Source organism: Triturus cristatus, chromosome 2_1, assembly GCF_964204655.1.
Source record: "Triturus cristatus chromosome 2_1, aTriCri1.1, whole genome shotgun sequence".
NCBI classification, from domain to species: Eukaryota; Metazoa; Chordata; class Amphibia; order Caudata; family Salamandridae; genus Triturus; species Triturus cristatus.
In genome coordinates, this window is record NC_140581.1 from 696,163,890 (window position 1) to 696,235,978 (window position 72,089).

General features: G+C 45.1%; 1 protein-coding gene across 1 annotated transcript; it reads right to left on the reverse strand.

Annotated features, from left to right (window-relative positions):
- Positions 1 to 2,658: 2,658 nt before the first annotated feature.
- On the reverse strand, positions 2,659 to 54,940 carry CDO1 (cysteine dioxygenase type 1). Its single transcript, XM_085632640.1, has 5 exons — positions 54,403 to 54,940; positions 16,355 to 16,432; positions 9,079 to 9,236; positions 6,099 to 6,268; positions 2,659 to 3,286 (listed from the first exon to the last, which is right to left on the reverse strand). The coding sequence occupies exons 1-5, from the start codon at positions 54,570 to 54,572 to the stop codon at positions 3,254 to 3,256; spliced, it is 609 nt and encodes a 202-aa protein (XP_085488766.1). The 5' UTR covers positions 54,573 to 54,940; the 3' UTR covers positions 2,659 to 3,253.
- Positions 54,941 to 72,089: the final 17,149 nt, after the last annotated feature.

The window sequence follows — 72,089 nt, forward strand, 5'->3', positions numbered from 1 at the left end:
TTTAAAATAGCAGCTCGCCGCTTCACTGGTGTCAAAGCCACACAACCTGTAGGAGTCAGTGGAAAATAAATGTGGATGCCCATAGAGAGGTCCACTGAAGCAGCGCTGCAAGGGTGGATATGGTGCCAGTGTCAATGAGGAAAATTGTTATATACAGCTGTGTGAACTGGGAGTGGACGGGAGGGATGTGGGAGGAGCTACTGTGATTTTCTGTGCCCAAGGAGCACAGGGTTTGAGTGAAGTGGTAGTGCTACTGGGGCACAAAACGAGTCCAAACTGCTGGCACTGTAAGGAAGTCAAACAAGGTCTAAATGTGGGGGGATTAAGGATTTTGCTCCAGGAGCATGGAGGAAAGATTTAACAAGCAAAATGTGAACAGTTGTATCTGTTTGTCACAGCAACCACAACCAGCAGCGCCTCAAGCACCAGCATAAAGCAGGAGAGGTATCAGTGGCAGCTGGGAGAGTAGGTAGGGGGTAGTGAGGAGAAGAAGTAAAGGAAGCTGGGGATTCTAGGAGAGGGCGGGGAATGTGGGGAAGAAAGGAGTACCAGGCTTATGGAGCAAAGTACCTACAAGGGATGCCACCTCTATATGGCATGAGAGTGAAGGGGAAGGAAAATGCAGCTTATGAGGATCTGCAGTCAATGGCCCTGGAGCTAGGGCATGCCGGTCTCTGTGCAGGGAAGGATTGTTGGGTGATGGGCACTGAATGACTCAGACAGTGCTGAGTCGGGGGGAAACAAAGTAGATTTCAAGTTCCATCAAGGTGGATGTTATTATCTTTGCAGATTTGTTGGGCGCACTTGTCATCCGTGAGGGTATCCAGGCGCTGAACAGGTGAGTAGGATGAGCCTATATCCAGCTGTGTCTTTGATGTACCGTGGGGTTAGTTGAAAAGCCAGGTGTTCCACTTCTTGCGGAATCTGAGAAGGGAAGACGAGGTCCTGATGTGTTAGGGGAGGTTGTTCCAGGTCTTGGCAGTGATGTATGAAAATTAACGACCTCTGGCTCTGCTTCTGTGGATGCAAGGGGAGCATGAGAGTGACGCTGAGTGCAATTGTCTGGTGGGTTGGTAGAATTGTAGGTAGTGGTTGTGGTAGGCGGGTACTATGTTTTGTAGAGCCTTGAATGCTTGGATGAGAAGCATTAGCAGACTACGTTTCTGGATGGGGAGCCACTGGGGCTCTCTGAAGTGAAGAGAAATGTGGGACCTGCGAGGGAGGTTGAGGATCAGTCTGGCAGCGGCGGTCTGCACAGTGGCGGCCAGCACGATTCGGAGGTAGGGGGCGGGGGCAATTCTGGACGCGGGGAAGCGGGAATTAATAAATAAAATGTTAAAATAATTACCTTCTCGCCGCGTCTCTCCTAAGTAGTCCTCCCTCGCTGGCCTGAACAGGAAGCACACCCAGGCTCCCAGTCAGCCAATCACAACTCTGCTTTGGCCACGTTGTGATTGGTCTGAACGCCGTGTTTTGGTGCCCAGATGCTGACTGGGAGCCTGGGCATGTTCTCCACGCAGGCTGTAATGCAGCCTGCGTGGAGAACATGTGAAGTGTGCAAGAATGTTTGGCCGGCCCAAGAGGGCCGGCCAAGCAGTCATTGCGCACTTAGGAGAGAGCTACCACTCCTCCCCTGCTCCCACACCCTCACATAAAGCTGCAGAAGTAGGAGAAAATAAAGGGAAAACTAAATTATAATAACTTGCGTTATTATCATTTTACCTTCCGTTTATTGCCCTGCAAAAAGCAATGGGCGGCGCTCCTCTGGGTTAGCGGGGGAGCCGCCATTGGTTCTGAATGGGCTGAAGTCTGGTTATGAGGTGGGTTGAGATTCTGGTGGAGAGTGTTGCCATAGTCTAGTCTTCTTGTAAAGAGGGCTCATGTGACGCTATGTCTGGTGGTCTTGGGATCTACTGGACCACCTTACACAGCATTAATGGATGGTAGCATGCATGTAAAAATCGGCGTGACCAGGAAGGGAAAGGGTCAGACTGCATCTGTGGGCACCTACTGGGGATGGGAAACGCATCAGGCTTCAGTTCACCAGTGCTCAGACTAGGCCTACCTGATGTGGTATGTATTTGGCGAGATGGAGGGACAGCGGAGAATAGGCTTAAATCTGAGGCACAAGCAGGGATGACCAAAGGGAAGAAGAAAACAAATGAGTCAAAAGAAAGGATGGGGCTGGCTTGGAAAGGCAGTGAATAGACAAGGGCATGGCAACAATGGGAGGCAATAATGTACACAGCAAGCGCAGGGAAGCACTAGTCCACAAACATAGGTGGATGAAAGGCTGCCCAGTTAATCAAAAAACACTCACCAACATGCTACCATCACCAAATGCTTCCCACCAAATGACCAGAAGACCCACCACCAACCTTGCCACCACCCAATCTCCTCTCAGCATCATACTTCATCACCTCGTGTTACTTGCTCCCTCTCCCACATACATATTCCCATATGTAGGTTTGCCCCTGCACCCTCTACAACAGACTCCTCCGACCGACTATCCCAGGCGTGGTGGCCTAGCCCATGCGCCAGATCCGCCCATTATTCTCTTGTCCCTGGCTAGCTAACTTTGAATTGCAGGAGGTCATTGCATTAATGCCATGAAGGACGCAGCTTTTTCTGAAAAATAAAACAACGTTCAAAGACCACTGTACACAAAAGGGAATTTATTGCATTTAAATACAATGCTAATTTTAAAATTCTATTCCTTCTGAAAAATAAAATGCAGGTTACAATCAATCTTTTTGAGGAAATTGCTAAAGTCTGCAAAGTACATTTAATACATGGCTGCAACGTTGTATCAAGACAGAGTTTTCAAAGGTTGTTAAGGTTAGTGTACTACATTTTAAAACTACCCTGTCCATGGTTGCTAATTACGGCATAGACAGAACATAATGATCATGCAAACATTACAGATGGCAAATAAACGCAGAAACTTGTTATTAGACGACTTCCCCTTTACAGTACCAATACAATGAAAGTATTTCATTACTAGTGTCTTTAAAGTGGACCATAGAGACAGGATCTAATGCCTTACACCTGCTGGTGGACCCAGTCGCTTTTGCTGTTGCTCCAAACAGGATTAAGAGTACACCAATTGGAGCCATTATCAAACTGTCCTACTGTCGCGATACCCGACATACAAGTGGTGCAGTTCAGCAGCTTGGTAACAACTGTAACATAGTCTCCGCGTCATGGCCAGCCCCAGGAGCGCAGGGAGCTGCAGCTTTCTAATCATCAGAAGTTAGTTATTCTCCTGAGTTGCAACTGTTGAGGCCTATGACAAAAGAAAATCACAATTAACACAGATACCACCACCATGAAGGTCTCTGTTGGCATGCTTGTTTCAAGAACATACAATAGTTTCCTCTCCATATGGCATATCTCTCCCCGGCTACTGCTTTTTTTTTTTTTTTTTTGCAGTAGTGCAGTTTGGGAACTGCATTTTGTAGTATGTTTCGTATGACTGTAAAACGTACAACAAAGTGCAGTTTGTCAATCAGGCCCAGCATACTGAAGCTCTTCTTGAATATAATAAAATCATTGAAAACTTGAAGCCATGCCCCTTGATAATACAGGCAAACATCCAAAACGAAACCTAAAGAATGCAGCATAAGTCGAGGCAATTAATCACAGCGATAGCAATGAATCCTGGCTACTTCTAATTGCTGCGGTTTCATTCTGAGCTCATCTAAATCATCATCAAAGCTCTGTTTTTAACAATCTGCGAAATGAAACATTCACTTGGCTGCTGTTGAAACATTTTTGACCGATTGTTCATTTTTCAAGAAGAACCGAGATTCTAAAGTTCAAAAAGTACCTAAAATAAGTATTGGCAATCTCTTGTTTCAAACCTTGTAGTAAAGAGCTGGTATCAGTGGTACAAATAGACCAACACGTCAGTAGTAGGGTCAGTACAGTCTTCTCTTACAGGGCTACCCACCATTCCTAATTCCAGCCAGAATACCAATGCTAGAATAGGGGCTCAGACCCCACCAGAAGCCGCAAACTGACATTTACCAAATCTAGTATGGTCTCTGGGATCTCGATCCCCCAGGCCGCTGCCCCACATATCGAATTTGGAAGTATTACATGTGCCTTGATTGCAATAAGCTACTGGTGATGTTGAATTTTCGGCGCAAATCCACAAGAATTTCTGCAAGCAATTACAAGTATGGTAGGTTAGCCAATGGCAAAGAAGCTTACTTTAAACTATTCCAAAACTAAGGAGACTCACGGATCAAAGAAACTAAACACATTGTATATTATTGGGTTTTTAATTAGAAATAGTTGATAATTTTGTGTGTTTAGTGGGTGATCTTTCATTGTCACGATAACTGAAACAAGCATTGTGAAACTGTTAGTACTCAGACATACACTTTTCAGCCTTGATTATCACTGTGTGCTTTAGTATTCCCTTTTAGATAAAATTAACAAATCTATTTGCGATTATACAATCCTGTTTTCAACTCAAGTGTGTACATCTGCTGATACTATCCTATCTAACCTTAACCCTTCCAATGCGGTCACATTCGTCCACACAGATGTCTCTCTTCCGCGTGCCATAAGCGTTCCACAGCACTTTCGCAATCTTTCTGTGAAGCGATGGAGACACAGCCTAGGGCCCATGCCATATTTCTTGGTCATGTGTGGATCAAGGACACCGCTTGGCCGGTCATGCCCTGTTGTTTCACTCGCACCCCAGCGGAAAGGACATTGACCAGCCTGGTGCGTTTGTAACTGTGCAAACATCTGATGCAAGTTACAGGTTCCACCCTGATGCAGCTAATCTGAATTCAACTAATCTGGCACCATCTTAGATTGCAAAGGGCATTGAAAGAGCACTGATACAGAAGTTTGAGAACAGAAAAAAAAATCTGCGAAGAAACCTCAACAATTCAGGGAATGAAGGAGATAAAATACCTGGTAAGTTACGCAAAACATGTACCTTTACAGAAACATGAACAAAGGTGTGAATGGGCATCAATATTTGTCATAAAAGCTCCAGAGAGTTGGTAAGCGTGTTGCTGTTGGTGTAGTGTATTACGTGGCATATTAGTTGGAGAATAAATCAGATGTCTCAGACGCAGCATGAGTAGACAGGGTATTTACCATGTCAAAGCAGTGACACGGATTCTGGTCTAACGCCCATACCCAGGTTATAGGCGGACTTTGAGTTCCCTTGGTGGTGGGAAATTATGTTTAAATACAGAGATTGATGTACGAGTGGTTTCCTCCAAATGTCGGTCTAACAGATTATACTAAGATTTACCAAAGTATTTGGTTTCCCAACCAAACCTGATGAACATTTTCGGGCAGACTACACTTGATGGCTGCTTTGATTCTGAACTTCATTTATTACAACAGTACAGACATACAGAGCTAGGGCAGCTGAACCTGGAACAAGCAGGACATGTTGTGTCACTCCTGAAACCCAACGCATATACTAGTCCACCACTAATCCTGTTTTTGGTTCCGGAGTAGCGTGCTACCCGCCAAGAAGCTCTTCAACATCTCATCAGGCATAGCAAGCACTATATAAATGCAAACCCTTCCCTCTTCCATCCCTCCACTATCCTTTTCAATCAAAATAACAGACTAACATGTCCACCCCTCAAATTAATTTCATATTCCCCCAGACTACTTCACCACTAATCTTTTGGTTCGAGTAGTGTGCTACTCGCCTAAAAGTGCTTGAACACCTCATCAGGGGTAGCAAGCGCTATATGAATGTAAACCTTTTCCCTCTTCTATCCCTCCACTATCCTTGCCAATCCAAATAACAGACTAACATATCCACTGCTCAAATTTAATTTCATATTTCACTATACTAATTCACCACTAATCCTTTATGGGTTCCGGAGTAGTATGCTACTCGCTGAAAAAGCGATTTGATGCCTCGTCAGGGGTAGTAAGCGCTATATAAATGCAAATACAATACAATGTAAACTTGAGTTTTCTCAAAGGCTTCCGGGTGTACCCCACCGTGCCATTATTCTTAAGACTGTCGGTACCAACCTAGACCCTGATGTTTCCATCCATTCAAACATGTCAAGTATTCGTTAAAAACCCCGTCCCCGTCAACTTACAAAAGGCGTCCTGTTTCCATAAGTGCTCCAAAACGTCATCTTGACTTTACTTTTGTGGCCCGTTCTTTGATCAAAGGTTTGGCAGCTGTCAAAGGGTGGGCTGTACAAATGGAGGCTGACGGCGGGCTCTGTGTGACTGGAATTCTCCACGCGATGAAGACCAATGGAGTCTGGAGAAAGGACGAGAGCAGAGGTTAGTGGGAATGTGACGGCTGGCTGAATGCAAAGTGCAAGCAACCAAACGGTGGCTAATGGTCCCACCCGTGCAATTCACAGCAAGATACAGTATAGACGTGAGTTACAAACCCTCTGAAAACTCAATGAAAAGAGGCTTTCAAGGACCCAACAATTCCAGCACTCTGCCTTCTGTCGAAAGACTACAGAGGAGGGGATTTGGGGTAAAGGCATGCTGCATGCGCTGAATTCTTCCAACCTCCCACCGCCCCCGTCTGGCATCCAACTGCTGAGGTTCTAATGAAGCCCACAGACGCTTCTAAGCCAAGGCACGGTTAGTGATTAGTCAGAAAATGAAAAAAACATGTTGTGAGGCAGATGTTGAGTTCCATTTGTATACAGGCTTTACATCCCCATAACATTTCAATAGTGTTGAACTAGGACAGAAAGCAGGCCCTGGCACAAAAATAAAAGTGCCCACCCTCATTATTGAATCTGATACCTAAACAAGTGGTCCATGTTTGCAAATTGGGGCAGTTTTGAACTTGTAAAAATATGATGTATGCTTGTTTTGTAAAGTATGAAAGACTGCGTGAATTTGAACTGGTGCAGGGAATGATTTTTTAGTAACAGGGAACTCATCTTTAAAAAACAGTCCCACAAACAGTCAAAAACCGTCCCCCACACTACTGCCTTGTCAGACCGGCCCATCAGGCAACGCTTGATTGCCCTCCAGGGCAGTCCGAGCCTGAAGATGGAGGAACGGCTGCTTCTGGAGGTAAGATATCCAAATGTTTGCTTTGAAGGGGAAGTGACTTGTTATACCTGTTCTGTCAAGGAAAGGAGAATCCAACACCCTTTGTTCGTGCAAAGAACTAAATAGAAATCGAGTTTGAAAACGAAAGATTCCTCAAAAGGTCTGCACTTCACATTTACTGTCCAGTTAATCATATCTTGCGCTCTTTCTGCCATCTCGTCTGTCTCGCAGAGTTTGTCATCATCCTTGTCTTCTTCTCTAGTGTCACCGGTTAGACCCTTTGTTCAGCGCACAAAACCCTGGACCGGTCAATACTCGGCGTGGTGCTGCAGCAGCAGGGTGTGGGCTCTGGTGGGCACCATGAGAGGCAGGGAGTGTGGAACAGCCTTCCTCCTTTCTAGCAAAAAGAGGAGCCACCGTGTATCAAGAAACCTCTAACCTTTAGGAGTAGCATGTAAACACTGGAAAACGTGTCTGTATAACACCTTGCCAAAGCCTAGGCAGCTGCTACTTCCCGTTTAATAGAGATAATGCTGAAGCCAAACGGCCACCTATGATGGCAAAAATGTTGGATGATATTGGGGCTGCTCGGCCCTACCTTTGTCTACTTCTTCCTCACTGTTTCCCCTTTAAATTACATTTAGATTACTGGCATGCTCATTGCATATGAAGTGGGGACCCTCCGTTTTATCGTCTATGCCTAAAATGTATATTATAAATACTAGTCTCAGGATTACTTTTCTGTGGCCTTACATCTGCTCTGTGTATACTTATCCCCTTCCTTAAATTTAGAAGTATCCTGGTACAGACTGCTATGGGAGATGTGGGTTTGTCCTACTTGCAGGTAGGAAAGGGCACACAATAGGGACTCCGGTTGAGATGCTAACAGCGCAGATAACAAAAGACCCCCCTTTAATGAACATACACATTCACAAACTTGTTTACAGTACCCAAATTGGGAAACGGCCGTTACAATGTGGGCTTAAGCACGCAGACCGTTTCCCCGTAAGCGGAACAATGCTTGCCTTAACCACGCATATATATGCCATAACCAGGCAGTCGGTGTTTTAGCTGTCTGAGCTGTTGGGCGGGAGACGAACCGGAAGGATTGCGAAAGTAACAAGCATTGACATAGCCAATAGGTCTCGCCTTTGGGACCTTTTAAGTGTTTAGCCATGCAACAGTTGCATAACTAAATACTTATAAGGTCCCAAAAGCGAGACCTATAGGCTATGCCAATCGGCCGTGTCGCCGCGAAAGTGAAAGTGATCCCCATCGCGATCACGATCAAACATCAAAGCGGCCGTTGGGCTGCGAAAGTGAAAGTAATTGCGGTAAAGCACGGCGTGCGTGCCCGCGCACATGCACTGTAGCTCTAGGCTGGCCTGGTAGCACTTTTTGGAGCCCTCTCAATAAGTCTCGCCAGACCAGCACATGCGCTGGGTCAGGCGGGACGTAAAAAGGACCAGGACGCAGCTTGGTAAGTTGGGTTGGGGTTGGGGGGAGGTTTTAAGGGTGGGGGATAGTTTTAGGCCTCGGGGCTGGGGTCGGGGTAGTTTTTAGGGCAAAGGGCCAGATTTTAAGGCTCAGGGCAGGGAGGCAGTTTTCAGGGCTCGGGGCAGATTTTAGGGCTCAAGGCAGGGTGCTGGGGAGAGGTAGTTTTTTGTGTAGCGGCAGGTTTTAAGGCTCAGGGTAGTTAATAGGGCTGGGGCAGGTAGACAACAATGAAGGAGGGACGCATTTTAGGGCTCGGCGTAGGGGGGGTGGTGTGGGATCTTTACCACACATATACCTTTACCATCTTGCCTTTACAACAAAATTAGTTGTAAAGGCATGCGTGGTAAAGACGCGGTTGTTGTAAAGACCACGTCGTTTAGGCATCCCTGGAAAGTGGGATAGAATCAGAATACAACCTGTGCGTAAAATGTAAATACACAAAATGTGTAGCTGACAAATTAAGAGATAAAAACCTTTGTGAAGTGTTAACATAATATGATTTTATTCAGGAATTGTCCAGTTCTTTATTCTGAACAAAACGACCAAACTCACCACTGATGTAAGCGCACTGATTGGTCTTCAAAATGCGTTCAGATTTCTTCGACATTTCGCCCTTCATTTTCTGATCTGGCCACTCAAAAAGAGTTTCCTTCAGGTTCCCCTCCAGCATCTTCATGAAGCAGTGCGAGTCTGTGTGATCATGGATACTGCTGCAGGGGTGCAAAGACACAAGGCATCAGTAATGCTGAACGCAGCACAACTCTGGCTTAGAAAAAAAAAGAACATCAAAACAAGTGGATATGGATTAAGTAAATGCATGATTACATTTAAGAGTAACAACTTTACAATGTCCTGCATAGACAGGTATGCACTGTCATGATTCGCTCGCCACTAGAAGATATGCCTGGTGGACATTCCAATGTTAGACTAAGCTTCCTGACCTTTTGCTACATCCGTTCACGGCCTTCTACCCTCTTGGAACATATTCTGAACTTGGTTTTATGAAAGACCTATGTCAGGTTTTGTGATAGCCAGTATGCTATTAATTCGAAAGACAACGTTTTCCAGAACTCTTGATTTGAAGGCATAGATCAATACTAATTTACAACATCCTGGAAAACTTTCTTGATGTGACTCACGTTGCAGATACATGCTTGCTGTTGCCATTTTGTGTGCTCCTGTGTGATTGCCAGGATTCATGGGCACATGACAAGCTAGGGGTTATTTTGTGTCCACAGTGAGGATTTGTTTATGTTTCTTTTTATTCCAACAAAAGGCACCATACCCACAGACCCTGCCTTTGTGTGTGTATTCTTCATGTGGATATTAGCAGTCAGTACCTGTGCAGCAATTATATATGAGGAATGTACTAAGCTTGAGTCTTACTGTGTGGAGCTCCTTGGTGCTTTACCCCACATCCCTTTATTATTAATATTGTTATATGTATGAATTGTACATCCTGAGTGTTAGTTATTTTGAAGTGCCTCTTTAGTGCGTGTTTTTTCTTAGCATAGATTTTCTTTGTTACCCTCTGCAGAGCTTCTCCATTTAATCAGTTCTGTGATTTGGGGCAGCTCAGTGATCAATATTTACTTCACTTTGTCTACCCTGCCACCACTCCTTGCAAGATCCGACAGAGTTTGCCAGACCCTTGACACACAAACGTGGTCTCTCTTAGGAGATTAAATTACTGAGAAGCATGTTTTACAATAGGTAGCATTTCTAAAATATCTGTCTATCAGAATATAAAGGTTTCTAGTCGTGTGACTAATTGATGGTTCTCCTGCTCAATCACTGGCTAGGTGAAGAGGGGATTCTCTGGTTAACCAGTGACGGTTCCATTGTTTGTGTATGCATATTGTGCAATGGGCAACGTTATTGTGACAGTACAGTGTGTTTGTTCTGACTGGCAGTTTCTCGATTCAAGAGAAATATGCAAGTTAAGCACTCGTTATTATGTGCAAAGCCTGACATATACAGGTTTAATCAATAGGGCTGGCTCAGACCATACTTATTCCAAGGTTAGTAAATTGATAACCACTGAATTGAGTAATATTAACACCGGGGTTTGAAAATGGCCCGCTCTGAAGGGTCGCCCCAAACCTTTTGCCTTCCTCCTCTTTTTCTGACATAGTTGGCTTTAGGACTCTGCACACTGTACCACCAGTGCTGAAGTGCATGTGCTCTCTTCTCTAAAGATGGTATAATTAGTTTACGCCTGTTTGACATATTTGATTTACTTGTTAAGTGGTATACCATATACCCAGGGCCTGTAAATGAAATGGTACTAGTGGGCCTGCAGCACTGATTGTGCCAGCCACAAAAGTAGCCTTTAAAACATATCCCAGGCCTGCCACTTCGACTTGGCATTTACATTTAAAACTAATTTCTAAGTTTGAAACTCGCCTTTTATTAGACATAAGTCACCCCTACGGTAGGCCCTAGTTAGACCTAAGGGCAGGGTGCTGTGCAGATGAGAGGTAGGACATGTACTGGTATGTTTTGCATGTCCTGGTAGGGACAAACATCCTATTTCGTTTTTCACTACTCTGAGGCCTACTCCTCTCATAGGTTAGCATTAGGAATTTGTTAATACACTTTTAAGCTGTAATTCCTAATCAGAGAAGAGTAGCTTTTTCCTGTTTCGTAGATTTGGAATGGTAATGACAAGTCCTCTTTACTGGTGAAGTTGGACTGAACATTACTGTTTTAGGAATGCCATTATTAGAAAGTGGATACCGCCTATCTCCAATATAAGCCTGGGCTGGTGACAGCTACACTCTGCATTCCCTCTAGACAGCCACACACAGGAAGGATAGGCTTATAACTTGTCGCTTGGATTACGGGAGTGCATTGCTGGTTTCAGAGAATGACACATTGCTGGCTAAACTACAGGTCGTTCAGAATACTGCAGCCCGGTTGATCTGTAACTTACCTGCTAGGTTACCATACTAAAAGAATTACATTGACTGCCCATTAAAAAACAGTCAATCTTCAAACTCTGTGGCTTGACTCACAGGGCCCTGTAACAGTCTCAGCCCGTGTTCCTTTGTTCAAAACTGAATTAGTATCTGCCTTCCAGACAGTTAAGATCTTCTAAAAAAGCCGGTCTACAGATCACACGTATTCGTACTAGATTTGGCGGTAGAGCTTTCTCATATCTAGCTCCATGCCATTGGAGCAATTTTCCCTTCCATATCTGCACTTGCCCCAATCTCATGAATTTTAAAAAGATGCTCAAAACGTATATATACCATATAGGTGTGTCTGAGTACCCATCTTCATACATTTGTATTCTGATGGCCTTGCCTGGGCAGGATGGAAGAGAGGGTCTGACACTTGAATAGGCAGTGTCCTGTCCTCACACAAAGGACTGATTACCCCCCACAGATAGCCTGGCAGGCAGGTCTGGGTTGAAAGGAATACTTGTACACTTCAGAGAGATGCTTTGATGTCACCCCTCACAAAGGCACTTTTGGGTAGAAGTACTGGGTCTCTAACCCCATCAGAGCAGACACTACTGGACTTTTAATTGACGGAGTGCCAGAAGAACTGCTGTGGTGCTTCAAGGACTCAACTTGACTGCTGATCTTGAAGGCCTGCTTTTCTGTTTGTAGCCCTGCTGCCTGCTCTCTGACTCTGCTGAAGGAGAGCTGAACTCTGCGTTCACTCCAAGGGCTTGTTGGCTTGCCTCCTGTTGCTTAAAGACTCAGGGATATCAAAGTCTCTACCCCTGCTCTTGTGCCTGGCTCACTGGAAGTGGCCCAGATACTTTCAACATGGATATCAACGCATCTTCTGTGCGAGTGTAGCAGAACCGGCGCATCGACCCGGTTGCGGGAGTAAAAATGGCGGATTGCAACAGAACTAGCGATTTGCCTCCAGAGATCAAAGCATCGGACAGTGTTTCCCTGCTGTTGCACTAGGTGAGATTGACGCATCCCACTGACTGCATGGCAGATTCCGGCGCATCGCTCAATGCCTCCCAACTCTGGCACCTGTCTTCCGAATAGGCTTCACTGCTTGGAGAAGGCCGGTGCATCTCATTGTTTGCAACCAGGAAAGGTACTTTGTTCACCGGGGCCAGCATGGGTCCTGTACCCAGCCGGCGCACCATCACGGTTGGCCTGAACTTTGACTTCGCCCTGGTCCAGCGCTACCTTAAGTAAATTTTAGAGCTACTTGCTTCTAAACGCTTTATTCAATGTATTCTTCTATACATTGGATTTTTGTTGCTTTGGTCTTGTTTTGTTCAGAGTATAATAATCTATTTTTCTAAACCTGAGTGGAGTCTTTTTGCGGTGTATTCATTGTATTACTGTGCGTGTTGTACAAATAATTTACACATTACCTCTTTAGATAAGCCTGACTGTTTTTGTGCCAAGCTACCAGCGGGTGAACACAGGTTCTCTTTTAGTGTGTATCTAGCATACCCTGACTAAAGCAGTGGTTCCTGTCTGGCCTATGTGCATACCACAGCCAACCAGGAATCCCATTTCTTACAACCGGTTACCTGCAGATCTATAATATGACAAAAGCCTGGTAGCAAGCAACACGCAAATATATACCCTTGAGTTGAGTTGAATGGAAGCAGGCATCTCTTGCTTCTGAATCATGGGGCCCCACAACTTCCCAGGACCTCTGCGACAAGCTCAGCTCACACTTCCATCTGAAGATCAAGACCCTCTACGACACTTTCAACGAACAGACGCAGGATACCACCTCCCCCCACTATGCCGCCAATAAGCCAACCATCATGACCTGGAATCCCGCCACCATCGAACACATCACCGCTACCATGAAGAAAACCCACTCAGGAGCCCCAACAGACCCCTGCCCACCGCACATATTCCACAGTGCCGCCATCGCACCCAAACTTGGTCTAACCATCAACGCCTCCTTCATGTCCGGCATCTTCCGGATGACTGGAAGCGGGCGGAGGTTAAACCCCTCCTCAAGAAACCCACGGCCGACCTAACTAACCTGAAAAACTACTGGCCCATCTCTCTCCTCCCGTTCGCGGCCAAAGTCACCGAGAGACTCGAGAACGCCCAGCTGACCACCTTCATCGAAGAGTACTCCATCCTAGACGCCTTCCAGTCTGGATTCCGTAGCAACTACAGCACCCAGACCGCCCTCCTCGCCGCCACTGAGGACATCCGCATGCTACTCGATCAGGGTCACACTGCGGCCCTCATCCTTCTAGGCCTCTCCGCAGCCTTCGACACCGTGTCTCACCGCACTCACGCAGCTAGACTTCACGACACGGAGATACAATAAAAACCACCCTCGACTGCATCCAATCCTTTCTCACCGGCAGAACCCAGAGGATCAGACTCCCTCCCTTCACCTCCAAAACCACTGACATCAACTGCGGAGTACCCCAGGGATCATCGCTCAGCCCCACGCTCTTCAACATTTACATGGCCCCCCTCGCCGCCATCGTGAGACAGCATGGGCTCAGCATTGTATCCTATGCCGACAACACCCAGCTCATCCTCTCTTTCACGAAGAATCCCGAAGACACCAGACTCTGCTTCCAGGAAGGAATGAAGGACGTGGCAGACTGGATGAAAGACAGCTGCTTGAAGCTCAACTCAGAAGACCGAGGTCCTCATCCTCGGACCCTGCACCTCTGCCTGGGACAACACCTGGTGGTCCTCTGCCCTCGGGAATCCACCCACTCCCACAGACCATGCTCGAAACCTCGGCATCATCCTCGTCTCCTCTCTCTCCATGAACCGCCAGATCAACGCCGTCGCTTCCACCAGCTTCAACTGCCTGCGCATCCTCCGCAAGACCTTCAAATGGACCCCCCCGACTGCAGAAAAACCATCACCCACGCACTCATAACCAGCAGACTGGACAACGGCAACGCCCTATACGCCGGAATCAACAGAACTCTACTAATCAGACTCCAGACCACCCAGAACGCCGCTGCCAGACTCGTCCTCGGGACTCCACGTCACGAACACATGACCCAACACCTACGAGACCTCCACTGGCTCCCCGTCGAGAAGAGGGTCACCTTCAAGCTCCTCACCCACGCCTACAAATCCCTCAACAACATCGGACCCAAATACCTCAACCAGAGAGTATCCTTCTATGTACCCAAGAGGAACCTCCGCTCCACCGACCTCGCCCTGGCAGAGGTCCCCCGCATCTACAGAAACAGAACAGGCGGGAGAGCCTTCTCCTACATCGCGGCCAAGACCTGCAACAAGCTCCCCGTTAACATCAGATGCTCCCCAACCCTGTAAACCTTCAGGAAGGACCTAAAGACCTGGCTCTTCAACTGATTCATAGCTACGACTGATCCGGAGCTGCCCCCCACTCCCCCCCAGCGCCTTGAGACCCTCACGGGTGAGTAGTGCGCTTTATAAACCCTTGATTGATTGATTGCTGTTTCAAGAGTTTCAATAATGCCGAGTCCTTTGCTTGGGAATGGCTGGCAGCCAGAGTCGCTGCCAACTCAAGTACGGCAGAGTTCTGAAAGAGACAGTACTGTCAAAACTAGACTGTGGGGGTGCTCCTGTCCAGAAGATTCTGCATTAGAAATGGCAGAGAGCGTCATATGGCAGCAGGTGCAGAAGGAGGGATAAGGGAGGACCAGCAGTATAATATTCTTAGCTCAGTGGACTGGGGTAAATGTAGAACCTATTTAGGATGTCTCTTAATGGAATAAAAGTGTACTGTGCAATGTCCAAACATACATTTTTACTCCGGTCAAAGCAAATTCATAAAGGGTAAATGGCATTCAGATACCAAAAGCATATAGGACTTTAGCATACTAGAAATGTGCAATCAAACTGTACTTGCACATGCAGTATTATCATTACAGACCAGGTATCTGCACTCTATCTCGATATCCCCAGGTGGAACAGAAGAAAGCATGTGAAAGGTCAAAGGGAAATCTATCTCCTATAGTAGGCTGTGATCAGTAATTCAGTTTGGGGATCCATGGCTCGGATGGCTCGGATGGGCAGAACTTGTCTATATGAACATTTACCATTAACTTGATAGGCAGTGTATCTTAGGCCTGTGATCTTTTATTTTTATTTGTTCATAGAAAATTCATAACAATAGCATAAATTGACTTCGTTGATACGTGCATTCAATATAATTAAAAGATAAAATGTTTCATCATTTTAATTTAATCAGTGTTCAAAAGAGAATAAGTTAAAAGAGAAGCACAAACCCCGACCAATCACACATTCATACGAATTCATTCAAAACCCATGCTCCAGACACTACTCCCTCCCCCATCGGAAATCCTCATGATGACACAAGGAGGGCACCCTTCCTCAGTCTTCCATCAATGTGTCTTTGCCAGGGGGGTACAACACATGGTTAACACATGTTTCTGTGGCCTCAATAATTCACAACCACCTTCTTCAAGACCCCTTTTTCAGTGTCTTTTTCTATATGAGAATATGAGGTTTGTATAGCTGTTATGCTCTATGATTCTTGCACTGTGCATGTCTAATCAACTACTGGATGTCTCCAGACCTTATATGCGTTGTTCATAGCTCTTTATTGGTATATTGCAAAATCCTCACATCAAAGATTGTGTGGAATATGCCACTGTCCACTATTGTTTTTCCAACCGGCCTCTACTGAAATAGGCAAAACATGAAAATATATAACAACGTCCCACCATTTCCAACGCCGTCCTCCTTTGTAGCAGTCCTTCCTTACTAAAGCTTTTATTATAGGTTGTGATGTGATTAGACATGAAGATTTTCCTACTGTGATATTTTCTAGGATTTCATTTTTTTCATTAGATGCAAATAAAACACAACAACAAGGGTACAATTGGAAAAGTTACCTGCCATGCCCTTCACCCCAGCACAAGATCATCAAATTGAATTTTCCATTGCCTTCATCCACAAGATTGCGCGTGTATCTGGAAAAAACAGGGGTGAAATGTTATTTGATGCAAACTATCATCACCTGAAAACAAAAACATCTGACGTACATATCGTATGTGGTGAACTATTGTCAAGTGTTTTTTCGGTGCGCACAGCTGAAGGGGCACTAAGCACACATAAGAGTTCAAATGTTGGGATTCCCACTAATCAGGTCATTATGTATTTGGTCTATGATGGAAAGTTGGCATTACTCAGTGTCCTTGGCTCTCTGGGTAGATGGGGATGAGCAGTCAAGGGCTAGATCCAGGGAGGTGGTATAGGGCAAGTTTAAATATAGAACAATTCATGATAACAGTTACAAAAAGTATGTGACAGTTCAGCCACATTTGTGAGTAGACAACACTTATAACAGAAGAATGTATGTATTTACAGAAAAAAATGAAGTTCACTTGAAAGAAAGTGTACACAATGAACAATGCACAACAAATAAAACAATATGGTATAAAAACCAGGGCCCTTGGTATACACACTGTTTATGAGGACTGCAAACATTGGCACAAACCTACAACACCAAGCACAATGCCATGGCACTGAAGTTTGAGAACTGTTGGTAATGTAGAAATGTGCACTTTATTACTGATCACGGTCATTAGCTAACACAATCAATGGTACAGGTGTACACGCCTAGTCCTTAGACTTACTTGCAAACAGTCTCCTGACTGGTCACGGGTCTTTCGGACCCAGCTCCAGCGCTGAGGCTCCCGCTTTGCTCTTCTCTCCTTCTCTATCACTCTCTCTCCCTCTCTCAATTGCGGTCTTGCCACAGTGGTCTCTATAGTGTCCTCCTGGACAAGTTCTAGTGTTCAGGAGTGTGATGCTGTACACTGTACACCCACCCATCACAGGAGTCAACCGTCAGGTGACGGTCCTAATAAAAGAGGCCAGTTGCACGTGCCCTAGGCCAGGTATAATCACCATACCACTGTTTCCATGTCCTTTATTCGCAACTATGTGGGCCTGGAGCACACTACTCGATAATGGCGACGAGGGGGGCTGACCCTGCATTTATGCTGGTTACCACTCTGCTGTGCCTCGTGGGGGAAGTCTAGCCCGAGGCAACCCTGCACCTACTGCCTGTAAAACAGGGCAAGACTGCAGCTACCCAGAGACTGGGTCGGAAGACATCTACAGTCGATTTCCCTCCAGCTGCCCACCATACTCAAAGGCCCCAAGGTGAAGGGCTGTTCACTTCCAGCAGTTGGATGGCCCGCTGCCATTTGCCTGTTGAGTGGCTGAATGAATCAGCATCAGTGTGAAAAGTTAAGGAGGGATCAGCGCTGACAAGAAAATGTGCCCTAGACCTCCTCTCAAGATATGGCAGGGTCCATGACTGTATATTCCCCCCCACCTGCTGAGACGCCCATGAAATACCTCCGCCTGCCGCTGTCAGTTTCGGTGAAGAGACAGCGCCTTCGCATGCAAGTCACCTGTGAGGCCGGCATGGAATGAGAGGTGCCTTAGTAGCAGGGGAGCAACTAGACCCGAACTTCTGGGGGGACTAACACTCCCAGCCAGGGCTGGCCCTAGCATAGATCGCACATGGTGCAACAGTCTTTTTGGGCGCCCCCTCCCCCATTTCATCCTTCTTCATTAATTCCCTCCCTACCACTCACCAACAATGCACCTCATCTCTCTATAGCACCTTTCTGACAAACATTTCAGTTTTTATAGTTCACTCACACTCAGTTCTGTGGTCTGCATGGATGTGAGTGCATGGTGATCAGTGTGAGTGCATTGTGATTGCCGCGAGTGCAGGGTGAGCACGAAAGGGAAGGGCGAAAATGAGGAGTGAGTTGTCTGACTGAAGGGTGTATTCCCAGACACTTGAAGTAACTCAACATGTTATTGACAGTGGCAGATATAAGTTAAGCTATTGCTATTATGGCATTAATCAGGGATTGAGGGTGGAGGAAATAAATAATGTGCTGATCCTGCAACAAACTTCCAGTCTTATGATTAGGGTTGCCAGCTCATTATTTTGATGTCTCAGACAGTAAAAAACATAAGTAGACACCTAAAGCCGTATTTTCAGCATTTATCTGTGCATACTTCAAACAGCAAATAGAATTAGAAAGCACTTTTAATTGTGTTGTAGGGCTGCCTGAATGATCCATGGCTGATAATTAAACGGAACAAGGACAGAAAAGTCACATTACAAATGAATACATACTTTTTTATTTATAACCTTATTTAGTGTCAAGACGAGGTCTTTGCAGGAACACATGGCTGGCATTTTTCTTTTGGCAACCCTACTTTATATTCCTCTTCATTAAATGCATTCTCACACTACGGCAGTAAACATAAAATACAAATGTAAGGAATAGGCAGCGTGGGATCCAAGGGAGTACTGGAACCAGAAAACATACTAAGCCTCGGTAACCAGTTTACAAAGGTATGTAAATACGAAAATGGTCTTTAACGACCTGTGAAAAACTCGAGCATGTCGGATAGAAGACTCCAGACACTGCCCAGCCGATCCCACATCAGCTAGAGCTGCAGTAGCCTTGGCTGAGACACACAACAGGGGGTTGGGGGATGGTTGGGGAGAGGGCTGAAGCCCTCGGAGCCCTCTGAGCCCTATGGGTGTTGCGTGCCTGCCCAGTAGTCATTCATGACACGCCCGCAGCATCTGTGAACCTGCCACGGCGCCTATACACGTGGCTGCTGTGCCACCGACCGTGAATCTGGCGCACCGTGACTGATAAAGCAGCCTCAACTTTGCAAACACGCAGCTGCAACACTGCACCTCCCTCTGCAGCCCCTGCCTGCAGTGGCCTCTTACTCATTGTGTCGGGCGGCCCTGTCTGGTATTTACAGCGAGTGAAAACTGAGGCCGTGCCAGCGCTGCACATAGGCCTGCGCGCCAGCACTGGAGACCCGCACCGGCAGTACCAGGCCCATAGCCAGAAGTATAAGTTTGGCGGGGCATGGCCCCACATAATAACAAAAGGTGGTTCTGGCGGGAAGTAATGGTTTCTATCTGCAGAATCTGTTTTTAAAAAATCTTTAATTTTGGTGATATTTGAAAACAGATAATTTATTTTCCTTCTGTATATTTCGCTACAGTATGATCTCCGAGGATGTGAGTGACAAATTGCAAACAGTGGGCTGTGGACATTCCGAAAGATTACTGAAAATATTCGCACCTAGTCTTACAACTTAAGCACATTAGTTAAAACCTTACACAAAACAGAATACGATTTAAAGCCAGTTTTACAGGAGAATTGAGGGTCGCTCACAAATTGCATAAAACATATTAGAGTGATCACATTAATCAAAAAGGGATCTAATTTAAATATGGCTTTACTGTAGAATTGGGGTCATTTCCATTAATTTTTTATAGAAATACTGGCAAATGGTATGTGGTTCAATTATATATGATTTGAGGGTCTCATTAAAGATAACTTTGTAGGTAGGGTTGCTGTTGGTCCACTAAGCAATGGTAGGAGTTATGCCAGATAGCCTCTCTGAAGAGAGGGAGTAGTACATTTTAAAGCTTTTCTGTCCAAAAGCATCAGTGTACTAAGACTGGATTTTAATGTTAACACAATAGAACAATTGAACTTAATAAACATAAATGTTTTCAACTGATACATATTGGTGCCATCACTGTGGAGCCTAGTGGATATGCTTATACTCAATATGTGTTCACCAATAATTCTCTGAAAATCCGACCATTACCAATTATTTCAGTCATTGCCAATTTGTTCCAATTACCAAACTTATAAGCCTGAAACTATAAATAACCACCCTGAGTTTACAACAGACACACACAGGCGCACATGCACACACACGCGCACACACACTCTGTACTGAAATGGGCACACTCTGTGTACTGATTATTTATATGCTTTCAGACCACTGTGTCCTTAATTTTAGTTCACTGATGCTCTTGCAGATTTGAAAGATCACAAAAATGTACTCCCTCCCAAACACATCCTCTTTGAGCTCTAGATATAAATAACAGACATCAATGCAGAATGGCATGAGATAGATTAGAGGAAGTCAGTCTTTGTGAGAGCAGTGAAAACAGCAAATGTTTAAATTCAGAACAGTGGTGTCCGGTGATGTTTCAAAGTGCAGAGCATTGCACTAGTAGGCAAGCAAACAAAGGTTGCAAACCTCACTCTCTCCATAGTATTCGGAGAGTTGAGGGGTTATGCCAGATAATGGGAAATTACAAATGTCAGGCATCTCACTGTTTCATGCATACACAACATACAGAGCCACGTGTTTTACAGGCTCATACACAGTGCTACTAATTTACAGAGTTCTTACAGGTTTAGAGAGCACATTGTATAAAAAAACAAGACGAGCTGGTACCAGCTCTCGCTTCTGAAGAAGTGAATCTGTTTCTTCCAGAAAGCGACCTCATACTCTTGCATCTAAACAGTAGTAATGCCCTGTCCCATTGCCTACGAGATCCCACACAGGCACTCCTTACACGCATCCCACTTTCTGCAGCACATCTCATCCACAGCCTGAAGAAATGATCACATCACCTACAACATGATGAAACTGCATTGGCTCCATTTGCGAACCGCATAATCTTCACAACTAGCTGCATCATTTACAAAGTTATCACGACCAACACGCCCACTAATATTGCAGACCAGCTCACTATCTCCGGTGGTTCTCACCCACTGGCAGCCCAGACAGCAGACTAACAAGTGTAAAAAAAGAAAAGCAGCAAGTATTTTCCATCTATGCACCCAAGATCTGGAAACAGTTTGTCTTACCCTCCCAAACCTCTGCGACGCTGCTTCAATGTAGGAAGGAGGTGAAGACTGGCCTCTTAAAAGAATATTACATCACAATAAATTAACAATCCACAACCCACCTAAAACAATTGAACTAAAATAAACATAGATAGTTTCAACTGATACATATTGTGGTCATCACTGTGGGGCCTAGTGGATAGGCTTGTACTCAATAGGTGTCCAACAATAATACTTGAAAAATCCGACCATTACCAATTATTTCAGTCTTCAATCAGCTCCACAGATCATTGCCAATATGTTCCAGTGACCAAAATTATAAGCCTGAAACACAAAAATAACAACCCTGAGTTTACAACACTCTCTCTCTCTCTCTCACTACTGAAATGGGCACACATTGTGGACTGATCATTTATATGCTTTCAGACCACTGTGTCCTTAATTTTAGCTCACTGATGCTCTTGCAGAATTGAAAGATCACAAAAAGTACTCCCTCACAAACACATCCCCCCAACGACCAGCCTGAGTGGAACCCTACTGCTGCCCCCATGATGCCCTGTATTTTATGGTAGGGCTGTCAAACATATACTGATATAGAAGCACAGTGCACATGCCCAGCCCAATCTGTGCTCTTGCAACAAAGCAAGGCTCAGGCTGCAACTATCAGTGACAGTATTTTGTGTAATTAATTTTGTTTTAAAAGCAAAAATGTTTGCTTTTTACGAAAACACAGCTGGTAAATAGAAAACTGGTGCTGGGGGACTCAGGTGGCCTGGGGAGGTGTGGGCTCTGGGCAAGGGCCCATTTTGCCCATGCCTTATAATGTCTCTGACTCACCTACCATCCGCGCCTCTACAGTCAGTACTTCTGTGCTGGGCAGATGAGCTTGAGGAAAGCCCAGAGCAGTGTGTTCTCACTTCATGTCATCGTGCTGCAGTGCCCCTATTGATATTAGCGAGGCTCCAGCTTGCAGCTATCGATTCCGACCCCATGTACTGGAGATTCATACTAGTATTATTCATTGCACCCACATGTGCAGGGCAACATCAGCTCAGCCCAGCCCCCTTCCTCTGGCGCTCTTCCTGTCTCGTTCTCTTCTCTCACTCAGGAGAAGATGGAAGGTTCTTTCGGTTTCACAATTAGTAATGAAGCAGGGCCCAGGCAGCAGATCAACTTCAGCTCAGCCCAGCCCAGCCCCCGTCCTCTGGTGCTCTCCCTGTCTCGTTCTCTTCTCACTCAGGAGACGATGGAAGGTTCTTTCGGTTTCACAATTAGTAATGAAGCGGGCCCCAGGCAGCAGATCACATGCACTCTTTCAGCTGCCAAAGTTAACTAGATATTTAAATACAAGTAACTCAAAGGCCTTTCAGTTGGGGGAGCCAGAGCATAATAGGACCTGGTGGGCCCCGCTAGCCACCCAACCCTTGGCTACGAGAAGCCCAAAGCTTCACCAGCCAAGATAGCTGACAAGAATACAGTGATGCCAACAGACTGCAAGGCCCTGATGATTATCAATGTGGGGGAAGAGAAACCTGCTGTGGTTCTGCCCCAGGCAGCAGGTAGAGACATTGCTGTTCTGCTGAAAGTGCTGCCCCAGCATGCAGAAAGTAGTAGACCTCACACCACACCAGTCGCCCGTAGCACATCACAAGGGAGTAGGAAAACGCCCTTGCAAAATTGCCAGCATGTGTGGCTGCCATTTGTCCGAGAAGCAGCCAGTAGAGGGAAGAGAGGCCCCACAGTACTCTAGAGACTGCATTCAAAGCAGCCAAAGAACTGGTAGAAGAGAGCACAGCATGCCTTCTGTGGACTCCCTAGTGGGCTGAAGGATAGACTGTGAACTCCAGCTGAAAGAGAGCACCAAGATGCCCAAAGGTGCCCTGGACAAGGGAAGCGTCAAGTGGCCAAGCAAGGTCCAGCTAAGGTAATGGGACCCAAAGCAGCCAATTCCCAAGCAAGCCCCATAAAGGCGTAAGGAGAACGTGCACTGTGCGCGCAACCCTCTGTGGCTGTCAGAACGGACACCACTGCAAGTTAGAAAACAGGAAAGCCAAGTGCCAGAAGAGGGTGTCCATGAAGAAGAACCAAGAGCGCCAAGTCAGAGGTGCGCTGAAGCCTGCACCTGAAGCTTGACAGCACGGGTAGGAGCCCGGGAGAGAGAGAACGCTCCGAAAATGCTGAACGGACGAGGCTGCCCCAGTTGGCCACCCGCAACACAGAATGGCCACCGTTGGCCCAGGATTGAGCATGTCACACAAAGTCACTGACCCTGCCAAGCATGCCTGAAGAGCAATTGCTGTGACGGCGCAGACTAGGGCGCAAGACTTATGCCCTACAGCAAAGAAGATGAAAAGAAGGTAAACCTCCATCCAGGTAGAGAAGATCCCGGAGGAAGGCACTGGACGTGTGAGAGGTCCACACAAAGAAGAATAGCCAAGTCCTACGTAAGGACAGACCAGCGACAGGTCCGCAGCAATGAAAAGATACAGTCCTAAAAACTGGACGCAAGCAGCGAGATGTGCATGTGGATTGAACATGAGACAAGTGGCATGATGCCACATCACTGAGAGAAACCTGGTCGGAAGTAGAGAAGAGTGGCGCAATGCCATAGGGTGAACAACCACCACAGGGGCACACGACATAAGGGAGAAAAACGATAAGATGGAGGACTCATGCCACTACCGTAGAGGGCATTCATCAACACAAGCCAGCCACCAGGGTGCAGAGATGTCACTTGGGGAGGACAAACTGTATGCCGCCACCAAGCACAATATGCGTCCAGGCTTCATGCTTCATAGTGCGACCATCCAGTCACTGTCACAAGCTGCTTGGCATTCATAACATTCAGGCTAGCAACTGCACATGCCGCAGAAATAAAAACTACAAGTGGCTACAAAGTCCCTACAGCCCTCCTCACTCCAAGACATCGCCACCCGTAGACCAAGTGCAAGAAAGTAATAGTCATGGTTACCAGATGCATCACCAGAACAACCGAAGGAGCATTGCACCACCAGAGTGGATCCAAACGCCTGAAACATCCGGAGACCAACAAGGCATTCCTGGTGCCATGGGGGCTGGTCACCCAGAAACCTGCTGTGTGCCCCCGTGAACCTGAAGCCTGCCTGTTAGACCTGGCACCTTGGCGTGGGTCTCCCTTCCATTTATTTGCTGTTGACTCGTGTTTTTGCTTGTTATAGATGCTTTGGGCACTGTGCCACTGCTGTCCAGTGCCACAGTGCAAGTGCTCCCTATGGTAAATTGATGTATGGATTAGTGATTCCATGATTGGCTGGTTTGGTTTACTTGTCAGACCCTAGTACAGTGCACTGAGTGTGCCCAGGGCTTGTAATCCAAATGCTGCTGGTGGGCTTGCAGCACTGATTGTGCCACCGACAGAAGCAGCCTGTAAAAGTGTGTTTCTGGTCTGCCATTGCAGAGCCTGTGTGCAGCCTGGTACTGCAATGTTGACTAGGCAAGTGCACCCACTTGCCAGTACCTAAACCTTCCCTTTTCTTCATATCAGACACCCCTATGGTAGGCCCAAGGGCAGGGTGCATTGTAAGTATAAGGTAGGACATGCCCTGGTGTGTGTGGCATGTCCTAATAGTGAATTACAGCCATTTTTTCGTTTTTCACTATTGCAAGGCGACTTGTTCCCCATAGGCCAGAATGGGCAGTTTGATTATTACATCTTATAATCCTAACTGACTCCGGGAACTAGGTAGAAATTCGAGTTTAGTATGCTTAAACTCAGAATGATAAAATGCATCTTTTAGTGCAGTTGGTTTTAACATTCTGTGTTTGAAAATACCACTTTTAGAAAGTAGGTATTTTCTTGTCTAACCATCCAAGCCTACCTCTGCTAGGTTGTGTATTCCTTGTCTGGAGTTTGAGTGACAGGGGCTGGGGGATTCCAGGAGACAGGGTGAGTCAGCACAGGGCTGAATAGATCTGCATGTAGATGGGTGGGAGGAGTTGCACCTGGGACCTGAATAGGGCTGTGCCTTCCCTCCACAATGCTGGCTCCACCTCCTGTGGTGTGTCTGATGTCCCTGGCCTGCACTGTGAAAGGAAAGAAGGAGTCTTGTCAACAAAGTGCTCCAGGACTGAACAGAACTGGTTTGGACTAGGCAAAGGCCTCTCTGCCTTCAGAAAACAAAGAGAAACTGCGTAAAAAAAGGGGGACCGAGACCCCAGAACTTTAGATCACTTTTGGGAAACAAGAAGAAACCTTTGCTGAGGAGAGGAACCAGAGAGACTGAGGAGAGACTATCCCTAAGCTTGAGGGATTGGCCTGCAGTGGTTGCCTGACTGCCAAAGAAAGGAGAGAGGAACTTTGTGTGTACTTTCATCAACTTGTGTCGGATCTCCAAGGGCTTGAGAAAGAGCTTGCCTCCTGCTGAAATCTCAGGGACAACAGAGACCTAGCCAACCACCAGCTCCTTGACAGCACATAATCAGGATTCAGACCTTCCAGCAGTATAGACACAGCCCTTATTGCAGCAACAGACATCTGGATGCTCCTCGATGGATGAGATACTGCAGTCCTCATCCTACTCTACCTCTCTGCAGCTTTTGACACAGTCTCCTATCCCATCTTGATCAAACGACTTCACGAGGCTGACATCAAAGGACCCACCCTCTAATGGATCTCCACCTTTCTCACCGGAAGAATCCAAACAGTCAACATGCTACTATACTACTCGGAAGCCCGGAAACTCATATGCAGAGTTCCGCAGGGTTCCTCACTTAGCCCAACCCTATTCAACATCTACAATGACTCCACTGGCTAAAGTCATCCACGCACACGACATCGACATACTCACCTGAAACGAGAACATGCAATGATTTGTCCCTCTCAAACAAAACACCGTACCAGGAACAACTTCAAGATGAACATGGATAAGACTGAATGGTGACTTCCAGAAAAGATGCCTCACTGTACAACTATATCCGGTGGCCTACAGATGTCTGACCCTTTCCCAAACCCCAGCACACAGGCAAAAACCTCAGCATCATTATTGAAAGCAAGCTGGACATGTGTGCCCAGGACAACACCCATCCAACACCCTACTTCCACACCCTGAGGATACTGAAAAAGGTATATAAGGGGCTATCTAACAACACCAGGAAGACTTTCACCCAAGCCCTCATCACCAGCAGACTGGACTATGGGAATACCCTATATGCAGAAATCTCTAAAAAAAACTCACAAAATGATTTCAGACTGTGCAGAAGGCAGCAGCTAGACGGGCCCTCAACCTCCCATGCTGAGCTCACGTCACACCACACGAGGGACCTTCACTGGCTCTTGATACACAAGCATGCACAATTCAAGCTCTTCACACACACAAAGCACTTAACAACAAAGGCCTACCTGAGAAGCTGTGTACAGTTCCAACAACCCACCAGGCACTTTTCGTCAGCTAAACTCTATCTAGCCCATGTCCCATGCATATGCAAAAACAGACCAGGAGGTTGAGCCTTCTCACCCATCACTCCTAAAGCATAAAATGACCTTTCACACCAAATTAGAACCTCCTCTTCTCTTGTATTGGATTCAGCAAAAAACTGAAGATCTGGCTTTTCAAGAAAGTCCTCATGTGGCTAGCCTCACATACCTGCAAAGTGCCAGGATACCCTCCTGGGCGATAGAGAGCTATAAAAATACACATAACATAACAATTTGCGGGCAAAATAGAGTATCACATTGCTCTGGACGAAATGAAGTTACTTTTTTACGAGTCAGTAACGTTTTAAGTTCGCAAACGCCCAAATCTATACAGAAAAGAAGAAAAGCAATGGCAAAAGATTGATTGTTTCTCGAAGTTCAGACAATGTTTTCCTTAAACCCAGAAACAAACCTACATTCTGGGTATAGGGTTAATGCTACCGATCGCAAAAACAGAGATAGCTCAGTGCAGGCAGATCGTACAGGCTCTGGGTCTGGGTCAGCAGCCCCTAACTCAGGAGCGGCCTGTGCAGGTCAGAGCAGTAGGTAGGGTTGGGGGATTCGACAGATGACCACGAGGAAAAATGGAATCATTAATTTTCCTTTGTAGTCGCCTGTTGAAATCCACCCGCCCTCCCCCCAACACCACCAACCGGCCCCACTGCTCTTACCTGCATGGGCCGCTGCTGCCCTAACTCAATGATTAAAAGGGGCTGGGAGACCACTTTGTGACCCACTGGAACTGCGGTAAATCCACAGGAACAAAAGAACTTGTCTCAGGCCACAGAGGCTTTTCTCAAAGTGTCAATCCAACCAAACGCTGGGAAACAGCCATTACAACGCGGTTAAAACCACAAGAGGCCGTTACCACGAAGCCATAATCAGGCATATGCCTTTACCACGCATGCCTTTACAGCGAATTTCGATCTAAGAGCATGAATGATAAAGACATTTCGTGGTAAAGGTTTAGGCATGCTGAGCCACCGCAATTTGAGCAAGGTCAAAGGAAGAACAAAATAACGAAAGAGGGTGCAGTGAGGGAGGTGCTATAATGATATGAAAAGTTGCAAAATGTTTCACTACTACAATAATAACCCTTCGTTCTCGAAAGTTTCTGCATGTGGGTTTTAACATTCAATTCAAATCTCGAAGTCTGTGTCCCTTTAAAGTTACTTCGAAAAGTTAAAAAAAATAATCTGAAACGTCCCTTCAGTTTTACGGTCACAATGAAATTGAAAACGTTTTAAAGTTATCTCATGAGAAAAAGGCCCAACCTGGTTTCTAGCAAAATGTTCCATTCCCTCGGAAATGGAAGGGTGAACTATGAAGCCAGCTAATCGATCTAAGGGAATCTTTGCACATCCCTAGTGTGCTAACTAGACAGTCCCGCGCCGCCCATTTATTCTTGTGACAGTAGACTTCTGGGATAGTCAGTCTCAAGCTTCTGGTAAGGGGGCAGTGAGCCTCTAGGTGCTGTCTCTGCTTCTCTGGACTCCTTAGGCTGGTAGAGACAGCAGCAACAGAGCTAGTCAACAGAACTTCGGCAGGAGCTTTCAGACTCCTCAGATCCAGCAGGAAAAGGGCAGCATTCAGTTCCATGTTCCAGAATCTCTAACAGCAGCAGGGCCAAAACTCGCCCAGGTTCAAAAGGTATTCATCAAGCTTTATTAAATCCACACCTTATGTTCCCGGGCTCAGGGACCTGGGACATAAGCCACAAGGAAGACAATGCGTCGAACATATAAAACGGGTCTGCAGAAATATGGCACAAATCAAGTGTTTGTACAGGTTTCTACACCCAGCGCATTTTGATGCTACTTTAGGGTTTGTAAAAGCTCTTTAGTTTCCCAAATGTGCTGCTTCAAGTAGTGCATGACACTTCCAAGCGAGGGAGGTGCTGACAGCCACTCCTTGATCAAATCCGTGCATTGGAGGCTACTCAACATCCTACAGGATTTCACATCAGTGTGGCCATAGGTTGTGGGGTGGCGAGGCAAAATAATACAGCGCACCTTTAGAATTCCCACCTCTCCCCCACTCACGAAGGTGTGGAACAATACTGTACATCTTTTGCAGAGCCCTTCGGAAACTCACAAGAGATGTTTCGGGGGGAGCAAAAGCCCCTGTACATAACACTTAGATCAGGAGCTACTTCAGAGCCCCAGCACCTATCCTTTGTAAGAGAGCAACTGGGCTCAATGATTGGGCGATTATTGGTGGTAGCCTTCCCTACAAGTCAAAGGGTCAGGATGCCTCCCAGAACACCGTATATTGCAAGCTTCTACACCGGTCTGAACACTGCCAAACACGGTTTAAGCGAAATGCCCCTTTGCAACCAGTCCTTATCCAGGGATTGTCAATTTCCTGGAACCCACTTCCTCATCACAAATGCTGCTCTGGTTTTATACAGGGAGTTGACTGAGACAAGACACGGTAGAGGACAGCCGGCCTCTTTTGCATTACTACAATGATGATACCACGACCTAGTAGGCCAACTCTCATGAACAGACTACTACACATAAATGGTTTTATTGTAGAAACATTGCCAGCCTTTATGGGCCAGACAACAGCAGGACGCGGACATACGGAAACATTGTTAAGTGGAAGAGGAACGGACTCGCCCTGCATTAACTGTGCAAGCTTGGGATAGGCACAGATTGCATGCAGTCTCGAGCTGGTTCATTAAAGGACATTACTTTTGTATTTACAACATCACACGGTATTCACGCAAGCCCATCCCGTAAGGGTCATTGGGTATGTCACTGCATTCAAATATCTGAAAAGGAAAATGCATTTTCTAAATGCAAATCGAATTGTGCTTTAGTTCAGATAAGGCTTGCTCCAGCTAGCGCTAAATGCCTGTGCTTGGTTGGGATCTCATCTTTAAGCAATATCATTACAGAGAAAGAAGGGGTAAGGAGCAAATGTTCATAGAAAAGTACCACAACGGGGACTGAAATTAAAAAAACGATGATAATGATTAATAATATATATGCAGATGCACAGTGTGGAATGTGCTCTTTGTTACCAAGTTAGGTATGGGAAGAAGCCACGACTACCAAGTCAACAATAATAATAAAAAGCATATTACTTTCTGCCCATGTGCTTGTATGGTTTATCCATTGCTGTTTTTCATTTTCACTAGTTATAAACCATTATTTAAGCACAACCAGACCACTATCTCATTAAAATATAGAAATAACGAGTATTGGCAAAGCCAGTAGTTAAAAGCTCCACAGGCCAAGCAATTTGGTTTGCAAGCCCTTCTCTCCAATTGCATGCATGTGCATGTGTTGAAACACACAGAAGGCTATCTTGGAATGGGTTTTCTATTAAAGGAAACACGTTCCAAAATTGACTCAATGAGTATTTTTGAATCCTGCCCATTAAGTTCCTTTTTCACATGGATTGTTATGAGTCGCCTACCCAGCTGATATTAGGATGGCCTCTCTTTAAAATGAAATGTAGTTTTGAATGTAAGGTTTACTTTTATGACATTAAGTTGTCGAATAAAGCATTCTTGACTTGACTCAATGAGCATGCATGTGGTTGGGGTGTGCTTGTGCATCTGTTATGCTGTAGGCAATCATTTTAAATTTACCATTTTAACATGGCGAATGGCCATACCAGAATGGTAAATCAGAAATGTATTTTTTTTAAACCTGAGAAATGACCGAAGGGGCCTGGCAGCACTTTGCAGCTGTGAAACCCTTGTTAACAAAATAACACTAAAAACAACAAGGGGGGCTGGACTGGGATCAGTACAGTGGGTTGGGGTGAAAAGAGAGAGGGCGTAAACAATATGAGCTCTAAAGCAGTACTCAACAGCATATAATTTTTTTTAACAAAATAGTCCCCTCCAGTCTGCAGTGGAAGGAAACGAGTCATCCAATCAGAGCATTGTGAGACAAAGCTGCTAGAGGGAGGGACAAACCCATGTATTGGAAACAATAGGCTTGCCTACAGGCGCTTGACTGCATCTGAGACCTAAATCTGAAGGTACTCCATTACCCTAATATAGTCACAATTATTCATTACATAAGCGTTAAATAGGCTACTTACATGCACTAAGAAATAGCTAAAACGGAAAATGGTCTCAGTGAAAATTTTATTTGATGGCAGCCAGTCTCCAACTGTGCAGGTTACATGCTGTCAGCACAATGTAGTCAGAGTAGGAGAAAACATGGATTTCTGATTTTTCTGGTTAATTTTTCTGAAAAGCATACTTATTGCCTCGAGAGTGTAGCCATCAATGGAGCAGCAAGTGCACTGGCAACATGGCTTGGGGCTTTTGATGGGAGCCTATTATGTATTTATTTTTACTACGTAGCATTGAAATAGGAGGTCCATTTTCCATGCTTGTACTAGGGCCAATGGCACCCTTGCTACATTGCTGCATCTGCTACCCTTATGTGTGCATGAGGCCTTTAGCTTGCATTATAGAGCAGTGTTTCCCAAACTGTGGGTCACAACCCCGCTGGTAGGTCTACAAATGTCTAAGCAATAAATAAACAGATGCCTTTAAGTACTGCATTTATATGGTCACATTTATTGCACTTCCAATACAGAGGTCACATGTCAGGCTGTGTCTTCTGATAAATTGCTTTTATTTTTTTACATAGGTATTGATGTTTACAAACTCCTCTAACTTTGTAGTCATTGAAAGAACAAGCATTTGCAATGCAATAGGTCTCGCATTGGCGAGGGTTTCAGCTATTGGCATTGTAAATGTCAATGCCTTTTTTTATGTGTTGTTTTTTAAAACAGATAAATTAAAGGCATTGTTATTTGCAATGACAATAACTTAAAATCTTGCAAATGCGAGACCTATTGCATTGCAAATGTTGGATCTGCGCTCCATGCAGCCTGCAGGCTGTGCTGTTGTCACGACCATGAAACCAGTGAAAGTTAGGAGAAAATAGAACTATAGTTATGCACTGCCACAATTAAAATGTTAGTAGTGAAGGTCATAATTATAGCAGTACATAATTATAGTTTTCTTTTTTCCTAACTTTCACAATGCCTTCAAATAGCAAGAAGGGTGGGGTGGGGTGGGAGGCAGCTGCCGCGCTGGAATGCAGAACCAAACAAAAGCAGACGGCTGCCACATTTATGCAAGGACGGGGTGAGAAGATAATGAGCCCAGCATTGCAGCATGTCCGAAGCCCTCTGGGGGTCCCACGAACTGCTGTTAAAAACACAAGTAAAACACTTGAAATGTAAGCAGGAACAACATGGGAGGGACGGAGATAAGGGTCTGCGATCAGTGTTAATTTCGGCAGCCGACAATAACAAAAGAAATGAGAGGCTGCCATTCTCGAACCTGAAGGTAAGCACAGGAAAGCATGACTTGTCTGCAGTAAGACAAAATAATTAAAGAAAATAGTGCTCACATACTAAATAAACATACAGTGTAACACCACAAGTAAAAAGTCCAGTCCTCTTGGGAGCTTACAAATGCAGATAAGGCGTTACCACGGAGGGACTAAGAGGCCTAATCACGAATCAGAAGCCACCATTCCGAAACGACAGTAACAGGAGCTAATTGAAAAGATGGGTAGAGGGTGGGCGGAGCTTCAAGTCCCTTCCTGATTACAGTATGCCTCGCAGAGCAGCGCATGAGCTGCCCAGGCTCGACCTTAAAATTATGTGACAATTTTGCTGGGGTTTAGGGAGTGTAAAAGGAAAGGCAGTTGGATACCCTGTTTTGTACACAATTAAATGTAAATACCTGTAAATGAACTGTATGCATTAGGCAGGTATGAAAGCAAAAATGAAGCACGTATTTTTGTAATCCTGAAGTGTGATGAAGAAAAAGATTTGAATAAAACCAAAACAAAATTAAGACATTTTACTTGGTGGTGTACAAATCATAAATATTGACTGAAACCCGATTTGCACACATTATCATTAGTGTGCAGTATAATTTTCAGTAAAACTGTATGTCTGCAATGTGACATCTGTAAATGACAGTGCGCTACCACATGATGTTTTAGTTACAATAAAATACGGTCTGTCCATTACAAATACATGTCCATTAAAGATAGGTGGGTCGCAAATATTTGTCCTTCTGAAAATTGGGCACTGGCTCTAAATAGTTTGGGAATTTTATTTTTTTATTTATTTAATGCGTTTTTATATAGCGCGGACTTTACCCGAAGGTGTCAGAGCGCTTCACAATAGGAACAGAAATGATACATGAGAAAAATTACAAGTGAGCATGTTACAAAATAAAACGTTACATGAGGCAATAGTGACAATTGTGCAAGTATCAAGAGCAAACAAAATACAAGAGGTAGCAAACGATACGTTACAAAAGGAAAAAGTGACGTGTGCAGGTTACAAGAGCATACAAAGTACACGAAGAGGTAAAAAATTGCAATAAATGGCAGACACTCAAAACACTAAAACAAAGGTTACGTTTCATGAGGCAGTGGTGGCCGTTGTGCATGTATCACAAGCAAAAAATACAAGAGGTAGCAAACGCTACGTTACAAAAGGAAAGGTGACACATGTGCATGTTACAAAAGAGTACAAAGTACAAGTAGATGTATAATACTGCACTAAATGGTAGACACTCAAAACACAGAAACACACTGGGAAGGCATTTCTATAGGCATGGAGAACATAATTCCCTATAATGGAAGGACTTCCTTCAGAAAATAGAAGCACCGCTATAGATTGTTGTGGAGTTAAGGAAATCCTCCTCCCCGCAGGGCAGTGAAGGTGGCCAGGCTTGGAGAAAATACAAGGTCTTGGAATTGGCATGCCATGATGTTTTCTTAGTGGAAAGGACAAGGGCTCATTCAAAGTTAATGAGCACACGAACAAGGGTAGGCAGAGAATGGACTGGCAGGGCCTGCATCAAGGCGGCGGGACGCGGGTTGTGTGAATTTGAAGAGAAAGACGTCAACAAGGATAGCTGGCATCCGTCACGTGATCTGTCAGAGGAATTTCTCACTTCACAATGAGCCCTTTCTATGCAGTCCTGTTTCCCCTCTCCCCTCCCTTACTCTTCGGGGTGGGCGAACAAGAAATGGCTTCCACTACTGCACAAGGTTTCAATGTCGAACCACGTGCTTTACAGGAAGAGACGGACAAGGGGGCTAATCTGGAGATGCCACAATTCTCGGACAGAGGCAGATAGTCAGAAGGACGACTTCAAAACAGCACAGAAGCTGAAGTGCCTTTTATGGACTCGTTTCAGAGAAGGATACAAAAATAATGATTTCTGGCGGAGGACGTTGATAATGGATTTCACATTCTGCCCCGTTCTCCTTTCACTTTTCTAATTTGAGTGAGTAAGGCCTTGATGTCAGGGAGAGGGGTGGGGCCTGCTTATCTGCAGCAAAAAAAAAGCACGCGCTCCTTTGTCCCTTACTACCGTGCATAGCACAAGCTACAAAATCGGGTCAGAAAGCCGTTACTGAGGCCAGACAGTGCGAGGTGTCTGCCCACCACTGGGATGGCAGTAAATTACCCCTGTATGGGACGTGGGCCAGGGTCGGATTGAGGCGGGCACTCCGGCGATGTGCCGGTGTCTGAATAGCAGCTCTGGGGCCGCTTTGGGCTGTGTCAGTGGGGGCCTGAGCGGCCTTTCGGGGGGCAGATGGGCCTCTATTACCACCCTTCACCATTTTACCAACTGGGCGGAATTGTCATCCCTAGTCTCTCGCTGGGCCCATCCACTGATGTATGCAGATTGAGCAGGTGTGGTTCACCACTGCGAACTAATCCGTGCACAAAGTGTCCTGACAACATTTGCATTTTTTTTGTCTCAGTGAAGCTAAGAAAACATGCCTCTTTTAGAGAACCCTAAACCCCCCCACCCCCCCACTCCTTTATAATGCTTAAAAACACTTAAACAGTGTACTGCGAAAATGTATAATCCGCAAGTGTGGGGAACTTTTATTTAGGGTGCCAGGCCTATTTTTGATCCCAATCCAGCCCTGACGTGGGTCGCCCCTCGGGCATGATGAGGTGGCAGAGCGTTGGTATATCTACGGTGGCAATAACTGTTGCACTGGCTCTGCAGTGTTTCACAGCAGCATTAGAGACACTCATATGAAATACAGAATGCAAAAGGTTACAAGACTGACCTACACTGCAATACAAAAATACCGAGAGCTCAAGTTATCTAGCCCGACCCATGAGTAGCTTTAAGTGGGCCGGCCCGGGACAATGAAACGGGCCCCACATCAGGCAGCATATATTCATATCTTTAAAATGACTGGCAAATAACACTTGTCAATTTCAGGACAGGGTTTCTTTGTTGCATGCTGTCATTTGTAGTCCTCTCCAGCCCATTATAAAAGACGACTACAAGTCCCACAATTCAAAGAAAATGTCTGCAGTGGATGAGCTATTCACGCATGTAAATGGGAAACCTGGAGAAACCTACTCTAAAGCGGAAATGAGGGGTTCAGCAATGTAGTTAGTCACCAGCCCGTTCCCTCAACAGAAAGCAGCCCCCAGAAGATAATTCACCAGGCAAGTCGCAGGCCAGGGAGAAAAACATTATTTGTTTGCACCCTTTAGCTTAATGAGCGAGGTATCAATGTAATACTGGCAGTGACGCGCACCACGAGGCAGTAATGGGTGCGACAGCGACTGATTAAATGGTCAAGTGGGATTAGATGAAAACAATAGTCTTTTTTGTGAACCGAATGCACTGAGCTGGTGTTCGAAAGCTGCAGGGTCACGTGCTACAACATTTTAATCTGAAAAGAATCCCTGCTAATCACCTCAACGCCGAATGTACGTGCAATGGGCCATGGAAATCGAACATCAACTAAGCGGGTATTCAGGTGCCCGAAGGCAACGTTTCCTTATGTTTTCTACAGCACCCTGGTGCTTCTGAATAGTCCGTACTCCATGAGCATATTCCGTCACTGCCATCAGATGCGGCGTTCAGTCTCAGCGGGAACCCAATGAAACGCCATCCGCCAATGCCAGCTGGTTTGCTCCGGCACCCCCACGGTTCGGCAAGAGTCATACCCGTGAGCACAACAGATGAAAACGGAGTTGAACAGGGGCCAGCAGATAAAGTCATCGCACTAGCTACACCTGGTACTGTTGCTTTTTTGCATTATATTTGACCAAGTCTTCTTCCTACAATAGGTAAAGGATCTCAGAAACTTTCTACAGACCCAGGGTCAGGTATGGAGTACTGCGCAGTATCAGTACTGCATTATCAGTACTGATAAAGTATTTTTTTACTAAATGATTCAGGCTACTGGATACTGTTGCTTGCAAAGATAGTTTCTGTGACTCGAAAGTGGTAGCTGCAGTTGAGACTTACTTTAGAGGTGGTGGTGTGAAGGTTAGAGCTCTGATACAAAACAAACTGCCCAAAGACACCACCAACTTGGATCACGCAGTACAGAACTTCAACGACTGGATCACCAGCGCCACAGACAAAGTCCCTCCCAGCAAACCAGCTAAAACGCACAGACCCTCCAAACAAGCCAGGTGGTACACCCAGGAACTCAACACATAAAAACGCAGATGCAAACATCTTGAAAGAACATGGTGCACCAGCAGGAACCTCACCGACAGAGCCACCTTCAAACTAGCCCTCAACGACTACCATCGACAAATCAAAGCGGCAAAAAGGGAGGCCCTGACTCACCGGCTCGACATCAGCGGCAAGCAACTCTTCACCATCGTCAGAGAGTTCACCTGCCTGTCAACCACCGAAAACTTGGTTTCCTCATCACAGGAACTCTGCAACGTCCTCGCCAACCACTTCCACAACAAAATAGCAACCATCTATAAGAACTTCAATCCCCAACTCTCGAACCTCCTCCAATCAACCCCCACAGCTGACCACCCGCTCACTGCATAGAAAAAATCAGCGCACCAAACACAACCACCTTTATGAATTCCATCCACCCTGGAACACCCACCGACACCTGCCCCCACTGACTCTTCAGCGTGGGAAGGGATGAGATCAGTCACCAACTCAACACCATCATCAAACCCTCTCCAACCACAGCCACCTTTCCCGGCCCCTGGAAACACACTGAGGTCAGATCCCTCCTCAAGAAACCTTCAACAGACCCAAACGATCTCCAGAACTACCATCCCATCTGCCTGCTCCAGTTCTCCGCCATAGTCCTGGAGAAGGTCATCAACCTCCAAATTACCAAACACATGGAGAGAAACAACCTACAAGACCCCTCCCAATCAGGATTCAGAGCCAAGCATAGCACTGAGACAGCTCTGATCGAAGCAACAGACGCCATCGGCACCCTACTTGACAGAGGAGAATCAGCTGCCCTGACCCTGTTTGACCTCTCTGCCGCCTTCAACACAGTCTCCCACCACAAACTAATCGATCGCCTACGCCAGATTGGTATAACAGACAACGCGCTCAGATTGATGGCATCCTTTCTCACAGTACGCATCCAGAAAGTCCGCCTCCTCCCTTCTCATTGCAAGCCAAGCAAATCTGCAGCATTCCCAAAAGCTCATCCCTCTGCCCAACACTCTTCAACTTCTACATGACACCACTCACAGACATCATCAGATCGCATGAAATCAACATCATCTCCTATGCCGACGACACGCAGCTAGTCATATCGCTCTCTGCCGAACCCACCTCAAAGAAGACTAACTTCCACTACTGCATGAAGAACGTGTCAGCATGGATGAAGGACAACTGCCTAAAGCTCAACACGGACAAGATGGAAGTTCTCATCTTCGGCAAACACAGTGCCCTCTGGAAAGACTCCTGGCGGCCATTGGAATTCGGACCCACCCAATGCCGAAAGACCATGCCAGCAACCTCAGCATCATCCTAGACCACGAACTCTCCATGAAATGTCAGGTCTATGCTGCCTCCTCAGCATGCTTACACACACTCCACATGCTCTCCAAAATCTTCAAGTGGCTCCCCATCACCACCAGGAAGACAGTAACGCATGCCCTCATCACCAGCTGACTGGACAACGGCAACACACTCTATGCAGGCTCCACCACCAAATTCACGCAGAGACTCCAGCCGATCCAGAACACAGCTGCCATACTGATCCTCAACCTGCCCAAGAGAACCCACATCACCCAGCACCTAAAAGACCTCCAGTCCAGAAGAGATGCCATTTCAAGCTGCCACGCCATAGGACGCTACTTCTCCTTTATTGCTGCCAAAGCCTGGAACACCCTCCACCTCCACGCCTCGCTGATCAACTTCAGGAAGAGGCTCAAGACCTGGCTCTTTGAACGAGACCTACAGAAACCGCCTGGATACCCTCTCGGGTGACAAGAAGAGCTTTACAGATAATGATGGATTGAATTTACAATGCAGTGCATAAGTAGTCACAAAGGCCAATGCCTGGTCGCAGGTACGTCCTTTAGATTCGATTCTGATTTTATATTGTAGATAAAAAGATAGAAGAATTAAATATGGAACACAATGACAAGCATACACACCTTGCAGGTAGAGTTGCTGTAATGTAAAGTTTGACATATTATAGTAAACATAATTATGGCAGTTTAGGGAATCTAAATTTTACAGTATGGTGAGACTAGTCAGTGCCTTAATGTTGGCATCGATGATGCTTCCACATTGTACAGTTAGAAATACCCACAGAGCTAAACCAGTTTCAAGAAAAGTAACATGGGCTAAATTCTGGTAGTCTAACCAGGGCAGCAAGGCAGTACCCAGACAAAATGTGTGACCTATTATGGTTAACAGACCAAATGAACAATAACACAGGGAAAGAAAATAAGAAATTAAGGATCTATGACAAGTTATTTTCTTCTTTTTATTGAGTTTTCCAACAAGAAAAAGAATATACAGGTGGCAACATCATTACTAGGTTGGATAAGTAGTTGTGATCAGTACAGAAGCTATACTTAGACAGGCATCCCCTGTCCCAGCAGTGATATATTTAGTACAAGCTCAACAAGTCTAAACTCAGTCAGGTTACCCTTGTTCATCCCTATCATCATCACAGGATGGCACTACATAGGAAGGCAATCAAATTTTCATTATATATGTTTCATGATTCTTTAGTTTTACCAGATAGCATTCCAAATAACACCCATGGCTCCACAAATAGTTGACTTTACCCTTCCAAGCATATCCATAGAAACCTCATCAAAACGGCCATCCACATAACAATTTGTAACAGCCAAGGTGTAGCCCCCCTCCCCACCCTGCATACATTCTACGAAAGCATAAATGCATTTCTGTGTTTGGCACACAGCTACCAAACTGCTTCTTCCCTCATGGAGGTCTTGTCCTTGGTGGGTTGGAAATTGCTTGTATCATCGCGGCCCATACAATCAAACCATCTGGCAGCTTATTAACATGTCTAACCCCTCTCATTTGAGATTCTTGCGCTACAGCTCATTCTAGCACATCTCCGAACCAGGCATCTATAGGAGGTGCTCTAGGGCTCGACCAATGGATAGCTATGCATTTTTTCACCAATATAGCGCCCAATTTAAAGAACTTTGTTCGTATGCGCTTACCCTTCTGTGGGATAATGTTCAGGATGTACTCTTTTACTGTATTAACCGAAACTGCCTCTTATGTAGATGCCTTTCTTTTGAGCAATCTCCTCCCAGTAGGTATGCATGACCCGGCAACTCCAGATTACATGGAGGAAATCTGCATCCTCAGTTTGGCCTCTTCCACATAGTGCTGATGTAGTGGGGTGGATCTTATGTAATTTTACTGGGGTGAGGTATGTCATATGCAGATACTTATACTGTGTCAAAGCATGCCTTACTAGACACCAGTTGTACCTCATGACACACATGCATCAACTGTTTGTCAGTAAGAGCGCTGTCAATGTAATTTCGCCACTTATCATAAACTTTCAGGACCCCTTTTAGGTTTGTCCACACTCTGTGCTCTGTAGTGATTGAATACCAGGCATCTGCATCTGGGGAGAGCCAATAACATAGTCATTGTGTGCTTGGGGAAGCGTCCGGGAATAAAGTCAAAATACCCTTTGCCTTGCAGGCCAATTGTGGGTACCACACAAATTGACCATTGCCAACTCCAAAAGCACTCTGGACTTAACCAAAGGTATGAAGCCGGTTGCCATATATGCTTGCTAGAGTTCAGCAGCCTCCCTGTTTCCAACTTTCCACAGACACTGTAGCAGATATCTGCGCAAAGGAGTATATGCACCAAATCGGCATTTCCAGTGCAAACTGGTTTCTTCACAGTATCAGCTTAATCACTCTATCCCACATGTAACAAACAGCCCGAAGCACATGAGGCAAATTTTTGGGGATACCCTGTCCCCTCATCAGTAGATATGGTAATGTTTCTACCTGATGTTTACCCTCGCGAGGTCTGTTCTCCCCTTCGTCCAGCCAGCGAACTGTGTGCTGCAGTTGGGATGCCATGTAGTACAGCTCCATGTCAGGGACTTCCAGCACGTCCCGTCCCACTGCCATTTTTTCTTTAATGTGTCCAGTTTGACTCTGCCACGTTTACCCGCCCTTATCAGGTCCACCAGTATGCTGGTTCACCAAGAATACTTGTCTTAGACTCACATACGTGGAGCCCTGTAGTATCAGGGAAGAAACACCATCTTGGCCACTGCCACCTACCAATTACCGACAGTGAGAGCGTATTTCAGAAAGTAACTAAGGATTGCAGACCATCTATCACCCACCCCATGTTCAACCTGTGGCTGAGTGATTCACCTAAGGTAAATCAGATGCCTAAGTACCTGAAGTCATCAGTCACCCGAGGATGTCCACCCTGGATTGCCTCCGTCCTCAGTTCTCACAGTCTTACCAGCGGAGACAATTTAGGTTTATCACAATTAATGTACAGACCAGAGATTTCCCAATATTCTGTCGAGACCGGCAGTAAGATCAGGCAGAGTAGGTCGGGTAGGTGAGATACACCAGTGGGTGATCAGCTTATAGAGACGCTATAAGCATAGAAGCCCCGAGTCTTAGTTCCCAAAGGTTAAGCATGCTCCACATCCGGCAGGCTAATGGCTCCATGACCAGCGCAAAAAGCTGCAGCGACAAGGGGCAATCCGCCTTCCATCTCAAACTGTTAAAAAAACAGGCAGCCAGTTCGGACCTGGGTCCGTGGTTTACAGTACAGCAACTGAACCCATCTGATATAGGTCTATCCAAGTTCCATAACCCGTAAGACCTCTCATATATAGTCCCAGCAGACAAAGTCACAAGCCTGCTCAACATCAAGCAGGGCTGGTGCACACGCATGGTCGGCAGATCCCACCACGTGCAACACGTGTGTCGGTCTGCATTTATTAAGTGTGGAGTGCTCCTGTGTGGTATGAATCCGCTTTAGTCTTCATATTTAGCCCCAGGAAGCCTGATCTGGGTAGCTGTTACAGATGAGCAACAACTTGTCGGCTAGAATGTTTTTCCTTTGTTGAGAAATTTCCACTGGCAAACCATCCCCCCACTAATATGCCCTTCTGCATATTCGTAATGGCAACTAGGATTTCCTCCTTACTCAGTGGGGCAGCTAACATTTCTCTACTGTCAGGGGACAGGAGACTCAGCGGGAGGCTAGCTATGTATGAGAAAACGTTTTGTCTAGCCAGTTTGTGTGGTTACAAGTATATAGCACGCCTGTGTCTGAAAAGTAATTCAAGGAAACAATGGTCCCTAGGGGAGAAGTGAAAACCTCAACTTCCTCGGTAATGATACATAACCATCCAAAAATGTGTCTTGATGAAAGCGGAAATTATTTTATTCATTTAAGTATTATTAAAATCCAAGGAATAATAATAAAGCTTTTTCATTTAAAGGCTTTTAAAGATAAAGTGGTGCTTCCAACGACGAAACGGCACAGTGAAAGTGAAGAAGGTGAGTATAAAGTGTGCCAGTGCTATACAATGTATGCACATGAATAGTGACTGATAAGGATGCACCGGTGTTTGACACACTCCCTGAAACAGAGTGATAAGCTCCAAATCAAATTAAAGACAGTACACTAGTATTGTGTCAATGTTTCAACCCTATACAGTTATTCATACAGGGTCATCAGGATAAAGAAATAAAGATAGGAAGCACCTGGGAAGGATAAACCACAAATCAGCTGGCTTGCAGGGAACAACATTATCGAATTTTGTAACAAGTGGATTATGTGACCTACCTAAAGAATGGCACTCCTGAGGGGGTTGTCCATTAATACAATGTGAAAAGGACCCACAACAGTGGTTGGATGCACTTAGGGAAGGTAGTTCTTAAGTATAAACAAATTAAACTACATTGGACTTCATGTCAAACTTCTATTTATTATAGCACTTAACATCTTTCCATATTCTTTCCTGCCTTGAACTGAGCAGACTTTGAGATTTTGTTTGTTGTTAATTTTGTGTGCAACTGCATTGAGTTTTGGCTATTAGTTAGATTAGGGCTCTAAAACTGCTGCCAATTATATTTTGCCTTGATTCTATTAATTAACCATTACCTTTTACCTTCTGTATGGATTCTTAATTTTTAAATAACCCTTCATGGTTTGTACTTTGACTTTTGTCTCGAGTGGATTTTCGTATGTGGATTTTCCAATGTTTATTCTTATGTGTACTTCTCTGCGTACATTCTACGTTTGTGTTTACTACTCTCATCTCTTAGAAACTGACTCACACAGCCCACATTCATCAATTGTCCCTTTTGATGTAAAGACCGCCGACAAGACCCTGCCGAATAAGTATCGGGCCCACAGGAGACCTCTCAGTCCCTGTGGATCTAATCAACTGGTTGAATGTTTACAGCCCCATAGAAAAAGTCTTTACTAGCAAGGGATTTCAGGCTAAAGGTCCAGGCAGCTCTCCAGGAATTTCCTCCATATATCCAGTTGTGGCTTCTTCCCTCTGTTCTTCTCCCCCTCCTCAAGTCTTGTAATTATTCAAGGTGGGCAGATTCTTAGAGGGAAAGACTGATAAGTAATTGGTAGGGGTATGTCACTATGTACCATTTAAAAAAATGTTATGTTGTCAAGGAAGACAGACAAAATGTAATTTGTTGTGGACAATGCGTCTGAGAATGCTATTTTATAAAATATCCAAATCGGATTTCTGTTACAAATGGACGATTATTCAAATGGAGGAAAGATGTTTCTATTGTCACATGTTACAGAAGTGAAGATTCATCACTGCTGTTAAATTTTAAAGCACAGCATTAATATGATGTGTTGTGTAAATTATCAAGGAGTCCATTTTTGATTCTGGAACATAGGGTTGTGTTATTAATAATATTATTTAGGTGAGATACTAAAATGCTTTGTAAACTATAGAACAGAGAAAATGATGTATAATCGCTTTACCATTCTTGCAGCATTTTTAAATTTCACGTTCTGTTGGAACTGAGTCTTCTTTGTGCAACGCAGAGAGGTCATGCTCGCAAGAGTGGGCACTGTTAAGGGGCTAGAGGTCCATGTGATGCGTTTGCTCAGGGAATGGTTCCTACCAGTTATATAATGCAGTGGTAGTGAATTGTGTTATCAGTATTTGAAGTGCATTTCTACCATTCATAAGAAACTGTAGCACTTCAGGAAAATGGTTGTGAGGTTTCTCATTGACTGGGGCCATGGTGCCCTGGAGTTCCTGTTTAAAGTATGCAAACAAATGGTGGATGGAATGCTTGAATTAACTGAGCCACTGGTAATCACTCAGGGTCACATCCCAGTCCATGGTTATTTTGTACACCATGCCACCCAGAAATATGCAAATCAGGCTTGACCCTGCTCCAACGGGACCAGTCCAACCCGAACTGCCAGGCCAGGTTCTCCCTGAAGTGGAACACAGGCAACGCAGGGCCGGTTTTGCCCTAGTTAGGGTTCAACAGCCAGGTATAGCTTGGTTCCAGTGACAGTGTGCAAGGGACCCACGTCTGGGCATACCCGTCCCACTTCGGGTGACACGCCAAACTATACCAAAAATGATGGATGGAATTCGTGAATTCATCACAGGAGCTGGTAATCACTCCCAGGCCGCATTCCCGTCTGTGGTTATTTTGCACACCAGACCACATCGGTTCGGAGTCGGTGTTTGTCATTGAAGAGAGGATCGCACAGCTTGATGTACTGATTATTGATGGGCGACTTACGCATAAGTATTTGTGGCTGCAGGACGTTCCTGTTTGTTCCATAAAATGAAATGGACAGTTGTTTATTACCAGGTCTGAAGTTTAAGTGAGGTTGAATGACATAATTTGGCTGTTTTTTATCTCCAGACTGTTGTGTGGGTATGTGGTATGTTTAGCTAGTGTTCGATGGTTCAATAGGTATGTGGTTTGTAAGGAGTATGTTCTGTTAAGATGGCAATGCTTTATTGCAGTGTTTCCCAAACTAAGGGTCTGGCCCACTAGTGGGTCAGGAAAGTCAGAAAAATAAGTAAAGATGCCTTTAAATTCTATGTTGATCTTGTTACTTTTGCTGTGCTTTAGACACTGAGGTAAAATGTCAGAGTGTCTTCTGACAAATTGATTTTTATTTTAAATGGGAATTGATGTTCACTTTTCTTTCTCTGACTGCAAAGTAAAAGGAGTTTTTAAAGTGAATTATGTGACAATCCTGCTGTTGTACAGGATTGTGAAAGGAAAGGCTGTAGGGTTATGTTTTTATTAGCAGCACAAAACAAAATGTAAATACCTGTAAATTAACTGTAAGCATTCAGCAGGTAGAAAAGAAAAAATGAAGTACTTTTTTGTACTTCTGAAGTGTGCTGGAAACAGAATTCAATAGGATCAAACAAATCAAAACAGTTTTCTTGGTGCTGCACAAAAGATAAGTGTGCACAGAGACACGATTCCCATGCATTATCATTTGTGTGCTATGTAGTTTTATCAGAAAACCTGTATACTGTGCGAAGTTAGTGGCCATTTCAATGGAAAATATCCTGTCTGTAAATGACAGATTACTAACTCTCGATGCTTTGGTGACAAAAAAAAGTGCCACCTCATGTCCATTAAAGGTAGGTCGGTCGCAAAAGTCTTGTCATTCTAAAAAGTGGGAATGGTTCGAAAAAGTTTGGTAAACATTGCTTTATCGCCTATGTGCCATTTGACCTTTGTTATGCTAGTATATGCTGTGTTGTGTCTAATGTTCTCCTGGTTCTGAAAATAAAGTTGTCTAAGTAAGGAATGTGTTGTGGGGGTGGAAAAGCTTTGCCAATTTTATGTATCGATGTGCTTATTTGTATCACTAAAGGGCAAGTCCAGTGGTTTTGAGAGCAAGGTTGCATAGAGTACATCCTTTACCAGTCTTGTGTGTAGTCTGTACCCTGTCGTGGGCAATCTACAGTTTGTGTGCTTTAGGGAAGAGAGGTGTCACCTCCTATATGACCTTTGGTGCTGTGGTAAACAGTGCTTTAAATGGAAATGTAGAAGTGCTGGTACTTACTAACAACAGTACCTATTTCCTCCTGAGAATTGCCGGTACGCTCCCATTAATTGTATTGCTCCTATGCTGATAAGTCCAGGTACTGTCCCTTTCAAATTATAGAAGTGCCGGTACTCTGTACCGGACGGTAAGAAGTGTTGGTACTCAGTACCGGCCCATTTAAAGCACTGGTGGTAAATGTATGTAACAGTGTTGTAAGTGCACTTAATATGTGCTGTTGTGTTTGCTGGTTTATAGCGGGTAGTGCCATTCCCCATGCATTGGTATTCATTACTGTTTTGTATAAAGTGTTTTTATTTCCCTCTGCTTCTAGGCACATACATACAGTAACCAGTAGGACAACGGAGTAATATACATATTTACAATACCTGTATATATTTACTTATATACAAATGAGTCATGAGTGAGATAGCGACTGCACAACAATGTAACTTATTGGACACGTGCACAATCTATACAACCTTTCACTTGCCATTACAGTAGAGGCTGGTCAGTACTGAGAAAACAGGGCAGCCCAGTGCACCAGAAGGGAACCTAGGCATTGTAATGTAGAGTGAGCAATGGTTACAGTTAGAGGGCCATTTACGGTTCTGGGACAATCATTTAACAGCCCGCCTTGGGCGTCTCACAAAGTATTACTCATCCCGCGAGGTAGGCGTAAAACATGCATGGTGATGTCATGGATTTTTCATGCCGCCATAAAGGAGATACTGATGCAGCTTCGCATGGTGTAATATCAGACCTTAAGTAGCGTTTGACAGAAAAGTGAAGGGCGTGGAGTTGATTGTGAGCTTAAGTTAAACTGTGCAGGCTCCAAGATCGCAGACACCCTAGCAAAGATGTCGCAAGATGAATGCTTTGTCCGATGAAGGCATACTTGTAGGCTGGGTTATGATGTACACATGGGCGTAGGAAGTGTGGGGGACGCGGGGGATATATCCTCCCCAGATTTTGAAGTGGGGGGGACACGGGGGACAAGGGTGGGGGGTGTAATGACTGCGGTCTAGTTCTTGTAGCGACATCGAACACACACCCCTACATCCGCAGGCCAGGCGTGGCCTGCGGGGAGCCAATAAAGGGAGGCAGCCCGCTCGGGGGCAGGGCTTCCGACCAGAGTACTGAGTGTGGGTGGTTATTGTACTCTCCCCAGTCCCCGAACCCCCTCACCCCGGCCCTCCCATGCCCGCAGCCCGTAGAGCTACGGAGAACAGGACAGGGGGGACGAAGGGACAAAGGGATTTCCCCTCTCCCTTCTGTTATCGCAGGGCCATTAGCACGCGAAAGCGCTACCTAATGGCCCTGCACTTGACCTGCCTGGAGTCAGAGGCCACCCGCCCTCTGCCTTTTGTTATACTGCAGGAAGGCTCAGCCGTTCTGGGAAGGGCAGAGAACGGAGAAAAAATAAACGCTGTCTCTTTTCCTTCATGGCAAGGACCGTGTCCACTACTCCTGATCTGCCTATGGCGGCTGCCCTCCTCTCTTTATTCCTCCATCTCTTTCTGTCTCTGTCTCGCTCCTGCTTAACCGTGCTGATTTCAAGAGGCAGCTCTTAAGGTACTCTCTGTTACCTCTCCTTTTCTTAATTTGTTCCCTGTGAAATTGATCCAAAAAAGGCTGAACACTTTGGCTGTAAATGTCCTCATTTTCTGACCGTTTTCTATTGAAAAGAAAAACCTCGGAATGGAGAGAAAAAATAGTTAAATACCTAAATAAAGCAATACAGAGTGGACAGCAGACAGGCCAGACTGTTATTTACACCCACACACATTAGCGCCACTTTACAGAGTTTGCCAGTGAAAGCGCTACTTTCTTTTTATCTTCTTTCTTTGAACAACATTGTTTTGCCAGGGTGGGTAAGTGCGCCATTCCTAAAGGGACTGCAATACCTGGTTGATGGGTAGAGTGGAAACGTTTAATATGATCGTTTTCAACTTTTTAATTATTTTAGCTTATAAAATGCGGCTCTGTGTTTGGAGATGTGGTCTTTTTTAAACCAAACTGCATACATTTTGAAAGGATATAAGCAATGGACATTGAAAGGGGTCCCTTCCTGGTCCTGTAGCCATGTCTTGAACTTTTCAGGCAAAATCGCTTACTGATTTCTGAATAATGAGTTTAAAACCGTTAAGGTAACCATGTTTTTTTCTGATTACAGTTCACATGCTTTGCTTATTCTTGCACTCCCTATGAGTGTTTGCTTTTTCCAGGGTGTTATTCATTTTTTTTCAGGCAGCATTTTACTGTTGTCTAGTGCATAATTTGAATTTAGTCGCAGCACAATTGAGTTGTGCTGAAGGCAGTGCGAGTTTCTCTCAGTGGGGCAGTATGGTGTTCAGTGTGGGAGAGAATGTGGCACTCTGGCCAGAGCTGCTGAATTTGGAACTGGAGAACCATGTTCAGACCTTCATGACTAGTTCACCATACCACACTCCTGACAGAGCTTATTCCGATGCTACACCTTAGAAGGCCCGATAGACCTTAGAAGCCCAGGTGTCTTAGCACCCGCAGGTGGACCTGTCCACCACAATCCATACTGCAGTTCACTTCCAGTCTTACGGGCAGGCATATGAAGAAGCACATCCTAGATCGACAGTGAATCTGTCACTGAGGTCACAAGACCCTTGAGGCCAGTCCACCTCACCCATTGGTACCTCCATTGGCCTTTTTCCAGCACTAGCAGTGCAACTTGCCAGGGGTTGGCAATGTAGGATTTGCATGCACACCAAACTTAGGGGGTGATTATAATGGCAGTGGGACCACCACGTCACCCCATTGGTGGCGGTCCCACCGCCATTGGTGACTGCATCACAGCCCGCCATATTACAATGGCGGGTGGTTATCTGGCGGTCAGAAAGACCAACCACCACGCACCCGACGGGCTTCTTGAGCCCGCCGGTGTGGTGGAGGGGCTCGTGGTTCCTACAATGCTGGTGGTGCCTACCATGCACCACAGCAGGGATTACGATGTCCCTTACCCGCCAGCTTATCAATGGCGGTTCACCTGCCATGGAAATGCTGGCGAAAGGGACTTTGGGGGCCCGTAGCAGGCCCCTTTACCCCTGGCCCCCAGACATGGGTCCTGGGGGGCATCTATGATGCCCCACAACATATCACTGCACCATGTGGCAGGCACCGATATATTTAACATGTTCCTTTTTTTTTTACTTTGTGGCGGATGATGCAGCCAGCAGCACCTGCTGCAATGTAAAAGATAGGCACTGCGAACACCGTAGTGGCAGTCGCATTGTAATGCCTATCGTAGGGCCTCCACCTTGAAGGCCAGCGGTCCCATTCCCCGATTCGATGGCGGTGGTACTGAAGTCCGCCTGCCATCGTAGTCAGCCCCTAAGTTTGCATTTTATGAATATGATTCAGCGGGAAATAAATTGATGTTTGCAATTTAATTGACTTTGGTTGGCCTCTTATCTATGAGATTTCCCTGTTGAATGTGCCTTTACATTATACATTTTCGGTTGTATGAATTGATTGCATACTACACTCTCCTACAGGTATTAACTTGAGTGTCATTAGGAGTGTCTGGGACCAATTGTTTTCTTAGGAATTGTATTCTTTACTAACCTTTGCAAAGGGCCCTAAACTTCACAGCAACACAAGTCACATTTCTTTTAGTAATTTGGGATCCGTTTGAGCTACAAAATTGTTTTGGAGGAAATCGTTAGATTATGCAGCAGATGATGTATTATGTGGCAAATATGATACAGCCATAGTTAAGTGGAAAACATTTTTCCACTTAATTTTGCCCCAACATTGTAGTTGATCAATTTGTAAGTTCCCCAAACCCAAAAGTCAAGTCTGGGCACAATTTGCATTTTAACAGCAGCCCTATAACACAGGGCTACTTTTAAACTGACCTCAGGCTTCAGCAGTGCACACATGCAAGCGCCGAAAGGGCTGCTGGCCTCTAAACTGCCATGCCTTATTATATTCTAGGGACTTAAAAGTAGTTCTAATCCCCCTGCCCTATTATGTACTAGGGCCTTATAGGAGAGGTCATGCCAATCATAGTGGTACCCTAACCCATAGTGCACCCTAGTGTATGTAGGTGTTTTCACTGTATTTTTAAGTGCCTCTTTCAGAATAGCACTGGCTGTTTAGGCAGAGGCCAGGGTCAGTCAGTCAGGTACCACCAGTACCAGTCAGCAAAAAGTTGGGGAGTGCCCAGGGCGGCTTTGCAACACTAGAGAAACACAAACTCAGAATGTAAAACATAACACCATGGTTGGGGGGTTCTCTTCAATAATCAGAATTGATTTCTATCCTAATGAACCCATTTTCCAACATTAGGATAGGGAAAGACTGGGGAAAAATCATAACGTTCTAATCTATACATTGAAGTTTTTATGCAGCTCTTTGATGACGGTTAATAGCTCACTGTTCAATGTTAGGATTTTAACTTATAAACTTTAAATACCAAAAGAATATCTCAGACAAAAGCAGTAACTCACTGACCTTTTGAATTAAAACTTTCACTAGACAAGCCTTCGATCTCTCTCAAAAAAAGAACATTAATCACCAAAGTTATCTTCACATTTTTATTGTTGCCTGAAAATTGCTGGAGACCAGGAATGCAGCAGCAGGTACTTTTCAAACCATAATGCACTTGCAAACACGACGCCCCCACCCTAAGTCAGCGGCCTTTGTTTGCTTTGTGCATTAAGATGCAAGATTCATATATATGTTTTTTTAAACATTTGGTCTCATTACTATATGAATGTAAATAACAATAAAGCATACATGCAAACTGTGACTGCATGCCTGCTTTTCTCAATATTTCACTTCGAAAGTATGCAATTGTATTTGTTTAACGGGCGGTGATTTGTATAGGGTCACTGGAAAGTGCACAAGGTTGTCCCTGCCCCCCCCAGAATTTTAGTGTCTCCTACGCCACTGGATGTACAGTTACGTGGCAACTGAGAAGGGTCATTAAGACCGTATAAACATGGTCTCAAATGCACCACAACACACCCCGCCTCCAAAGGAGAGATAGATACATAGACAGACAGACAGACAGTCTTTAAATTTGAGTAAACGGCCCAATATACCGACCGGGTCCATATTGCACCAAAAGCCAGCACTATCCTTGGAACACATTCACTCTGCTGAAAAGTGAAAAGTGAGTGTGATATTTCCATCCTTAACACAAAGGGGCGATTCTGGTGCAGCATCGCGTGTTTAACGCTTTTCTCGTGCAAGGCAAGGTACATACTCGAATTGGTCGGTCCCTTTAGATAATAATCGAGAACCTTTTAAAGAATAACTTTCGCTCGTCTGCTTTGAGAACCAGCTCGCAGCAGCTGAGGCCGCCCGTGCATTAATCATACGAAGTGAGAGCCAGCCAGCCAACTTGAAGTTGGATTCCAACCCGCAAGCCGTAAATCAATGTGAGACGTTACCTCCTTCCCACCCTGAAAAACCACAAATGTCTATTTCTGTTGTGTTCTGTGATTGATCTTGGGAACAGCTCCAAAACCCGGACAACAGCCAAAGAGGATTTCTCCGGGAGTGGGTGGGGCTCCTTTCCGGGTTCTGATTGGTTCTTAGAGCCCCTCCCTCTCCGCGCCTTCTGGGGCGTGCCGTATATGCTGGGTGAGATTTGATTGGCTTCAGTAGAGCCTTCCAGCCCACACCCACACGCTAAAGCAGCGTGGCGCTTCGCTATGGGAGCTGTCGGCAGGCCTAAACTACCGGTGAGCACCGAAATATATCCATCGTCGAACTGCTCCCAGCCTGCAGCACCGCCCCAGGCCAGATGCAACCACCTTCAGTGTTGAGATGTGCAGATTTTACCGAGTGGGTTGGATTTGTGGATTAATATGTCCACTGTTGGGGCCGCCTGTGTTCTGCCTCATGGCCACATGTTTAGAGTTTGGAGCGTCCACTCAGCCATTCATCTTTCTGAGGTCGATAAAAGGAGTATCATCGAATTGGGTAACAAACATCTGTTTTTCAGAGCCTTGATATCCCTTGGTGATACGTGCGCTTTATGAATGCACGTTATGATGTGCAGTAGTGTCTGAAGAAATATTGCTGCCAAGGGCCTCGTGCGCAGCGTGAGACCAGTCGCCTGTTTCCTTACAGTTGAGAGAAAACGCATATTTTAGTAAAATGTCGACCGCAATCACTAATACAAAACTCCACCACGTGATTGATAGCCTAAGATTGATACCTCTCAAATATGGTCAACTATCAAAGTTGCAGCACATCTTTTAAGAGGCTGGAAACGTCCCACCAAACATGTCGACGGTCTCTGTCTGACACCTATAAAATAGACCATACTCTTGAAGATCATTCATTTACTAAACTATAAAAAAATCGTGTCATACTTGATGAATGCTCTGGAATGCCCCCGACTCCAGAAAGGTATAAATCGATTTTCCAAATGTGGGTTACTCGGTGACCAGACCGGCTCAGCAACTTCCTGGTGTATAAGTGACGGGATCCAATGTACAGCGCGTGGCGTTAATTTTTAGCAGCATCTATTTCAGGTGCAATGACGTGCAGCTGTACGAAGAAAAAAAGGAGAAAGCGACACGTCCACCGAGGTAACACGGTCCCCAGTGCACAGTCCAATGTGTTCATTCAAGTGGAGATAGGAAAATCATTAGACCAACCGAACGGAATTCAAAGTTTGTTTGCATTGGCCAATGTTTATTGCATTTATTATTTGGTACATGTCGGAGCTAGCCGGTCTGGTGCTTTTCTCTCCCAGGACCCGGTGCATACGTCTAAATGCTCTCAATGTATGTGGCGGGGACCGGGGCAAAGCCATAAAACGCGCCTTGCTCAAAGTCGCATAATCCTATGTGGTCAGGGCCACTGAAATTATGCGCCAGGAGAGGGCCAAATTATGCAGCAGGGTTAAGTAAATTATGCAACAATAAAAGACAAATTATGCGCCATAATGCGACACTTTGCTCAAAGTCACACAGACTATCTAGTCAGGGCTACTGAAACTATGCGGCAGGAGAGGGCCAAATTATGCAGCAGGGTTAAGTAAATTATGCGGCACATTTTGTGGTAGTATTACTCCATTATTTAGCCATTTTTACACTTAATAACACTGTCTGGACATTGGCTGCACATCATTATTACCAGTTTAATATTCAAAAATAGTAACCTACAGAAAAGTGACCGTCAACCTTTTCAAAGGGCCTTCCACTGCGGGGCAACACGTCGCTGAGCTTTTAGTAACTTTTGAACCGTTTGAGCTATAAAAATTGTATTTGTTATAATCTGCAGATTATGCATCAGACGGTGGATTATGTGGCAAATCTTATCATTATGGGAAAAAACACTGCTGCCACAGAATCGCATATTTTCAGTGGCCCTATTTATAGTAAAGCCAAAAAGGCGTGAGCAGGGTTTCATATTTCACGTACCAATTAGACCAAATCATGCCAAACATGCGGTATGGGGCAGCCAGTGCGCATATAAAGGTTCACCAAAGGCATCTTACTGCCAGATATGTTTTAAGGCATTGGCAATTAGCCAGGCCCCCACCTTCCAAGGGTCCTCCTGAGGAAGAGATAGTTTTCTCTATTTTACCTTCTTATCTCAACCACTCGCTCTACCTACCTTTTTACCTCATTCATTCTCTCTGTACACAGTGCCATTTTAAGTATTCCAGCTGTTTTTGTGTGACCCACTTTCTGAAAGTTTAAGTAAAATTCAATATAGTTTGGCATCAATAGCAGACAATGTGTAACCCATTCAAAGTTATTAAGAACAAGGACCACCAAAATGTAACATGCCCAGGGCCTCAAAAATCCAGTAAATGACACTGTCTTGAGAACAGTGTGTGGATGTGTAAAGGAGAAAGAGCTATGTTGCAGTGGTTATGTCGTAAATTTCTCGTGTCCTGGGCTCAAGTCTTGGCTCCTCTTGACCCTGCGTGCGAATTGTGTGCCATACACGAACCATGGGCCACATGTACGAAAGTAAGGAATACTGATTTCCTAATTACAATTTTTTGGCGAAAAGCAATTAGGAAATCGATAGTCCTAATGTATGAAGCTCTTTAGAGTTTTATTGGCGCTTCCTAGTGGGTTGCAAATTGACTTACTCTATGAATACTAATGAGGTATGTCGCAATTTGCGACCCATTGGGAATCACAGCCACCACAGCGATGGTTTCCTGCTGGGGTCAGCAGACCACCATGTCTGTGATTGCTTTTAAATAAAGCAATGGGATGCGTATAAAAAGAAAAAAATGTAACGCTTAAGTTTCATTTATAAGAGTAGGCAATACTGTGTGGGACCACTGCCTGCTCTTTTAAAAAAAAAAAAAAGTTTTCCAACCATTCTCAAAGGAGAAGGGGTCTCTCGATGACCCCCTTCCCATTTGCAAACAGGTAACCATCAACTTTCATTTGGTGGTAAATTGCAAATGTTTTGCAACCACATTTAGGTTGCAAAACATTCGTACATACCATTCCAATTCAGTATTGGGAAAAGACCCCTGTTATACTGAATCACAAAACCCAAATTGCTTTTTGGCAACTTTCAAGTGACCAAATTGCAATTTGTGTTTTCTACATCACAGAAAGCATTTTTGAAGTCACAAACGGACTGATTTGTGCACCCTTAAAATACTATGTGTGTATGTATGTGTATATATACATATACACGCACACATATAGCCCCAGATTTGTTCATTAAACGCACTAGTAGTTACTCAGTTAAATGACTACTTTTTCTAGCATGCAATTTTTTGAGCTGTAACTTTGAGACATGCAGTTTTTTCTACGTAGTTTGCATTTCCTTAGATGCTTGTGTATACACGTTTTTCTCGAGGAACGGGCTACGAAACGCTTGTTAAAGATCATGTGAAAAAGAACATGCAAAGTAGGAAGGACTCCCTTTTGTAACGCTGGGCTTTGTTCCCTTCTCTGTAATAGACTAGCTCCGTTACTACCAAAGCTTCCCTCCCCCACCAGGCACTTTTGTTCACGCCACCACCCACAATTTTTCTCAATCTTTCAAAAACACATGAAAGCAGTTAGCCAGCACTCAGCTCCTGTAGATACAGGCAGCACCTCGTTTAAGTTTTAAAGCAAGGGTACGAGTCAAAGTGAACACCCTTAGTTTCTACTCAAACCCGTGCAGAATAGTTAAACCACTCCCCTATTTAAATTGAATGAGCCGACATGCAGAGCCATAGTTATGACGCACACGCAGGTATTTTCTTTTCAGGTATTTTTTGGCTTCAGTTACTTTTCTCTGGATGTATTTTTCCCGGGGAATTAGTGTTTTGTCTATTAATCCCTCGCAGACTGTGCGCAGCTCAATACAACGCATACAGTTGCCTCCCAATCAGATCTCGGTGCATGCACGTGAGGTCGTGCGAATAACGCACTGCGCTACAATGTGTCCTGTAAGAGAATTCGCGCCTCTTACCTGTATTGGTCAAACTTTGCAAACTGCCTCCAGTCCAGCGGGTTGCTCTCGTAAGATTCCATTATTGTCTGCACCTCTTCAACGTTGATCTTGTCGCTGGAAAAAATCGTGTGCAGAATCTGAATTAGATCTTGTAGAGTTTGTGGCTTTAACACTTCTGTCTGGTCCATCGTGCACTCTTTTTGAGCAGTGGCAGAGATTCCTGTGCGCTATGACCGTGGCTCACACCCTTCGAGCAACAATTCCGCACACCCCCAGCCGGCCTCACTATTTATCGTCCCAAAGTTACAGTGGGATGTACCAACTTCCCAGGGAGGGAGGATCCCGGCAGCTAACTGGGTTAACTCTACAACCCAGGCGCTCGACTGCAGGTGCACACAACATTTATGCCAATGTTCCGCCCATTCTTCCAGCTCCTGCCCGATTCTCCAGCTACATGTTTGGCATCGGTTGCAACACCCTGTTTCTTAAGACATGCCCCGCTTAGATCCCTATTCCTTCAGTAACCATGGTAGACCGCCATACCCTGTAGCTGTGTGATGTGCTGGGTCTTGCACATGCGTTTTGTTTATGTGCTTGATTCAGCCGGGTTCGCTACAGAAGGATCTCTGAAGCACACTGCGAAACCATAGGTTTAGGTTTAGTTAAAGAGACGGCGTTTTTAACGAATGTGTTACATGCAAATATTTTCAATAGAGTAACTATATCTCACGTAAAAATCCTATTTTTGGGACAGTTGTCTCTGCCTCCCTTTGTAAACCTGTCCCTCTCAGCTCTCTTTTTCTTCTTCTATTTTTTTTTTAACCTGCAATTATGTTTTTTCTTGCTGACTCAGCAGTTTGCGAGCCAAGTTTGGGAGCCATTGGAGTGGATCGGACGAGACTGCATATAAAAAAGCACTAGTCACAAGTGTTAGCGCAGAGTCCACTTCATTAGGAGAGGTCTGCAAGTCGAAATAGAACATTGCAATACATAAAGAGTAAATTTCAGCTTAACTAATTCAAATAATGCCCACCCTACACCGCCACCCTTAAAACGCTCAAAAATCCCAACAGCAGAGACGTTTTAAGACGTGGGCAATTACTTAGGGCCCCCACCTTCAAAAGAGGAAACAGTCTTTACAACGAGGTTTTTACCACATTATGCCTTTACTACGCATTTTTTACCACACGTTTTTACCACTTGTATCTCTATACAACGCATGCCATTACCACGCATTAATGGTAAATTGGGAGTTGTGGGGGGTCTCCCTCACAAATACATTGTTTTTAAATATAAAAACAATGCATGCTAATGGCATGGTTTGTAACAGCACATGCGTTGTAAAAAAAATATGGAACAAAAAAGTGTTAAGGCATGCAATGTATTTCCCTGCGTTCTGCCATACAACCCATTGAAAGGGGCCCCTGGCGAAAGGGATTTTCTCTCTAACACTTCTGTCTATTTCTCTCTCTCAACTTTTTACGTACAATTCAATATTATTTGGGTTTATAAGGTTGGAATACGCAGAAAATGGGTAAAAAAATTCAAAGTTTTACCGAACAGGGGCCCCAAAATTTATTTTGGCAGGGCCCCAAAAATCCTTAAGATACACTGCCCAACAGTTCCCCACAGATCACTCAAAGCGACCCTCACTCTTCAGTGTCATCCCCATTCTTTCATTCAGTTATACCGTTCACACACAACCCTTAATCCTTTCAACCCATATAATGTCAACACGTTTAGCAGCCAAAGAGCTCTTACCCAGACACACACCTGAACCCTTCGGAAAGGTGGGGGGAGGGCAGGGGGAAGGAGTGAAAACACCTGCACGTTAATCACCCATGGACAACTGTGAGTATGTGTTTTCCTGCTCCCTTCATTATCATTGCCAAACAATGACCTATTAACTCCATCAGGACAAAACAAAGCAGTCATCCTCCTTGATAATAGTGGCTATGATAAGCCCCATTTTAGAGCAATGACAAAACGGTGTCATTTCTCTTTAACTTCCTCCGGGCCTTCCAATTCACCATAGGTTTCCTTGCTCCTTTCCTGACCTTCTTAGGAACTAATCTGTCCAGACAAGGACTGGACTTATTGCTAAGCAATCAGAAAGAGCATCCATATTGGCAGGTACAGTGGCATGGGGAACCTGCCACTTAAGCAGCTTAAGTAGGGGCTGCCACTGAGTCCCATGGGCTAGTGAACTGGATCCACACTAAAGGAAATTATCTGTTTATGGATCTCTTCTGTCTACTGGTGTTAGGATAAAAAAAAAGGCCCTTGCATGGTGACCGATGTGCACCCCTGCCCTGAGTATGCCAGTTGCATGGATGTCTGGATCCCTTATACTGATATTTGGCCATGAATGAACATGGATTATGCGTGTTTGCTGTGCCGAGACCTGTCTAGTTGTAATACAGTCTTGTTAGACTGTGAGGGACATGCTAACCCCATAGTGGTTGTGTGCTACTTCCCTTACCTATAGTTAAGTGGCACGACTACCGTGGTGGGAACATACTTGGTTTGTGTTTGGTAGTGATCAGTATTGTGAACTGGGCCTTTTACCTGTATCACAGGAGTAGTACCTACTGGCCCACTTATGTAAAGTTCCGCTCCTGTGTACTTTACTCTCCCATGGCCTGCATGGTGATTGTGTGTAGCGACTGACAGGGCATGATGGTTGTGCATGCTGGGATGTATGTGTGCCTGTGTATGGTACAAACATGGAGGCCTATGTATTCCATTTTGGAATCTCGGGGCCTGGAAAGGCTAATGGAGCTAAGGACTGTCACCCCCGGACTGGAGACGTGGATTGTTGACATTTCTGAGGGCTGGTGTAGGAACACATACACTAAAAGAAGGGGAACAGAGCATCCTATAAGCACCTTAAAGGCTTCTTTGATTCTAGGAAGAGTTACTGGTTGGTGGGGCCCGGGCTGGTTGTCAGGGATTTATGAAAGAGGAGTAGGCATAGACTATTGAACCTTAATGAGACATATTTAAGGGTGAATGAATAAGTGAAAGGATGGATAGAAGGATGGGTGAAAGGATGGATGCAGGAGTGAAAAGAGCGATGGGATGAATTCATGGAAATTTGAAGAATGGACAGATGAGGAAGAGTGAAAGGATTGAATGGTCAGAGGAATGATTTATGGATATATTGATAGGTGAATGTATGGAAGGATGGATGTATGTTTAAAAGTGTGGATGGAAATGTGGATAAAGGTTGAAAGGATGAATGGATAGATAGATGGATTGGTGGATGGATAGAGGATAAAAGTGAAGAACTGCAGACACAGCCAGCCTGGATGAACCAATCACCCTTGCAGAGGTTGATATAGCCCTTTTAGATCTGAACCCTGGCAAGACACCGGGCCCTGATGGCTTCTCTGTAGAGTAATGGAGGAAATTTCAGAAGTCACTGTTGCCCCACTTACTGGCACTCCAAAATGATGCCATAACAGTCTCTTCTCGACTGAGGTAAATGAGGCGACCATCGTGGTCCTACACCAGGTAGGTTTCCGGTGAATGTGCTTCTTATCACCCAATCTCACTTATTAACTCAAGATTAAAATATACACCAAAGTTCTGGCTAACCATCTGCTTTTGGTTGTTTCCTCGCTGGTCCATTCCGGTTATTGTGGGTTTATGCCACACTGTGGTGCACTGTATCTGCAGGGTACTGGCTGCGGTGGCTTACCGTCATCTGCTGCCGCAGTCTTAACGCCCATCTCCTCGTAGACTTTGAGAAGGCCTTCGACTCCCTCAACTGGGACTTGCGCTGGTATGTTCATGACCATGAAAGGCCAATCTGTACTCTCTCCAGGACATGCACTAGACTCCCACAAACTCTAACAATTGGTAACGAAGAGGGCGTCTGTAGGCTAAAATAGTCTACAACTCCCATCAATCCTAAAAAATGGAAGAGCTGAAGGAAGCCCTAAGACTAGGGGCAAGGGAGCAATCATCTCCACTCTTACATTGCGCCCGGTTTTTAGAAAAGCTACTCAACAAAAATTGAATCAAATCTTGAGGACAGCTCTTAACAGCCTCTCCACAGTGGAAGTGATTTGAAATGCAAGGAAGTCCTACAGAGAAAAAATATGATTAATTGCCAGACAAAAAGAAGATTCCCTGTGGGTAGAACTTTATGAAGCCACGAAAACGTACAAATCTACACAATTTTGGAGATTGGTTCAGAAAAGATCAAATGAAAACATGAAGGTCCGTCTAAGCTTCAAAGTGAACTGAATACTTTTCTTACCTGTGATACGTGGAGAGGTGTGGCTCACTGGTTAGAGGCGGCAGATCCGTAAGCAGAGAATCGGCCAGTGGCCAGGGTTCAATTCCCGACGCGGCAGGGTCGTGGACCAGGGTCAAAACGGACTCGATAATTCTCGCCTCGATACCTACTCTAACCAGGAACACACTCGGCAACTCTGGGCATTAGCTTGCCTCATCTCCACAACGGCCCCCCACATTCGTCGGGGATGCCTGGTTTCACCTTGGAGATACCCTGGAGGGGCCATCTCACAGGGATAGCCAGGACGGGTTCCCCAGCGGTCTACAGCGCCAGGACGCCTCAGGGCAGCAGTGCGCTTTACAAGACACATACATTTACATTTACCTGTATAACACAGCATTGGTGGGATCTAGCCTCGACTCATCGCCAGTAGACAAATTTGGCCATCTCCATGGAAATCCCGAGCAATGGGGCAAAGACATGGCCAGTAAAGACAATATGAAATGAATACTAGCATCTTTTCTAACAGGTTCCCCAGGACCCAATGGACTCAACCCAAATATTTAAATCTGCAATTGAGGAATGGACCTCTCCACTAAGCCCTCTTTTTAAGAACTGTATCATGTTGAATGATGTGCTAGACAGTTGGAGAGGCTCTGTATTTTCCCCAATTCATAAAAAGGGTGTGGATCAACCAGCCAACTTCAGGCAAATTGCCGTCCTCGACATTGAAGTGAAGGGAAATGCTTCACAAAAATCTTGAATAAGGAGTTCGATAATAGGCCAAATCAAAGGCCTTTATTCCGATCACCAAATCTGGTTTCAAGCAGGGCCATGGAACTGAAGACAACTTGGTCATTCACTATTCTCTGATCAAGGCCGCCTTCACCGAAGATGCCCCTCCTCTGTACATAGCATCCATCGATTTCACCATTGCATTCGACAAAGTGGATAGAACGAGACTATGGCAGAAATTGCACAACTGGGGCATCCCGGAAAGTCTACTTAGAGCCATCAGGAGCCTTTACAACAAGACCTGGGAGAGAGTGAAAACATCGGCAAACAGGATCACAACGCACAATATCTGGACCAACACTGATATAAAACAGGGATGCATCTTAGCCCCGCTTTTGATTAAGCCTTACTTGGCTGATATAAACAACGCTCTAGCTGTAGCCCAGTGCCTTTCACCCTAAGTTTGCGGGCACCCACATACATTACCGTCTATATAAGGATGATACACTACTACTTAAATATGAGTAATACGCTCTTCATTGTCTGATTAATTAAAACCATTACAATTTGAAATATGCGGGTAAGCACATATTATTTCTTACTAATAATTTACAAAGGAAATGCTATGTCACCAACCATGGGAATTCAATAAAACTCAAACGAGCATTGCTACAGATGTTATGATGTTTTAAGGGTAGCATGCCGTACTGGTAACATTAATACCATATATACACATCAACATCAAGCAGATTAAAGCGATTCGTCATGAGCACATCATTAAAACTTCATATCATAAATCCAATAAAAATGATAGCGAAGACCTATTAACAATCTTAAAAATTCTTCTGATCCTATGATAATATAAAACACACTTCCACAGTCTGGCGTAGTGGTGAGTCCTAAGTAGTAAAGTGCATACATGCTTTATATTGTACCCGCTTATAGTATCTTAGATGAGGAGCCTTCATGTGTACGCTGCTATGGGGGTTCTACGCCCTGGTTCAGCATGTGATCAATCAAACAAATAAACTTAACAAATTTGGTGGTTAAGTGAGCGGATTGACATGAAAGACAACATATAACTGCTTGTCGGCAGGTTCTCACACCCTGGATGTTAAAAGCAGGTTTTAAGAGGGCTTGCAGCTCTTTTGATGAACGTGGTGAGATGCACACCATATGTAATAAAGATTCATCTGGGCCACCGCATAGATGGCCGATGTTAGTTAACCATTTCTGTATCCATACTAGGGTTCAATCCTTTGTTGGATATCTACCAAATCGTAGCCTAAGCAATTGGTCCCTAAAATGGTTTGAGGTTTGTTAATAGATATAGCTGAGGTTCTAACTTGTTAAACAAATTAATGACCAACCAGACAATCTTTTTCCCCACAAGAGTTTCCCTGTCCATCAGTAATGACAGTATATTAGTTGTACAATTTAGTATCTCCTTAAGAGACATTTTATTGATATTCGAGTGGCCTTAGGGCTGCAGATTGAACGTCTGAAGGCTCTCAGTGTAGTAGTTTCTCCAGACACTGACATAATCATAAATCATTTTTTCTTGCCAGCACGTTTTTGCCAAGGTACCCGGTTCGGAAATGAACAAAAGATGTAAACTTTTTTAAAATGCTGATTTTCTCACTAGAGATTGGCTCGTCAAGCCAAATTTCAGTCTTTCACTAGAATGGCCAATATTTTTCAGACTATTGAAAATAGATTTGAAAATTTCAATTTACAAGTTATCCAGGAGTTTAGAGTCTTTATCTTGGAAAATTACTACCCAAGAGCCACTGTAGGAATCAACCTTACCTTCATGGTTTTAATTAGGAACTTGTGGCTGGTACATAATAGTTTATTGTGCAGTGTTCTAAAAGCAAATGTAAGAGATGTAGCCTTTGCTTTTAAAATAATAAAATGTTTTTTAAAAGTTAATTTATTATCAAATTTACTTCCCAAATACTTGGAATAACCTATTGTCACGATTTAAGTTTTCTTTATGTTCATTTTTAGGCTGTTAGCTACAATATCGTTGTTAAATGTGTCTATTAGGCGTTTTAAGCCTATTGGGGTCTGACTAAAGCAGTATGGTATCATCCGCGTACTGTAAGTATTGTATATTGGTTCCGGACTATTTTTTTTTTTTTAGTTTTATACAGCGCAAACTAGACCCAAGAAATCGGGTATCAGAGCACTTACATGAGCACCAGTTTCGTTACAGAGGGAAACCATCATTTTTGTTATGCGTGTGGAGATTAAGTGATTTGCCCAGAATCTCAAGCTGTTGAGCATCGTTGCCTAAACGCGAACCTGGTTCCCCAGTTCCGAGGCCGGCTGCCCTAACCTTAAGGCTACATCCTCTCCCACCTCTCCCGCCCCGATTGGGCGAGTTAGAATTGACTTTTTGTAATTGAAGAGATAGGTCAGCCATAAGTAAATTAAAAAGACATGGAGCTAATACACAGCCTTGTTTCAAACCACTAAATGTTTCAAATCGACCGGCTGCACGTTGACATCACCCAACTTTTCCCGAACCCAGGTTTTTGTGTATATCAGTATAAACATGTTCAGGAGTTTCTGCAAAACACCCCATGCTGCTAACTTTGACCAGAGTAGGTTTCTGGGGGGAAAGAGTCACAGGCAGCTTTCAGTTCTACAAAACAGATCTATAACTTTTGGCATTTGTACTTTCTCCTTTCAGCTATCAATGTAAGGGACTGTAAATTTGTAATTGTCAACTGTCCTCTTCAAAATCCAGTTTGATTGACTGGGATTATATTTGATGATGCAACCCACTCTTCCAGATCCATAAATAGGCATGTAGCAAAGACCTTTGCCTGCACATCTGTTAGAGCTATTAGTCCATATTTAGCTGGATTATCTGCAGGGCCACCCTTGAAGACTGGTTGAATAAAACTTCCTTGCCAGGATTCTGGAAGCTGTTTTGTAGTTACAATGTCTTTGAATAGTGGAGATAAAATTCTTGTCCATAGGTCAATAGTAGCTTTAAAATGGCATTTGGAATGCCGTTTGGACTGGGGACTCCATTTTCTCGAATCCCACCTATTGTTGATTTCAACATTTCCTCATTTTTAGAATCAATTGTTAATACATTTTCGTCACAAGGGATTTCTTTCTTCTTGCTCTTGCCTATAATGGTGATAGAGTTAGCTGAAATAGACCGTTGTATATTATAACTCCTATTAGATTCCGGTCAGGCCCCATACAGCTTAGAAATTAAGATCTCCCATCCTGTGTCTGAAATATTTCCGCTATTAGCCCTCGTTCTGCCATGTTCCAGGTCATTGATTATTTTCCAGAAGGTTTTTAAGTTCTTGGTTTTGCATGAGTGGTGCTGCTTTGTCCATATTTTCTCACTGTGGGACCTTTTTAACCTTTCAAATTTTCTGTTTGTATGTTCTTCTTAACCCTTTCAGTAAGAGTACATTGGAAATTTTGAGATTGCAATCAGGTAATTTATAGATTCTTTGTTGCTTTCTTGAGGGCTTTCTTCTGTAAATATAACCTGTGCAATTACCATCCATTATACATTGGCTTAATCAGGTGGCCCCTAGATGAAGTTTTAGTTGGAAAGTTTTCTATTAATGAAACACATAGACTAGAACATTGTCCACCATTGGTTTACCTTATCTTGTTGTGCTAGCTTCCAAATCAATTTCTTTCATCAAAAGCCATAATCTCATGTTGCTTGGATGACTGCACGTCAGTCTTTTTAGATTATAGGCAGTTGTAAATTGCTGGCGATATCGTGGCTTTTGGTGATATTGTACAGCTAATGTCAACGTTATAACATGAGGATTATGGTCACTTTCCACACGGGTTGAAATGTGGGACCCATCCGTTCTTATTACTAAATCTTTTGAAATTATAGTATAGTCGATCATCAATAGTCGGCAGTAGAGCAAGGAGGAAGACGCCGAAAGACACTGGACCGCCGGCTCCTGGCTTGTCGCCCCAGCCCACCGCGCCCGCTGTCCTCCAAACAGCAAGGGTCTCCACATAACTCCTGGAAGCCACGGGCAGCCCGGTGCCAAGTGCGGTTGCCGGAAGAGTGTGGTTTTCTTTGGTGATTTCTCCCCATAACGGCACATCGTGTTGCCGCACTTTCAGCCACCGCAACAGAGGCAGCACCGACGGGGGAGCTAAGGTGAGCCTTGAAAGGCAGACGGGTTCCACCAGAGCAAGCAAACGGCAGCGGCTGCGCCTAGCCTGTGACCCGGTGTGCACTCGTGAGCCCCGCTTACCTCCCCTTCATCTGCTTCCCGGTCCCGCTTCCAAGCCACCCGGTTGGAAACAATTCTACACCTTGGGCTTACCTTGGGCACAGTGCACAGTGCACAATCACGTCCTCTTCAATGCCATATCCCTGCATAATCCAGCATCAACAAGCATTAATAGCACTGACAACACTTACCTGCCACTGCCTAATGCTAGAGTCAAAATCAAAGTATGTGGAGGAATCCAGTCCAGGTTTTTGGGTGAACCAGAGCCAGCGGCTGCCAGGGAAGCAGAGCGGGAGCGGGAGACGCTGAAAGAAACGCTCCAGCCGCTCTAAACCGCCCTCCCCGCTGATTGCCTCTGTTTGCCCTTACTCCCCCCTTTAATTGAGCCTTGAACTGAGCCAAGCTGAAGTTGGCACCTGATACCCTGCCACCCGACGCCCAAGGCTCGGTGCTCGGAGCGTGCCTCCAGCTATTCCCGGGGAAGCAGGAGACGGCAGGAAAACGCCCAGGAAACGCTCCCCGCACCGCGCTGAGCACTGCGCCGGCGCCGAGTAGCGTGAAGAGCGAGTGGAGGGCCAGTCAGCCGATCGATGTGGGGGCAGTTCGACGCTGCGATCTAGGTTTGTGTGGACCGTGTGGGTTGCGGATGGGGCGGCTGTCATCGAAGCGCTGGAGTGAGTGACCAAAGGAATTCTGTACACAGTGAGTGGAGTGAGTGGAGCCCCGGATATATGAGAGGTACTTACAGCTCTGGACCTTGTACTAAGGGAGGAGTGTTGGGACGGGACTGCGAGGACCAGCAGCCCCGTAACTTTGTGCAGCTGTGTACCTCTTCCCGCCCCCTACCCGTACATATTTAACTGCGAAGGTTTACTGTGTAGCCAAGGTCCCCTGTAGCTCACTTGAGCCCGGAGGGGGCCGGACTGCCATCTTTGGAAATTGCTCCTTTTTCAAAAATGTCCCGTAAGTACTTTGTTTAAACTGATCTAGAACTCCTTCCAATTCTCCTCGTAGAAACTCTTTTTTTTTTTTGAGTGTCTTTATTTTTTTCCAAATTATGGCTGCGAAGGAGAGTAGGAATAAAGCTCCTAATGGTAATCTAATGGGTACCCTGGACAACTTCATACTGAGAGCTAATTCCGTGATTCACCAGGGCATTGTCCTGATGGAACGCAGAGTTTCACAGGATCTTGCTATGGCCAAAAGGTCTTCAATGGGCCATTATGCAAATGCCCGTACACCAAAAGCCATTAGGGGCTTGAACATTGAAAAGCCTGAGAATCCTGAATTGTCTACGCATAACCAATCTCCAGTACAGCGTTTGGTTGAGTCTTTACCTCATGGTTTCCCTGTGACTTCGGGTGATTCCACGCCGCCCAAGACTATGGAGAGACCTATTACCCGCCAGCTCCGGGGGAAAGGTACGGGTGCGATATCGAAAAAGAAGCACCCCACTGCAGGAGCCAGGAAAGCCAAACCATCTAAATGCTGCAGTAATAACACACAGCTAATTGGCTCCAAGGATGATGAGGGATCCAGGGGTGTGCCATACCTGATTTACCCCTACAACGAGTAAGTTCTGGGGGCGGCATTGCGCAAGGTCCGGTTGCATCTACGGACGTACTATCATCATCTGGGGAGGATTCTATATGTATGAAAATCACTGCACTTCTGTGTGTTTCACTCCGTCCGCTGGAAGAGAGACTTGCCCGGATTGAGAGTCAACTCTCTAAGTTTGAGCACGTTACATTGGGTATCTTAAAAAGTATTGCTAATAAAACACCAGACCTGGGTGATCGAAATTCAATTAATATAACTAGAGGGGTCGAGACGCATGACAAACCAGTTATTTCTGCGACTTACCCGATAGATGGCAATTATAGTACATCCCGGGAGTGTAATGTCGCAGCCCCAAATCCATTGCAAATCAATTCGGGAGTGGGACCCAGGGTAGATCAGTATTTAGTCCCCAACAGTACAGGAGTGGCCGACACTGATACGGTTAGACATGATGGGTGGGTCCTGACGGATGGGGGCACGACAGAGTAACCTAGAAATAGGACAGAGGAACCTAGAAATAGGCCTAGAATTGACCTACCACCAGAGGTGAGTCCATACTTGGCTGTTCTAACTGGGGTCCGTGAATTAAGTTAATTGAACGATGAGACATGTAGTTCTTTAAAAAATAAAACCATCCATTGGCTCAATATGTATAGGACACTCCCCCCTCATATCACTAGTGAAATATCAATGGTTCGAAGGGTGGGATGGGTGGGTCGTACTCCAAAAACTTCAACTGGCGATTGTGTACTGGTCAACTTTAGGGACTCACAGACCGCAGCATATATCTGTAACTGGAGTGTATCCAGCCCAGGTACAAAAATCGTAGCTCGCCCCCTTTCGTTTTTCTACCCCAGTGAACACTTGAGAAATCTGGATGATGGCTGGTCTCTTGTATCATATCAGCGAGGGGGGAGGGGCGGGAAGGATAGGTACGGCCACAATTTGTTAGCCCAGAGCCATATCCCATGCCACAATAAGTATAGTGGCCTGGAACAGGTTGATTGACTGAACGTAACCAGGCTGGAATCTCTAGGTAAAACCTCAAGTCGGGATGATAATACGGAGGCTACTAAGGTTCTAATGGGAAGCCTCTCAGTGACAGTATTACAAAGAGCCCATCATCCCCCACAAGGGAGCAGTATGAGTAGTGGTATGCTTGATATAGGGAGGACACCACAGGATCAGAAACCATCACTACCATTAGAAATCACCGGTGCCGATATCCCTATGGGGAGTGACAACACTCCTGTAGTTATAGCACGTCAAAATCTTGCTAATACGAAGCATATGCTTATTTTGTCATGGAATGTGGCGGGTCTCCCAAATAAACTAGCTTGTCCGGAGTGGGGCTCTTTTGTGGATAGTAATGATATATGCTTATTCCAGGAGACTTGGGCTAGGGAGGACCAATGCAGAGTAGGCTTTGCGGCCTTTAACATTGCTGCCCACTGGGGAGGTAAGGGGCGACCATCTGGGAGCCTTACAACCTGGGTTGGGTTACATCTAGGCTGCAAGGGTGAGTTTATCCCGACCAACTCTGATGACATCCTGTGTGTCCTCCTGACATGGCCAACCTCTTATAAATTCGCAATCGTGAATGTTTATTCCCGCCCGATAAGTGTGGCCAAAGAGTCTAGTACCATTGGGGAGCTGTCAATTTTTCTTGACTCCCTCAGTAATGATGTACAATATATGGTGGCTGGTGACCTAAACTGTCTCTTTGAGCCGCTGCGAGGGCTGAATGAGGGAGCGTTGACGGGGGAGGATGAATATTGGGGAATCCCGCCATGCCAGTCTCCCTATGCAAAGTCTTGGTCCCCACTGGCCATGCAGATTATGACCTAACACTAAGCAACTCAATCAGGGCTTGCAATGGTCAGATTCCCTCTGATATCCCCTCAAAGTGCACCTTTAACAAGAGAGATCAAGAATCACGATTGGATTACATTATGGTGGAGACACGCCTATGGTCGAAGGTTGTTGACTTTGAGGTGATATCAAGGCCAGACAGCGACCATAATGCATTGAGTCTGAGGATGGACTTCCCACGCCCAAGGGCGAATGAGAATGAAGTTGCCCCAGATATGGTAGTTGGGTTGATAACCAACAATAATAGACGTAGGGTCAAGTGGGGGAAATTGGTGGCTTCCCAAGATGCACTACCTAAATTATATAGCGCAATTTTACCATTCCTCACGAAGGCCAGTGATATAGTGGCTCAGCCCTTGTCACTAGATTCCCTTGGAAACATGTTGACCGTGCATCAGGATTTGGTAGACTGTCTTTTGAAATTTTTTAACCCGCTTAGCCTTAGCAGGAGGAGTAGGGTGCCTGTATCTTCCTGGTATAATGTTTCTTGCAGGAAGGTAAAAACGAAGCTCATGGAGGCTGTAAAAGATGGGAGAGATAAACCAAAAATCCGCTCTTTAAGGTTACTATATAAAGAAACAATGAATCATGCGAAGAAAGAGTGGGACATGGAAAGATGGTTAAATCTCTCCTCCTCCTTAAGACATGAAAGACGCGCGTAGATTCTGGGCAATAGTCAGTACGGGGTCAGGTGAGCCCAGATCTGCGATTGAAACCAATATTGAGGCAGGGGTTTGGGAACTCCATTTTAAGACCTTATATGCAGCAGCTACTGTCCTAGACAGCATACAGTTATACACACTGCCAGTCGCTGAGTTTGATGAACTGGAGTTTACACCAGAGGAGGTCTATATTGCCATAGAGAAATTGGCTACGGGAAAAGCTCTCGGTTTAGATAAACTCCCATGCGACTTTTTTAGGGATCAGCCAAGGATTTGGGCTCCTTACCTCTGTACCCTATTTAATGCAATCCTGGGAGGCATGGAGGTGCCGGGTACTTGGCTGGGAGCAGAGATTATCCCGATTTTCAAGAAGGGCTCTCCTCTGCTCCCAGCTAACTACAGGCCCATCAGCCTCATCGACGTCCCCTAAAAAATCTTCTCTCGACTAATCCTAGATCATTTACAGGAGTGGATGGATGAGCACGATATTCTTAGCCCATTTCAGGCCGGATTTAGGAGGAACACATCCACCATGGACCAGATCTTCCGTTTAATTCTGTTATACTGGAGGACGGTCACAGTAGAGGGTGGCAGCCTCTACATGGTGTTTGTGGACCTCCGGTCGGCATTTGATATGGTTCCTAGGGGGAAATTGTGGGCGGTGCTTTTGGACATGGGAGTCCCACATGCAATATTGGGGGTATTGATGAGGTTGCATGTACAGAACTTTGCACAGGTCAGATGTGGGAGAAATGGGGTCCTGTCTTCCAGGTTTCCAGTTTGCAGGGGGGTTAGGCAGGGGTGTGTTTTGGCACCAACCCTGTTCTGCCTCTATGTGAACGGTGTAATATCACACCTGGATGCAGTCCCCAATAATGACGCACCCAGACTGGCTCGCAGGAGGGTGCCTGCGATAATGTTTGCTGATGACACCCTCCTGCTTTCCAAGTCCCCTATGGGGATACAACGCGTACTGAATGGGTTTATAGATTTTTGCCGATGCCGTGGCCTAGAAATCAATGCAGAAAAAACTAAATTTATGATTTTTAATCCCCCGGCATCCACCCGCCCAACACCTGTCCTGGGCTCGGTTAGACTGGAGAGGGTACAGACCTTTCAATACTTAGGGGTCACGATAAATGAAAATCTTTCGTGGGGCCCCCAACAGGTTAAGTCCCAACTCAAACTGTCTCAACTAACGGGGGCCATCCATAAGATGTCAAATGCATCGACATTCAAGCCAGTGAGTCCCGCGCTTGAGATTTATAAAGTCAAGGCAAGGGCAGTGGCCCTCTATGGGGGGGGGACTCTGGGGGCACTCCTGCAGGCTCGAAATCCTAAACGTGGAGAATAAATTTATGAGACAGCTATTGGCCCTCCCCCAAAGTAAACCCCTCCTACCATTAAGGTTAGATCTAGGACTAAGTCCTATCCAGGATGAGCTAGCCCTAAAACCTCTCAGGTTCTGTCGGAGGCTCTGGATAACGCCAGATCTCTTAAATTACAGGCTTGCATTGAAGGACGTACTGAGCCATAGTAAAGCAGCAAAAATTCCCTGGCTTGTATTTGTGAAACAGGAACTGGAGAAAATGGGACTACCTGCCCTGTGGTATGAACCAGAACAGGCGTGCAGGGAGGTTTCAGGTAAATCCCTTACGAAGTCCTTCAGGGTTTATAAACGCAACATATGGCTGCATGATTCTCGAGTCGGCACTTTGACAAAATTATTTTTAAATAACAAGACTGCCTATGTGTTCGAGGACTTCCTGAATGTTATCTATCCAGTAGCAGCAAGGAAGCTCTATATTCAATGGAGGTATGGTACACTACCATTAAGGGCCTTTACAAGCAAATGGCCCTCCTCTTTGAATGAATCTTGCCCAGGATGCGGTGCTGATCAAGAGGATGAACTCCACATACTCTTTTTTTGTCCTGCTTACAGTAAAGCTAGGAAGTATTGGTTAGTACCTTTATGTAAGAACTTGGGCTTTGACAAATGCTCGGTTGCTATGAGAATTCTTAAGACCGACACCTCAGGGCATATCGTTTTTGCACTATCGAAGTTTCTGATAGCCATGTGGTCCAGGAGATGGGTCATAATTGCGAATAGTAGCCAGGGGTGACTGTATATTTCTGTTTTTATGGAATTTTATTGTATATTATGAATTGACAATTTTATATTATGTGTTGCAATGTTTGTTTTAACTTGTAAATCTTTTATGGCTGAAATAAAGATCAAATGATGATGAGTATAGTCGATTATAGAATTTTGTTTTGAATATTTGTATGTGGGTACCACAGCCAAATCATCAGGGCAATTCTATCAATTCTACCTATATTCCATTTCAGAACTTCCATGGTCTATGTTGATCATTTTGATCATGTAGAATTTTTCATACTTCGTAAATCTATCAGCCTTTATCCCATTAGTCTCCCATAATCAAACACAGGAGACTAATGGGATACATGCATGGGGTAGAATTGATCAAATTTGCCTGATGAAGTCCCTGTAAGGAATGAAACACATTGGCTGGGTTTCTCAGTGCTATTGAAAATTGGATATTTAATAAAAAGAACTTTATTTGAAAAAGACACCGTTTGACGAATAATTTAAAAGAAATGAAAAACGTGGTATGAAAAAATTGAAATAATTGAGAAGTGATTACAGCTACTAGTGGATGACATTTCGAATGTTCTATGTGAGCAGAGATAAATTGCTGCCCTCCTACAGATGAGACTATTACTTGAACAGTGCACTTTACCGCTGGATACTTTAAGCCTGACGTGATTGCAATGTGCACGTTAATCCCCGGCCAGCAGCCTGGTTGTAACACTCAAGCCAGGACCAGTAGGCATGGTAAGCCCTTGCTAGCACCAAAGCTCTTTAGTTTGTGGATGGGAGCCCTCCTGGCACTTGAAATCCACTTGTAACGAATCTTGGCTAGGACCAAGTGCAAGCCTGATCCAACAGGCCCCTTGATACTGCAAAACGCACTTTATGATTCCAATTTGGTCTCTATGCCATTGAAAGTGAAAAGAGCACCCTATTGATTTGGTTGTTATCATTGGGCTTTTGAGCCTGATGTTTTTGCACTTTGCATGTTATTAGCTGGCCCGCAGCCTTATTGTGACACCTTGGCTAGGACTAGTGGGGATTAGCTGCTTTTAGCCCAGAATAAGGGCGAGACAAACTGAAGTGTTCAGACCACTCTGTTATCTGATTTAGATAGTGTCCCCCCAGGCAGGCGGCATCCCACACATTTTCATCGTGCTTTATGCCCGTGATCTGACATAGCATGTAGGCCATTTACTGTTACAGCCTGCCCAACTGCCAGGACTCAAATGTTACCTTAGGTGTACTGGCATCAATTGTGCAACTTGTCACATTTTCTTTCTTTTGTATATTATAAATTCAGCAATTTCATTAGATTATGAGATTATTTTAGAGCACATTGCGTTTTATGTTCCAACGTGAATGTTGTCGATGGATCCCTTGGCAAACTGTAACGTATCTTGATTTTATATTGACGGGAAAAGACATAATGACTAAGTACATGTATGACCAATTGAATTGGCAGCGGTATGCCCTGAAAATGATTAATTGCGACACAAATTACTTTTCTCTGTTTTAACTAATTTTTAATTACTTTGCTAATTGTTATGGTTTTAACCCCTTCGCTGCGACGCGAATTCCGCCGCAGCGCTGGAGGGGTTTGGGGGGGTTGACGGCACCGCCATGCTCATGACGGAACCACGCCGTCATGAGTCACGGGTGAGCTGTGCTCATGACGGCGTGGTTCCGTCATGACTCCACCCACTGCGCTAATCGCCCGCTCAGGCGGGGAATTAGCGCCGCATGGGAGGAGCGGCCGCCAACGGCCACAGCATGACAGAACCACTCCGTCATGAGCACAGCGCACCCGTGGCTCATGACGGAGTGGTTCCGTCATGAGCGGGGAAGGGGTTAAATAACTAGGAACAATAAAATGTATCTACCTCATCCAGACCCTAGTGTTGAATAAATTAGATTACTGCAACGCCTTACTGATCGCGACTAATGAGTTTTCTTTGAACCGCCTTCAGGTGGTACAAAACACTGCAGCCCGTTTAGTCTTAAACGCTCCTCACAGATCAGCTTACTCTCTCTTCTACAACAACTACATTGGTTGCCTGTGCATAAACGAGTGCAATTTAAGACCTGTTGTCTGACGCACAAGGCAATATGGGGATATGGACCCGCCTATCTGGCGGAAAGACTCCATCAATATATCCCCCATAGGGATCTTCACTCGAAATCTTTGCTCAAAATTCCTTTGGTCAAAAAAGCACAGACTGGAGGAAAGGCATTTTCCTATCAGATTCCTCGATTTGGACCAAGCACTAACCATA

Bases quoted from the DNA above. Each gene is read 5' to 3' on its own strand.
- CDO1 (XM_085632640.1), bottom strand. From the start codon at position 54,572: ATGGACCAGACAGAAGTGTTAAAGCCACAAACTCTACAAGATCTAATT. The intron at 9,237-16,354 runs GTAACTTTTCCA...GCACCCCTGCAG, and splicing joins TGGGGTGAAGGGCATGGCAG to CAGTATCCATGATCACACAG. The intron at 3,287-6,098 runs GTAAGTTGACGG...CTTTTGTCATAG, and splicing joins ATGGAAACAGGACGCCTTTT to GCCTCAACAGTTGCAACTCA.